This window comes from Silurus meridionalis, chromosome 3, assembly GCF_014805685.1.
Source record: "Silurus meridionalis isolate SWU-2019-XX chromosome 3, ASM1480568v1, whole genome shotgun sequence".
NCBI classification, from domain to species: domain Eukaryota; kingdom Metazoa; phylum Chordata; class Actinopteri; order Siluriformes; family Siluridae; genus Silurus; species Silurus meridionalis.
The window spans coordinates 21,445,608-21,507,016 of NC_060886.1; the positions used below are offsets into that span (position 1 = coordinate 21,445,608).

Consider the following 61,409-nt stretch of genomic DNA (forward strand, 5'->3'; position numbering starts at 1 on the left):
GTGAACACCTGCAGTCCATCCTGAGAATCTCCACAACACATGACCTCACACCAAACCTAAACAAACCTGTTGCCAAAAAAAAGATGCCAAGTATCCAGCTCTGACAAAATGGCATCAGGAATGTTTTGATTTGTTGTTATTTAAACCTTTGCTGAAAAGCAAACATTTTATTTATTTTTCCAGGGTTTTTTTTTTTTTGCAGCATGTTCATATTTTGAATTTGTATATTTTTGACAGGAGATATTTTTATGAAGAGCAAAATACTTTGTTAGTTAAAGTTAAGTTTATTTTTTATAAAATGGCATAAGAGCAAAGAAATCTGATTTGTTGTTATTTTAAGATTTACTTAAAAGCACAATTTTTATTTATTTTTTTCAGGGTTTTTTTGCAGCATGTTCATATTTCTAACTTGTATTATTTCGACACTATGTATTTTTATGGAGAGCAAAATAGTTTAAGTTATTTAAAGTTTACATTTATTTATTCTGGACTGATATTTATTATATTTATTAAAAAAAAAAATCATTTAGTTCTAGTGTTTAATAAATGTTTATTCTGTTCGGCCCGTGATCTAAAGTGTGTTTTGAGATTTGGGCCCCTGTGCAATATTATTATTGCGCCTCCTTCTGGTTTCAGTTTGGCAAACAGGATCTCACAGTTCAAGTGTGGGCTTGTCACTATATTTGTCCATCTCTGAAAACAATGTATAGCTCATATTTTCTGTTGGTAATATTTTTTAGACTTTGATCTGCCAGATTATTCATTGAAATAAACCAGATTTGATTATGCACTGACACAAATGCAAAATATTCATGAACAGTCATTAACAAACTCCACAAAACCCTTGTCATGTGGATTACCAGGGTTCAGGGCACCTGAAAAAATCTGCCGCCCACTTGAGATGAAATGATGGACTATGAGTGACAGGTAAGATAATCACCCTATGGTCTCATCTTCACCCCTCCTCCTCTTCCTCCTCCTGCTGTTAGACCGGGATGTCCTCGCCTATGGGATGGAGTTACTCTTGCATTTGCTTTCAGTCTGGATGCTGCTGCCGCTGCTGCTTCGATCCACTTGCATGTTTCTCTTCATAAAGGAGGGTCGTATCTTTCCCACTTGATCGCGTACTTATATATTTTAATAATTTTTGGACATCTGAAAGCAACTTGACAGAGTTCCTCTCATTTTAATCTAAACATCTGGAAGCTGAGAAGAGGTGATTGTTATCCTGACCGTTGTAAAGCATGAAGTTCGTGGAGGCTGCTCGGGTTTCGGTTCTGCTGTTGGTGCTGCTGGTGGGAGATACCCGCAGAGTGCAGGGGAAAGCGGCTCGGCTGGAGCGTTGGGTGAAAGCTGGAGTGCAGTACCTGAAGGTGCACCTGTGCCGCAGAGTAGCGTTACCGGAGAGCGAGTGCCGCAGACTCGCTCACCTCCAGTCCGGCGGAATAGCCGTGTATACCTCAGAGTCCGGCTCCGGTAAAGTGCTCGCTATCCTGCCCGACTCTCATCCCGCAGGAAAAGCGGAGCACGGTGCAGCCAAAAGTGGCCTTGAGCGGGAGCGCTTCACCGACGTGAGCGCGCATGACGCTGTGCTCGTGCTCGACCCGAGTCCTGGAGAGAGCTTTGGCCACCCTGTGCTGCTCTTCTACGTGGACTTTAACGTAGCCAAGAAAAGGTGTGCCCACATGGAAGGGATTTATTTGGGTAAGTTATTTAAGCTGTGAAGAGTTTACAAATTCGAGAAAGAGCAGAGCAGGTTCATAACACGTGTTCAGGTTAAATAAGTGAATATTAGTAGGTCTGTAATATAAGATAGATAGTAATAATAATAATCATAATAATAATCATAATTATTATTATTAATAGTAATAGTAGTAGTAGCATTGCATATTCGATGCTATTACATTATTTCTTCAATCACCAATAATAATGTTTGATACACTATATTGGCAAAAGTTTGCGGACTCTTGGTCATAAGTATGGTATGTGCTTTTTGAGCATTGCATTCCACATTTAGCTCTCAACATGTGCTTGTGGACATTTGTGCTCATTCAGACACAAGGGTGTTAGTAAAGTCAGGGACTGATGTAGGTGAGGTGGCCAAGGGTGCAGTCGGTGTTCCAATTCATCCCATGTTTAACAGGGTTGAAGTCAGAGCTCTGTAGCATGAGATCTTACACTCCAACCCATGCAAAGCATATCTTCATGGAGTTTGCTTTGTGCACAGAGAGATTTTCGTGCTGGAACAGGTTTGGGTCTCCTAAGGTAAGGTTTGGGTCATCCAAAGGCACCCCATACAGTTATGTCCTCAGCTTTTTAATAACAGTTTGGATAAGAACCACATATGGCTGGGAAAGTCGGGTGTTCCAATACGTTTGTCCATACCCTACAAAAAAACTGCATATCCAGAACTCTGCTAAGATTTTAGCACTCAAATTTTAAGATATAAATCTTAATTTATTTAAAAACTTAAGTACATTATTCATTTAGTACAGCCTTACTGAAAATGGTTTGTTAGTAAAGCAGGGAACATACACCACTTTTCAGACAAAATTAATAAAATTAAAGCTATCTCTGATTACCTAAAGTAAAGAAATCTTTCTTCCTCAGAATTCTTAGTCAATGAGTAGTCATGTCAAATATTGACTCGTTTGCGTCATTACTGTTTATTGTTCTTTTTCAGTTTGTTTGTAGAACACTTAATTTGAATTATTTCCTTAAACATCTTTGTTTACATACATTTTGTACATTTTCCCAAGACTTTTGCCCAGTCCTCTTGACCTTTTTGTATACAAAGATACTCTGTATTACCGCTGTAATACAGATAGTATTATAGTCGCTATTTAATATGTGCTAGCTTGTGTTTCATTGTCACGTGGCAACTGCCCTGAGACTCAACACACTCCAAAACATCATCATTGTGTAAATCAAATTTGTCAGCTGAATTATCATAAAACTGACCAAACAATGCTTGGTGTGGTGTGTTTCAGCCATTTGTGAATATAAACAGTATGTCTGCATAGATAACCCTACTACTTTAGCTCTCAGTACCAGACTCAGGACCTATCTTTTTTCCTGTCTACCTTCTAGAGTGAAGCACTTAAGTTTTTGCACACTCTTTGGGTCTATGGCTGCTTAGTGATTATTTTAAGATGGTATATATTTTTTAAATAATAAATGGAACCAGATTTCTTTAAAGATCACCAAGAAAAAAAAACCCAGTCTGGAGAATTCTGAATTAATAAGCATGTCAAAATGATCAAGGGGGAAAGAGGGTCGGGAATGTCTTCAACGTAAATCAGGCTTTTCGACTTCTCAGTCACTGTAGCTTAAATCTGGAAGCATTTCTTTGGGTTTGAATCTGTCTAATCTTGACCATGTAATCTGAAGCAGTGGGAAGAGGGGAGACGCCAGCTTTTTTTTTTAGCACATTAAAAGTCCTCCCATGTCTCTTTGGCTGATTACAAAGGTAGTGGAAAAACTAAGTGACCACAGAAAGAGAAACAGTAATGCTTTTGATGCTGTATCGGTAAGTGAACGAAACAGGGCAATTTTTCTAGTTATCTGAAATGACAGTAATTATTATATATTAGCTATTCTCATGCTATTGCTTGGCTCAGATGCAGTCTGAGTCTAATTTTCTAATTGTGAATGCAATGTATGCATTAAAATAGAAATCATATAAAAATAGAAAACAAAATATAGTTCCATTTAAAAGCCATTGCATGTGACATCATGTGACTTGTGAATTTCAAGGAAAAAATTATTACTAAAACACACCTGTAGCATGCATACATTCTATTTTACCTCCATAATCCACTTCGGTGATGCTTACATTAAACATTCTTTCAACAAACTAAGGACTGTATTGAGTTTATTGCAGTATACAATATATATTATTTAAAACAATTAAAAAAAGATAGGTTTACCATCAAGGTTCACTAAATATGATAGGTTTCTCTCAAGGTTTTATAATGTCGTCTCAAAAATTGAACATAAACGTACATTTTGATTTCGCTTATGCCACTTTGTCATAACATCTAGTCCTATGCAATTGAAACTAAATTGAAAAGAGTTGAATAAAATTATTGTAATGGTTTACAGAAGAGGAGTGTATGACGCTGGCTCTGAAGACTCGCTGTCAGAATCAGCTAAAGCGGCGAAGGAGTCGAAGCGACCGCACACAGATTCGGAAGAGTGTGGTGCCCAGAACAAGCCATACAGAGCGTAGCAGTGGCCTCTGTGAGATCCACTTCCTGCCCCGAGTGGTGGGAGTGAGGGACAATAATCGAACTCAGCGCCTCCGCTGTGTGGGTGAGTTACTGAGCTGGACATGCTTGAGATTCCACACACAGTGTGGTGTCCTTCATGGGCGCACTTTCTTTAAAACCTTTATGTCTGGCCCCAGCTTGTGCCATCTTGACATAAACTACACAATCAGAGAGAAACCTTCAAAGAAAAGTTGCCCCTATGTTTTCTTGATGCACTATAATAGAAAAGTAAAAATAATTTATCTTATGATAATTGATAAACGTAATTTACACTTAATTTGAACAATTACATACAGGATATTACAACTATTTCTTAAAAACAACAAAATTTAAATACAGCATAGTGGCATATATATTATCTAACATTATATATTATGTAACAAGAAAAATACCAACTTATACCATTATGTCTGACACTATATTTCAAATAAAAAATATACGTAAAACATTATATACAATAAAAAAAGCTATTATAAAACTAATTCTTAGTTTAGGCCCTCTGAAGCAAAACTGGATATGTCACTGGATATTACCTCACGTTAAGACGTCAGTATTTTTTTAAATAATCAATCAATAAATGTGTAGGAAAGAAATCAAAGTCTTATTTAGCCCTTGTTTTATGTGTCTCCTCTAACAGACCATCCAGAGTTTGCTAGATGTCCACAGCCTTTGCCCCTCACTAGTCCAAATGTGCCTATTTCAAGCTGTGAGCTCAATAAAAACACCCGTCGATGCCACCAGCAGCCTCTCGCCACACATCTGTCCTGTCGGCTCTACCAGACCTGTGACCATGCTGTGCTACTGTCAGGTTAATAAGAAAAATCTTGTGTTGTTTCATATGTAATTTGCTTAGGGTCATCAGTATCATGTTCCTTTTACAGGAGAATCTGATCTATACAGAACAGATCTATACAGAATCTAATCTTATACAGGAGAATCTGAGCTATACAGTACATGCTAGATCTATGCAGGTCAGACCTCTCTGTAAAGCAGCTTTACCAGTCCTTTAATTCCGCTGTATGTATTTCTGATCAGGTGGTTGGCAGGAACAGATCACATACCAACACCATGAGCAGAATCTGTTGCTCTTTTACCAGATGCTAAAAAACAATGGTTTTCACAAGGATCACATTAAAACATTTTTTGCTGGAAGTGGACAGATAGAAGGTAAGAACGTACAGACGGGTTGTTCTATGAGTTAACTAAGTGGTGATAGCTACATTATCACCTTTCAGTAATAAACACATTTTAATGAGACTTAAAATACATTCATCCATGCTTTAGTAATCCAATTGACCACTGATATTCACTGCAGCTAAAGAGACAGAAGAAATGTACCCAGCCACAGAAAAGGAGGTAATCAGGAACCACATCTCCTACATCTGTCGCAAACAGCACTGCGCAGACACATTTGTCCTGTACCTGAACAGCCCGACTCGCAACGACGGAACCATGCTGCTATGGGATCGCAACAACAACGGCATTGTGAGTTTGTGAGACTTTGAAAACATTGCTAGCTTCTACAAACAAATACAGCATACTGTGGCAAGCTTAACGGAAACAAGAAAAACCCTTTGCACTGGACTGAGCTGGAAGTGAATGTCAGGATTAACAGTGAGTCTGCCTTATCTAAGAGATCACTGCTTGGAATAGACAATTCTGCTGCAGGAGATTAGCAAAATAGGCTGAGAGTAAACCATTAAGGGCTTTAAAGAGAAATAAAGAGGAATTTTGAGATTAGTCCAAGTCAACAATTAAAGATGAAAACCAAGGATGCCTGAACTTTCTTTAAATAAGCTCCATGAAGTTCACATTGCAGCGGCTGAGAAAGAAAGATCATAATTTAGACAGCAAGAAACATATTACAGTAGTCTATTCTAAGGGTTATACAGGCCCTGAGTTTTATATTTTCCCACTAAATGTAAGGTTACCATATGTTTTCAATTAAACAGTCTTTAATTTTTAATATTCTGGTGCACCAGCATCAGGATTTAAACCTAGTTTTTTAACTGTAACTGTAACTGCAACCTTTAGTATCACTGGTTGATAAAAATGTCACTTTTTTCAGGCAGATGTCCAAACATTACAGATCAATATTGAGTTTGTTTTAATAAAACATTATTTGTATATAACATTTTCTATTCATTCAAGCCTATCAATTCTTCTATTTTACATAGCCGTATAACCGGTGTTATATAGCACACAAGTCCACAAGCCAGAGATCAATAGACAGACTACTGGAATGCAAGAGTGATCTCTTATCTTCCTGTTAATAAATTAAATGCGCCCCTTAATAAAGCATAACGGCCCACCACTTCAAAGTGCCTGATGCCTAATCAAAGAGACAACAAGGAAGGCATTTAGTCACAGAAGTGGGATAAATACCTCTTTCTAGTCCCCTCTCATCTCTTTGTTGACTGAAAAAGGAAGGAACTGGAATGTATTCCTCTCTTTGGTGTTTGGGAGCTTATCTCCTTGCCCTCATATTTAGATCTGGTTCTATAGCTCTGGGTAATTAAACTGTGTGGAAAACTTCCGTAAGGAGCATCTGATGTGGGAAGCACTTCAGTTCTTTAATGCACATTACAGAGCCTTGGACCTCCTCACAGCTCATATAACTTGGATAAAAGAAAGATAGTTAGTAAAAAAAAAAGCAGGAAACATTCAGCTATATTCTGATTTTGAAGCAATAGATATACCAATCCTTATTACTTTCTTGTCTTATTGACAATCTCTTTCATGAAGGCAAGGATACATTTAATTCCATATATTCTTAAAGTACATTGGTTTGACCTCTGTAAAATCCCACGTTCTGTTACTAAAGGTGGCCAGTAATCCCAGCCATATGCTTGGAGCTGGGCAGACGGAAGGGTCCAGACTGTGTGGTAAAGGCCTTGCTTCTGTAACAATAGACACAGACTCTCCAGGGACAAAGGCAACAACCTGATCCCTAGACAGGGATGGGAATGACAAAGGGGGAGGCTTGAGAAACCAGGACCACACAGGCTCAGGGCCACCAGACCGTCTGCCTCAAAGAAAAAAAAAACAGCTTAAAAAGCCCTTCATATGGATAGGTGGATCTACAAACAAAGAGCATTTAAAAAAACTATTCAAAGCTCCTTTATATTTCAGTCGAATAAACTGATAGCATATAAAATGTCATTAAGTGTAAAAGTAAAGTCAAAGTTTTTTTTCATTATGATTTTGCATCTTTTTTTTAGTAAAACACATTCTAAATCTTCACACACATTCACATATTCAGTTAAACAATTAAAACCTTTTTATACTAGTAGCACCATCACATTCAGTGCACATGCAGATGAATATAAATAAGAATCTAGAGTATTTGGGAGGTCAATGTTAGATCCCCTGCAATAAAAAGTGAACTATGCAGGAACATTTCATTCCAGTTATTCAGTCCAAGATTTATTAAAACTGTAAGTGGCAAGTGAATGAGATTTGTCTTCATTTGTCTGCAGTAATTCTCTGTAAATATTGTTGTTTATTTTTAATGGCAGTCAAAAGGATTTCCTATGAAAGTCAGTGGGCCTTGGCAATGTTTTTTTGACAAAATGCAAGGTCTGAGTGATGAGAATATTCTTCATATGACTGAAGTTTAATTAGTTTTATCTAATGTGGTTCTTATTTGGTTGTAACAAAACAAAGCTGGAGTTACACTCGTTTTGATTCAAGATTGTCCAAGCAAATAAATTTTTTTTTTTTCCTTATCTGTCTAGGCAGATTTAAAGGAGCGCTATTCAGTAGGTGAGTTGCTGGCTGACCTTGCAGGCTGCAGGGCAAGTCGAGTGCTGCTCTTTGTTGAGCAAAGCTACACCGGAGTCCTCACTAAGAGACTAAAAGGCTCTCTTAAACACCTCAATGTGGTTCTGCTCAACGGCCTGCCCTGGGTGAACACAGCACAGATCTGGGCCTCTCTGCACCCATCCCACTGCCTCATTGACCACCTCAGTAAGGTACATAAAGAAAGAAGAAACGAAATGATTCGGTGTTCAACTCATTCATGCAATGTATGAAATATACACATTTTTATGTTTTCCCGTTCTGATTTTTTAGAATTCTGTAATGCCTCATATGGGTGAAGGGATAAGCCTGCTGAATGTGACACTGTCTGGAGCTCCCTGTAACTCCACCCCACCTCTTTCAGAGGCTGAGATGAGGAAGGAGTACATGGGCTGTCAGAACTTGCCAACAGCACTGTGGCACCAGGGTCGTCGGAAGTCCCACAACATTGAGAAAAACTGAGAGACAATGCTTTTTCTACTGGTGCAGCTGGTCCAACATCACTATCAGCATTTAATCTCATCTAGAGAATGCTAGAGATGCCAAACTTGTCTTTTTGGTCATCGTAGTCCTTTAATACGGCTTTTATTCTTTGGTTGTAACGCTAGATTCAGGCAGCTGCTTTAGGATGCTGCTAATCAGGAATAAAAATATCTGTATAAATTATTGTTGCTCAACTACAGCTCGAACTGTCATTAGCTGGACTCAGTCTATCCAAAACTTATGGACCCTGGTATGATGGATGAACAGAAACAGACTATTGTGGCAACATATATTGTTTAAAAGAAAGTGTTATGTCCTCCATCTGTAGCAGGAGACAGCATCCTGGTGTTTGGTTCCTCCAGTATTTTTGTCTACCTACTGTGGAGCTTCCCCTGGCGGGCAGCGGCACTTGTACATCACTCCACATTCAGAGCGTCCTGTCGCGGGTCAGTGCTCACGTCACATCCAGGAAATAGAACAACGAGGACTATCCCAGTCTGCCATTTGAGGACAAATGTTTGTTTCCCTTGCAGACACCATGAAGGAAACTATGCATTGCCGTTATTTAGTCATGTGAACTGTTCCTGCAACAAGCTTTGCCTTCACTCTTTCTTTTTGAATTTTGCTCTTACTTTCGAAAGAGTTGTGACCATTTTTCCATTTTTATCTGATGTGTATCAGAGATGGCCCTTAGGAGACAGACCTCAAACTAGAGGAAGACATGCAGTTGTACAAATTTCAAAGATAATCAAGGTCAATATAAGTTAAGAATGAAAAGAACATTTACTTTTTTCTACAAAGGTCACTGACATGGTTAGACATTATAGATCTGATCAAGCTTATTTGTGTACAAAGTATATAATGTAAAGGTGTTGTGAGTTCAAGTCAGTTATCATATACATTCAAACCTCTTTTCTCTGTACAATATCCCCTTAAACCATGTTCAGTGCATGTTGATTAAACATAGTTTATTAGACTCTACCCATATGTAAAAAAAATTGTATAGACCAGAAATGCATTTATTTTGTAAATGTCATGCTGTATTACATAAATGAATTTTAATGTCACTTAAGATGACAATGTCCACATCTCATGTCAAAACTTTTTTTTTTATTAATATTTTTTTTCAAACAAGGTACATTGAAAGACACACACACATACATACATACATACATACATACATATATACATACATACACATATGGTAGGTGGTATTGGTAATTTTCACTTTAGAAGAATTCTCCTTTATTTATTAATGTTTTAGATGGCATGCATTTTCGTTATCTTCAGTTATGTGAATCTCGTCAACTGCGACACCAAACGAAACCATTATTGTTTTAGGGTGAATTCTTAATTTAAATGCCGAGTTTAGAATCTCAAATACTGAAGACCAAAATTGTCTCAGTTTAGGACATGACCAGAACATCTAGGTCAAATCTGCCTTAAATGTATTGCAAAGGTCACATGTTTACTCTACATTTGGGTATAGTTAAGCCAATTTGGTTTTACTATAGTGAACGAGATAAAGAATTTTCATCTGAATCAGATTGCGTTGTGCATAAGTCCTGTTTACTACGTCAACAGCTTTATCCATAGTATCTTCAGATATGTCAATTTCCAACTCACCCTTCCATTCTGTTTTGATCTTCTGATGAGGTCTTTAAGGTAAGAGGGTGCTGGTCCATTTTTGGCCTTGTAGGCAAGCATCAGTGTTTTGAATCTGATACGTGCAGCTACTGAAAGTCAGTGGAGGGAACGGGGCAGTGGGGTGGTGTGGGATAACTTGGGCAGGTTCAATACAAGTCATGCAGCTGCATTTTGGATCATTTGGACAGTGGACAGATAGCTTTCAGAGGTTGACCGGCCAGTAGAGAATTGCAATAGTCTAGTCTCGAAATGACAAAAGATTTAACAAGAATCTGGGCAGCCTGTGCGGACAGAAAGGGTCAAATCCTTTGGATGTTGTAGAGAAGGAATTAACAAGAACTAGAAACATGTGAGGAAAAGGACAGTTGACTGTCCATAGTTACTCCAAGGTTTTAAGCAGTGGCTGAAGGGAAGAGCAGAAAGTTATGAAGAGTATTCTAAGATCCTGACCTGGAGATGAATTACCTGGGATGACCAGCAATTCGGTTTTGCTGGGGTTGAGTTTTAGTTGATGAGCACTCATTATATCCACCAAGCATGCCAAGATCTGAGCGGAAGCTGTGGTATCTGAGGAATAGCATAGCAGTGGTAACTGTTGACTACTGACTTTACCAAGAGAGTGGGTATAGAGGGAGTAAAGGAGGGGACCAAGTACTGAGCCTTGTGGGACACCAGTGTAGTGTCTGCATGCAAACCATTCCCAAGCTACTCTGTGAATATCAAAGCTTCTGAAGGTAGATAAGAGAGTCTTGTGGTTGATTTTGTCGAATGCTGCTGAAAGGTCTAGGACGATGAGTACAGATGACAGCTTGGCTGATCGAGCAGCATGTAGTTTATTAGTGACACCCAAAAGGGCCGTCTCTGTGGAATGTGCTGCTTTGAAGCCAGACTTTCAGAGATTTAGAAAGAAAGAAGAGAAGTGATACCGGTCTGTAGTTGTTGATGTCTGATGGATCCAGAGCAGGTGTCTTCAAGATGGGAATAACCCTTACTTGCTTGAAGGTAGTTGGCACATGGCCAGATGCTAAGGACTTGTTGCTGATCGTGGAGATAACTGGCAGGAGGTCTTGTAAGATGGTCTGAAGTGTAGTTGAAGGGAATGGATCCAGAGGGCAGGTGGTGCGATTGCAAGATTGGATGACTTGCAGTATCTTTTCTTCTGCACTCGAAGCATCGCCAGCAATGTCGAATTTGCAAGATTTTGCCTCCACTTCACACCATTCTGTATGTGGGGAGTGAAACAAAGAAATAACTTTTTGTTTTAAATTTGCTGCCCAAATTTAACAGTAATTTAACAGATTCAGGAAAGCCAGTCCCCCATCTTTTCCCCATAAAGGAAGACAGCAACTTATAGATTGACTAAAAAAAAGACATTGGTTAAAAATTCAGAAGATTCTAAAACAAAGGTGAGTCTGAATCAGTAGTCTGATCTGCAATATAATTCATAGGGAATCATATACTTTTAGAAAAATTTAATTTCAAAACCTGTAAGTATTCAAAGTAATCATACTCCTAATATTTTCACAACTTCAGGGACACATGATAGTGGGTCAGTTATATATAACAACAAATAATCAGCATATAGAGAAACTTTATGTTTAACAGCCATTCTTTTAATAGTTTAATTAGAGTGTAATGATCTGAGTACTAATGATAATGGGTCTATAGTCAAAATAAATAACAAATTTCCTCTAGACAAGAAAAATATTGTGAGGTTACTTTATTTGTGGTTGATGATAAAGCAGGTGAATCCAGGAAATATTTTTTTTCTAAAAATTTCAAATTAATCTAACACATCAAATAAATAAATCCATTCAACTCTATGAAATGCCACTTCTGGATTGCATGCACCACATTAATATGTTATCAAATATAATGAAAAAGTGGTGCCCTTTAATAAAGCCTGTCTGGTCTTGTGAAATAATATTGGATATTATATACTCCATTCTAGAGGCCAGTACTTTAGATAAACGTCTAACATTAGATTAACATTTACATTTATTAAAGAAATAGGTCTATAAGAGCTACAGTCAAGGGCATGTTTATCTGGCTTCAGGAGAACGGTAACATGGGCCTGTATAAGACGTGAAGATCATTTGGATTGTTTAAGAGACTGACTGAACACACTAAGAAGCAAAGGAGATGGTTGTGGAGAGAATTTCTTTTGAATTTATACAATTAATCGTCAAGTTTGCCGATGACACGACAGTTGTGGGTCTCATCAGTAAGAACGATGAGTCAGCATACAGAGAGGAGGTGCAACAGTTAACAGCCTGGTGTAGAGCCAACAACCTGTCTCTGAATGTTGACTAAAGAGATGATTGTTGACTTCAGGAGAACAAAGAACAACCATTCTCCACTTATCATCGATGGATCCTCTGTGGAGCTCGTCAAGAGCACCAAATTCCTTGATGTTAATCTGGCGGAGAACTTCACTTGTTCGCTCAACACCAGCTCCATCACTAAGAAAGCCCTGCAACGTCTCTACTTTCTGAGAAGGCTGAGGAAAGCCCATCTCTCTCCCCGCATCCTGACCACGTTCTACAGAGGGACTATTGAGAGCATCCTAAGCAGCTGCATCACTGCGTCTTGGAGCGCAAGACCCTACAGAGGATAGTGAGGACAGCTGAGATAATCGGAGTCTCTCTCCCCACTATCACGGACACCACACACTTCAACTGCAAGACCAACAGCATTGTGGATGATCCCACACACCCTTCACACACACTCTTCACCCTTGTGCCATCAGGGAAGAGGTTCCAAAGCATTCGAGCTGTCACATCTAGACTGTGCAACAGTTTCTTCCCTCAAGCCATCAGTTGAGTGACTGATTTATACAACCTGGACTCAACAGACACTCGTACTCACTTCACACATCACTATCTTCAGCAATACCGATATTATATTACCTCAGTATTACAAACTGTTTTACATGCTGTTTACATGCTGTTTTTGCACATCCATTTTGACTGCTGCTATTGCATTTTTGCACAAACCCTTTTGTTTAGATTTGTTTAATTACAAGTACACTGCTGTACACAGTTCTCTCCGCACACTGCACTGTGTAATATACAGTAGGTTTACTAGCTTCACTACTTTGTGTTTTGTCTATTTGTCCTTCACTGTCTTGTGTTGTCTCTGTCAAGTCAAGTCAAGTTTATTTGTATAGCGCTTTTCACAACAGACATTGTCTCAAAGCAGCTTTACAGAAATCAACAGTCAAGGTGAATGGTGTGCATTTATCCCTGATGAGCAAGCCATGGCGACTGTGGCAAGGAAAAACTCCTTTAGATGTTATGAGGAAGAAACCTTGAGAGGAACCAGACTCAAAAGGGGAACCCATCCTCATTTGGGTGACATCAAGAGTTTGATCATAAATCTTTCAACAATACAGAACACTGGAGAGTGAGAACTAACATGAGCACTGGAGTATAAGATTATAAGTAAATGTTCTTTCTACAGTCTTTGGTATAAAAGTAGGAGCTACTGAGCTTAACATTTGTGATCATCACAGATCCAGCATCAGCTTCTCCATGGCAGAGCCTTTAAACACTCCAGGCGGTCCAATGTCAAACTCCACACATGCAGTGGGATCCAATTGGCACTGGTAGGTCTCTAGATGGTTCAGGATGTTTGCGAGTTCGGCATCTACTTCTTTAAAGTCCATAATCTTCATGAGGTGGGACGTGACTGGAGCTGGCCAAACCTCAGGAAGCCTCTGTCTGTGCACTGTTTGCACCATTTTACATGGCTTTGATTGAATCCTCTATCTTTTCAAGTTGTAGGTGAACATCAGGCGAGAATGTTGACATTGAAATTCTAAACTGTACAAATCTGAATTCCATTTTCTTTTTTAAATAGAATGAATTTCCTAGAGATCTACTGTAATTTCTTGCGATGTTTTCCTAGTCTTTGTAATTCTAAGCTAAGATGCTGAACTGTTGGGCAAGAAGATGACCTGCCATGTTTGTAAATCCTTTCATGAGCAAAAGCTAAATCACATTTTTTTTGTAAATCATATCTTGTCCTAAGACATTTTTCTTAATATAGTTCTGCTGTTGGGGCCAAAGCATACTGATGGTCTAAATTCTGTATAGATTTGATAAGTTTCTCCGATGTTTGTCTGCTTTCATTATTACGTAAGGTAGAGTACGATATTATTTCCACCTTATTACAACCTTGAATGTTTCCTATAATAATGATTGCGATATAGAGTCTGTTTCATTAGTTAGTAAAAAAAAAATTGTCTCTCGCATCAGATATGAATTGGCAAAAGTTTTCACCTGAAAGTAAAGTTGTATTTAGTCTACATATTGGCCGTGATTTGTAGTTATAAGAAAAATAAATATTAAGAATTTAGTGGTCTGATTCTACAATAACAGAGTATAATAACAATAATAAAATATACAAATATTTTTTAGTGATGGGATGAGCCTTTTATCGGTTAGAGAAATAGGCTATCCTGAGTGTGTGTGATGGACGTGAAAAGCAAGAGAATTTTCTTTTATAATAGAAACCTCAATGGATTCACACAGCCAGTTTGAGTCATACATCCTGCAAAAAAATTACATTTTAAAAAGGGGTATGGTCTTAGGATTGGAACGATCCATAGCTGTATACATCATACAGTTTAAATCCCCACCAAATATAAGATTTTAAGTGTTTAAAATTGTTGTTAAAATGGTCTGTTAAAGCCTCTTACATTTCAGCTTACAAAACGAACTGCTGAACTTTCGGTACTTCATCACTTTATTGTCCGTATCTGCCACTGTTTATCATTAGTTGTCTGTACGTCCAAAAACTGTAAAGATGCATTCTCTGTCCTTGCCATGTTCTGTCTTGCCCATTTTAGTGATTCTTCCATCTCCTGGAATCTGTGAAAACATATAACCAGTAGCTGGGGATGTATGCATCTGGTGTTTATGGACTTAGCAATTGGTGGACTCGTTAGAGTTCGGGAGTCCTTTAAAAAATTCTTGGCCTATGACTTCCATTAGCATCTTGAACTTGAAAGTAGGATGACCTTCCTATTCTCTGGAGCGTTTAAAATCCTGAGATTTGTTCTCTGCGGCCGGTTTTCCAAGTCATCAACTTGATTGTCTGGTTCCTCTCAAGGTTTCTTCCTTATGCCATCTCGGGGAGTTTTTCCTTGCCACAGTTGCTCATCAGGGACAAACATACTTACAAAGAACATATTTACATTTAATCACCACATTATCTGTGTAAAGCTGCTTTGAGACAATGTTCATTGTTAAAAGCGCTATACAAATAAAAATGAATTGAATTGAATTGAATCCATAATCATCGCATTTTGCTCTTTTAGAGTTTTGATAGTATCCTTCGTCTTCACCTCATATTACCAAAAAACCTTTGTGCATAACCCTGTATTTTTTTTTTGTGAACTGTCTAATAAACAACACAGTTAGATTTATTACATCATCAGCACTGAAAAATCTTTTTTTACCATTCATCACCTTACAAGTACAGTGTTGCTAAAAATGTGTCAACCTTTCCACAATTTTCTGTTTTCTAGAGAAATTTCAACTGAAATAAAGTCAGATATTCATAGAAATCCTATAAAAAACAAATTATGCAATAATAGTTTTTATATTTGTTTATTAAGCAAAATGACCCAAAAGTTCATCCTGTTGTTGGAAAAGGTACATGAAGATAGGAGTGCGAGTTCATTTAAAGCAGTAAATGATGTCACTTTCAATCAAGGGGGTCGCAATCAGTTGTAAGTTGGCAATATTCCCATGTTCATTAGGTCTTCACTATTAAAGCTGTATGGAAATGTGCAATGCATACAAAATTATTTTTAAAAAGTTTCCCCTTCACCAATTCATAGTGAGGTGGATTCTATACACATATTAGAAATTTAGCAGCAATGGGAATGTGTTAAATATTGAATGTCAAAAATCACTGCAAGGGCAGTGAGCCCACTATCAAGCAAACAATAAACAAGAACTGTGTGCATGGCAAGATAGCAAAGCTACTTAGAAGCTACATCAATACAATGCAATAAAAACACTGCTGCCTGTCTAAAAGTTGCTCAATAACATGTTAGCATGCCAGAAGCCTAATCGATGATAGTTCTGCAGACAGATAAATCCTGACTAGAATTTAAAATAATTTATTAAAAGCATTATGGGTTTTTTTAGGGGTTGAATTCCAACATAACCCAATCGTAACCTTAAAGCATAGGGACAGTGTCATGGTTTAGGCCTGCTTTGCTACTATTCTACAAGAGAATGTCAGGAATGCTATGCATTAACTGAAGCTTAACTGTAAATGAGTCGTGTTGTAGAAGGACCTAAAAACAACAGTTCTTGCAAAGAAAGTCATCACTAAGTTGAAGCAGTTTTGTAAGGAAAATACTGTATGCCAAAATTCTTCTAATCTATTATGCAGAAATTATCACAAGGTCCTAGGAATATTTTCTTGAAAGCAGTTACTGCTCAAATAGGTCACACCACACCAAAGGTTCACATAATTTTTGTGACCTAGATAGTCAATGTTGATTTTTCCTCAATGAATAAATAAACTAATATGTTTTCTATTATTTGATTAATTGTGTCCTCTTTATCTTCTTTTAGGGTTAAATAAAAATCTAATGGATACTTCAGCCACTTTTTACAAACATGCAAACAGATTCCTGTCAAGATTTTCATGCAACTCCTACAGTTCGATGCAGGGATATCGTCATCTTCACAAAATGGTAGAATGTGAGTGCACCATAATATTCAATTCATAGGTTCAACTCATAGTCTAATAGCACAAGTTTGGTGAGATAATCAAATAGGTTCCCTGAGAAACACACAATTGAGCCAATTGAAAATAAAATTAACTTTTATTTAAAAAAAAAACTTTTTCACAAGTACAGTCAGCATGTTGAAAGGATTTAAAATAGAAAGTAACAGCTTGGCACAATAACTGCTAAGTATTCTTAGTATTAGTATTCATAATATTCTTTCTTGAATATTTTCTTCTGCCTAAGGTCACCGAACATCCTTTCACTTTTTCCTGCACTTCAGTCATTCTCCATCTCGTTGCACTTTTGTTTCTGTATCTGAGGAGGCACTTGTTTCAAGATCCTGCTGCTGCTGTTTTTGCCACATGGCTGAATACATTCCTTGCATGGCCAGTAACTCCTCATGCCTGCAACACATAAAAACCAAGCACTAAGCTTCACACTGCAGATTTCACTGTCAAACTGAAGCCTTACTCTTGGTTTTCAAAAATCACTTAAGCAAATGAGGTTGATGGGCCTCTTGGCGCCGTTGGGCCATTTTTAAAAAAAAAAAAAAAAAAAAAAATTTTTCCTCCTGAGAATCATTTTGAAGAATCGAAGGTTAAATCCAATGATACCGTTAGTACTCTGGAGGAAGATTGCAATGTGAAGCATTAGACTGGGTTAGACTTGGAGGTCAGAGAGATGAAGGTGGAACAGAACTGCATCTTTCCAATTGCAAAGCACATAAGCATATTTATGCTTTGAATAATTAAAGGACAACTTTCCTTAGAAGTTACCTGTTCATGCAGATGACTTCTAGCCTGTGGACTTTTAATTAACACTTCCTTCCTAAAAACATTACCCTTTCACCTTTTTCTTTATTTCCTGTATGTGTGAGAGAAGATGAATGAATGTGTGAGTGTATTCCGATATGCAGTCCTTGTGGCTTAAAAGCCTGTGTGTGTGTTTACATCGCAGTGTCAGTCAGGGCTGAATGTGAAAGGTATGAGGTTACATCCCTATAGGCTGTGCGAGTGTACATGAGAATGGCTGTGTTCTTGGGGGAGGCTGACGAATCATATATCAAAGGGCAGAATGCGACAAAACAGTGTGCAGCAGTTTCTGCATGGGCCTTGCTGGGTTAGAGCCAATGAAAAACGCCATTAGCAAGGGAGTGTGTGTAGTGAGTTTAGTGTTATCCGTCGATCAGTAGCCTTTACCTCAGGGCTGTCTGAGTTTGTGCTCATCTTCTCAAACACAGGATATGGCCTCTGACTGTCTGAGCAGCCCACACCCTACATGATCTGGGCCTCAGAGCAGCCCCACCTGAGGGCTGTGCATTCGTGCACGCACACACACACACACCCCACTAAACCCTGGCCGTACTAACATGTCCTCCATGGTTTATTTTCTCTGCAGGTCAAAGGCTTCACTCAAGCAAGAAAATGACAGTTCTACACTTCTTCTCCTATACTGATAGGACTGTTATTAACTTGTATAATAGAAATTGACCAACCTTCCATGTTCCACAATCTGCCCTTCATGCAGAACCAGTATGAGGTCTGATGCAATTATAGTAGATAACCTGCAAACAGAATAGTCAAAATTATGGCATTTTAAAAACAAGTTAATATTGCTCACTGAATGTAATAAGAAATAAAATGCAGAAAAACTTTTTATTTAGTGCTAACTAAATAACTAAATATTACTTTAGTTTTATTCAGAACATAAATCACTTCTGCATTAACTGTAGTCCATCTATTCTCATGCAAATACCATCGACTCCTCTGGTCTACATGAACACAATGAAAACAAATAATCTGATGCATTGTTGGGATGAACTTGTAGCTAAACAGTGGTCGATAACACTTGTATGTGCACATAACACACACACACACACACACACACACACACACACACACACACACACACACACACACACACACACTGCAGTGGCTTTTAATTCACACCCCGCCCTTCTGCAGGTCATCTTCTCACACAGTCACCCTTCATCTTCAAACAACAGCGCTGAGACTTCTTTATTGATTGTCACCCCCCACAACCACCCCCCCAAAACAGATCAAAGTGGCACCACAGTCTCAGAGGCTGGACAGGATCAAAGCACGCAGACCCTGTTCACGATGTGTTTACAATTTTCTGAGGGAAGAAAAAAGTGAGAAAGAGGGGAAAGAATATGGTGAAGATGAAAAAGGAGAGAAGAGGCTGACTGACAGCAAGTAAATGGCAAAGAAAAAGAGAGAAGGGGGAGAAAGAAAAGCAAAAGAAGAAGGAAAGACAGGCAAAACTGGAGAATGTTTAAGGATGTATGAGAATGGATTAAAAGAGATAGCAGAGGCAGAAATAGAGGATATGAGAATGAGCAAGTGCGAAAGGGTGGTGTGTTAATAAGTTTAAACAACGAATTAAATCGAAATATAATTGAATTCTTCAGTAAATACATGCAGCCAGAAATGGACTGATATCTAAAGTCTGCTGAAGATGTCTGAAATCGAACATAAAGAATGGTAAGGAATCTTATTTTGCTAAAGCCATGATTTTAATATAATTCCCAACTTTACACCCCTGCTACAGATGGATACCAACTAAGATTTGAGAGCTTTATGTTCTATACACCTCTATAAATCCACCAGACAGTGTTGTCATTTTGAGGCCACTGGGTTTTAGGAGAAACAGATCAATTTAATTAGTGTCTGATTTCTCTCAGATGGCCACATTGAAGTCCATATCAATACATGATGTTATGAAAGGGATAAAGCTGCAGATTTAGAGAAGCTGATGGAAGGATTATTTCTTACTTTTATGTTCTGGCCCCCAGAGGGCTTTGGGTGAGTGGGGTTACCAACTATCCTTGATCACATTCAAAATGCATCTAAACTGTAAGCACCTTGTTCTCTGAAGACACATGGCACGAATATCAATAATCTTCTTAAAGTCAATTGCCGTGACTAAATATAAGGAACAATACCTGTGTGCCACCACAATAGTTGTCCTGCTGGCACACACTCTGGTAAGTGAGGCCTGGATGTTGCGCTCTGTTTGCGTGTCCAAAGCAGAAGTAGCCTGGAAGCAGAAGGTATAATTAAGTGAAGCTATAATTTGCAGATCTTAATCATAATAATTAGGTGTCAGATATAAACACATCTACCTGAAACCTGATTGAACTTTTCAACTTTTTTTTTAATTTATGTATAAATATGAAGAAAGGCATTTCTCTGAGCTGAAAAGACATTACACACCTCGTCCAGCAGGATGATTCGGGGGGCTTTGAGGATAGTGCGAGCAATGGCCACTCTCTGTTTCTCACCCCCACTTAGCTTGAGGCCCCTCTCCCCCACCTGAGTGTCATAACCTGAGAGAAAATCGCAGTTCCTCATAAACATATACAACTACTTTTATAAAGAGATCGATTATTTTTCAGCTGTTATTTTAATGTGGACCTGCTGAACGACCAGTCAGCATTTAGGTGCATTATGTACATCATATATGGATGGATGTATATAACATACTTAACATATACAGTACTGTGCAAAAGGTTTTAGGCAGTTATAAAAAAATACTGTAAAGAGAGAATGCATTCAAAAAGAAAATTGTTCATTGTTCAATTGTTTGTTTTTTCTTTTTTTTTTTTAATGGAAAGTAAATGAAAATGGAAAGAAGAGAAATCAGAATCAAATCAATATTTGGTGTGACCACCCTATCAGTTCTTGCTTTTGAACAATTTTTATGCTTGAACAAAGTCAGGCATTTTGTAGGATCTGAGTCAGGTGTATGGTTAACCAGTTATACCAAGCAGGTGCTAATAATCATCAATTCCATATGTAGTTTGAAACATAGTCATCAACAGAAACAGAAACAGCTGTGTATGAGGCTTAAACTGAATAGGAACAGATAAACTCTGCTACTAAAGTGAGTTTGTGAAAGAAAGTTTCAGTTCACAGGACATACACTATGGCAAATCTGAGTACAGCAACAAGACACAAGGTCTCTCTCATACAAAAAAAAGACTGGAGTTTCAAGGTATTTTGAAAAAGCAAGAAAGAAGCGGACCGGAGAAACAGCGGTCAGCCAAGGAAAATAGATTTTGCGGATGAAAGACACATCATGCTTACATCCCTTCAGCAAAGAACAGGCTGAGACCAGTGGGACCCAAGTACACCCATTTACTGTCTAGAGATGTCTGGCCAGAAGTGGTCTTTATGGAAGAATTGCAATCAAAAAGCCACACCTCTGACTTGGGAACAAGGCTGAGCAACTCTGGCGTTAGCAATAGCAATTCGAAGAGCAGTCATCATGTCAAGAATCATCATGTGACCCTTACTTTAGAGCATTTTATCACAAGTTCCTAAAACTTTGCACAGTACTGTATCTCATATGTTCAAATGTATTTAAAAGGAGACTGTTCTGATTATCTCATGGTCTTGTGACTTACCATCTGAAAGTGACAGGATTTTATGGTGAATGTCTGCAGCTAATGCAGCCTCTTCCACTGCCTGGTCAGTGGCACTGATCCGTCCATAGCGGATGTTCTCCCTGATGTTGTCATTAAATAGAACGGTATCCTGAGGGACCACCCCAATGTAAGATCGGAGAGAGCTCTGTTTTGCCTATGCACACAAACAAAAATAAAAGCAGTTTTCAAAACAATATTGACTTGGAAATGGGACACTATGCACATTTGTTCTTATAAGTCTGACTGGAAAGCTTACAATCTAATATAGCCCATCTTTAGCAAAACAATTTACATTTGATTACTTATCAATAAGGCTATCTACAGTGAACTGTTAATAATTGGAGTTAGTTGGGCAGTGGTAGCTAAGTAAGTAACACTTTGGTCTATTGATCAGAAGGTTGTGAGTTCAAGACACAGCACTGCCAAACTGCCACTGTTGAATCCCGGAGCTACTAAAACGATTAACTCTTAAGACATGTGGTTGCTGACCTATGAAAGTTGTTTATTAAAAATATGAATGTTACATAAATCATTTGTTAGATGTACATGAGTCAATCCAAATATCTTGGCTGTTCAGTAAGACTCAATTAAGCCAAATGGTACTAAAAGAGAGAATAGAGGGAAGAACAGGGCTGTGTCACTTAAATGGCCTTATGACCTATACTACAACCTCAGTCACTAAGCCTCAAAAACAATAGTCATAATTCCTTTAATTTCAAAGTAATCCCTATTGTTTCTTAATCTCCATTGTCAGCTGCTTGCCTGCTCTTGGGTTCACAGAAGGCAAAAGGTAAACATACAATAGAACAAGGATGGCATTTGACTCAGTAGTGATCACATGAATCATATTAAGAATCCATTTGAGTGAGCTAACAATTATCTCAGAATTTCAAAAGCCTAAAACTGAACAGATCATCATTTGTGAAGTGGATGAAATAACTGACAGCAGTCTAATCCTCTTTTTCATCACTGTTCACCCACTGTTTTGAGTAAAGCCAAGTATTTGAGCTTGAAACTCTTTTTTCATTTTAGCAAACCAATAGAAAAAACCTGAACCAGAGAATGGGAATTGAGTGACAGTGAAATGGGGTCTGCATCTTCTGTTGTTTATTAAAGCTATTTAAGTCATTAGCTGAATTTAAACAAATTTAATTGAACAATAAAGAACTCAAAACAAGTGGGCCTAAAATTAATGTTACATTGGAATTGTTGTGTTTTTCATTGGTTAATTCATGAATAAAATCTTTCAATAGAGTTTATAAAGAACATATGAATAGTTGTTTTATATTCTTGAAACAAATGGTTCCCTGGTGGCTGAGGTTTTCATGCTGGTCCCAAGCCCAGTAAAAACGGGAGTGTTGTGGCAGGAAGAGCGTAAACCGGCGTAAAACCTGTTCCAAATCAAATATGGGGATCAATGATCTCCTGTGGCGATCTCTAATAGGAAAGCCGAGGGACGACAACAACAGCATCAGCAGCATATTAATGAAACAAATATGTATGTTCTATTGCTCTTCTATGAAGTTATTTCACAGTTTCACGCTGCAAAAAGGACAGTAAATAAAATATTACTTAAATTGAATAATGAGAGAAAAGTTATCCCAATTTTGTATTACTGCCAATATGAAATCAATATCTGTATAACAATAAGTAAGGGTAGTAGGAGTTTTCTGAAGAATAAAGAGAGTCTAATTCCAGTCGCAGGCACAAAACTCAAAATAAGCAATACTCAATTAGAAAAAATGTTCTGATATTCAGCCAGCCATGGCATCATGACAAACCAAATTTGTTATATTTTATATTTTAACTACTTTGCACAAAAAGCTGGATTTTTCTTCAGCCTTATCCTGGTGGATTTCATGGCAGCTTCAGTTCATGCTGCCATCAAAACAAATGGGAAATTATAAAACATTGTCTTATAAAAGATTACTTTTATAAAACTCATATCTTATTCAGGACAACAAAATGGTGCACAAAAATTCATTCTGACCATCCATATCTGACTCTTTTACAAGCTGCTAATTAAAGTGAACAATAAATAAGCAGCTAATAAATATATTATTATTATTATTATTATTATTGTTATTATTATGAAGTATAGGACATTAGATGATATGAAATTGGGGTTTAGCTCAACATAAGACAGTGAAGAGGCAGGAGGGGGCAGAGACCAGCAGTCCCTCCACCATTAATCCATGTGGCGTGTGGAACCAGACTCAGCTTTTTCACTTCAAACGCCAACTAAATTAGATCCTCCTTTGAAGTACTTTTTGGCTTTTTCCTTTTGTTTATTTTTGCCTAGCTTCATTTTTTTCCTTCCCTGAAAGTTCCTAATTCACCATCTTTTCATTCGTCGTTCCCATTCATTTGGCTTTCAAAAAAAAGTCAATGTCTTTAATTTATGAACTAATTAACATCAGACTGAGCAGGGTTAGAGGGGGTTTACCGCAGCCATGCGAAACACAAATGGCTTCCCAGGTTTTTACAAGAGAGAAGCATCTGTCCTCCAACAATGCCACTTTTATCCTCAAAAACATTAGTTTCACTACAGCTTTCCGGTTCTCATTGCAACAATACCCATGCAGGGAGAGTTTGCGGGAAACTCTGCCATGTGCTCTTCAAATGCTAAATGATTGAATGTGTGAATATAATGCTAAACTAAGGAGATGAATCAGAAGTTTAACCGTGTGGTTTCGCCTGTCTGCAAGTAACTTTATGAGCATTTGGGCAGCAAGAAAACATGCTACTTTCTGGCTCCAACATTTGTTTTGTTTTTTTTCCACCTTCGGGAAACACAACATGTTATTTGTTAACTGTTGTAGTTTATATTTATATTTTTCTTTAACTCTAATTACATTTCGATTGTGTTCGAGTATTTTTTCCCTTTTTGTCAGTCGTAATTGATACCATCTGCAGCAGATGGAGCAGATGGAAAAAACTCTATCGCCACGAGCATTCTGAGACTAGTTTCTGGGCTCTTTCTCTGTCTTGTTCAAAGAAGTTATATGAGAGAGAGCGAGAGAGAGAGAGAGAGTGAGAGGATGTCTCCTGAGGGACAAAAACACCTCTCAGAGCTTCTACTATTACAAACACAAGCATCTTCAACATCTGTGGAAAATGGTGCAATTATGGCATGCACTGAATTTTATTTACAACTTTGACCATGTGTATGCACTAGATATATCCAATATGAACACAAATGTAAAATGTTTGCAAATAAAAGATCAAACAGAAAGAAAAAACAAGAAACATTTGACCAATTATACATAAAACATGAAATGTGAATTTAAGAAATGTACACAAAAAGCTACAACAAATCTTTATGCACATGAATTCTGATTATCCATGTGTGCCAAACCTAGACCAAAAATACAGAAAGCACAATGTATATCAATCCTCAACACAAGACTGTTTAACACTCCACATCATATGATAAACTCCAGTCTGGTTTGTTTCAGATCCATCATAATGTTAATGCACAAGTTTAAAAACGTATTTATAATAGACCTCCAAAGTCATTTGTAATATTCAAGCAACATCTATGTTGTGCAAAATGAGTAACTACTATTTACAATTTTGACAAATCATAAATTATTCAACTAACCAATTGGACAAGTCAAATCTCCAGCTCGTTTGCTGAGTCCCAAAAAACATGCAACTAAAACCATTAATAGGTTCGACCAGCTATTTATGTTCACTTATATGACCTGTTGTAAATAAAACCCGAATTCTGGATAATTTGAATAAAATAAAAAATAAAAGACTTTTCAAATCACATTAGCCAATATTTGATTCACAATAGAACATTGAATATTTTCTAAATGTCTGGCTTTTTCATCCCTTTGTTGCCCCTGTGCCAACTTTTTTTTAAACCTGTAGTACACATCAAAATTGAAATGAGCTCATTTTGTGCATTAAAAGTGTAAATTTTCTCAGTTTACACATGTATGTTCTCTATGTTCTATTGTGAATAAAATATTGGCTCATGTGATTTAAAAGTCTTCTAGTTTAAATTTTATTTAAATAAAATAAAAAAATGTCCCAAACTTTCGGGAATTCGGGTTGTAAGTGAATGCTTGAATCTCTGCAAAGACAGCATTATTTTGCCTTATACTTTAGCCTCTCCTGATAATGTCTCGGGTGATGAAGCATCGTGTATCCACCCTTGACGAAAAAAGGCAAAACGTCTTTGGCTATTCTGACTATGAGATGTGGTGTATGCAAGGTAAAATTCAGAGCTTGTTTTAAATCTCGCTAATGTTTTCATTTTGGTCAACTAAGTATTTAAATGTAGACAATTGCATATTGTACTTTTTTATAGTATTTCTTCCACATCTAATTCTGAAAGATTGACTAGAATCTGATAAGGGGTAAGAGTAAATATGCCTAGAAACAGTTCCTACAAACAGACAGATTTAGAAAAGACTGCATTATTTGACTTGAACAGCTCTGGAGTTTCTTTGAAAATGAGCAATTGGAAAACTCAAGTAAAATTCTTGTACTTACATATAAAGCAGGTTAACATTCCATTACCCTACATACTGAATATGTACATCTGTTTATGTATATCTCCTCTAAATTTACTAAATTGCACTGTTCACAGTTCACTGCATTCCTGGTGGAAAAGCATGTGCTTCTAACAAGGTTGTTGGATTTCCACAAGTTGGGATGTTCTTAATTCCACTTGTCTGAAAAGGAATAACCTTGTACTGACATATTATTCAGTTCAGATGTAATTTTTCTACACTGACTTAAGCCGTGACTGGACTAGAAACAAAAAGTCTGTATGTGCTTTATATTGATATTAGTTTTATTTCACATGAGATTACCCCAATATTCAAAAGGCAGCATGATCTGTAAATCTAAAAGATGGACAGATTTAAAATATAGGAATAATAGTAACAAATGACAACATTAATCCAAAAGGTATGCACACATGCGATAGAGGATTTACAGCGAAGACAACTATCATGTTTGTCAAAGCATATTCTAAAATTAACCATTAAAAACATGCCTGGTAAAAGAACATCACATAAATGACGTTTGTGTGTATGTGTGTAAGCAACCAAATGGCCTATCAGGTGTCTGTGTGGCAGGTGTTCTCCAAATCCATTATTTACAGGATTAATTGTACACAACTTTGATTTTGTACCATCAAAAGTCCCTCGTAATTCCCTTGAAAATAAGCTTTAACAGGCCTCTAAAGTTATTTACGTGAAAATATTTCGTACTTCTCTCGCCGCTGGGCCTCATTAAAGTGCCTCATCATTCACCATGCTGCAAAGCATGGTTTTGTGACTATTTGCTTGTTGTTGTGTTTTTTTTGCAGCAGGCATGCATGGCTAATAATTTCATATCCAGCTCTGAAGCTGTCTTTCAAACGCATCATGGTATTGCATTACACAGGGCTCTGTCAGCACAAACAGACACACAGCCATCAAAAGTGCCATGAAAAGTTTGAGTCAGTGACCACAGCCCGGACGAAAACAGCCCGAAGGCGTCCATATCATCAAAGGCCATCCTCAAGTGTTGATTCAATATTTCCGTGAAGGCTCTTCCCTAAGAAATGAGCACAAAGAATCGCCAACAGATGTTTCCCTGCTTCGAGGGTGTGTAGGGGGGTGAGTGTGTAGCCTTGTGAGTAAAAAGATGTACAGTGTGATCATGATCAACTTCCTTTCAATGCCATTAAAGATGTGGGAACTATGCATAACTCACTCCTCTGGTGAGCATACAAGACAGATGGACAAGGGAACATATGGATAGATAGTTATATATAATTTATAATTTAGGGTGTGGTAAAAGTGAGAATGCTCATTTGCTCAAGTCGTCATTGCAGCTGTTTTGTATGCCGTCATAAAAAATAAAAATAAATTGCTACTGCTCGGCTTTTTTTTTTTCTTTCCACATACTGGATTGCACTTTATGTGATATTTTGTATGTGAAAGCAGTGACCTTCATAAATAGTTTATTAACATTGTAATAAAGCCCTCTAAGTTTCAGGTGAATACAGTCTAATGATCCAGCTTAATAGAGCTGAAATGGCCACTGGCATGAATATGTGGCTAAACTAATGACAGCTGCACTATAAAAGCAATGTGCTCTCATGCCTGCTCTGTGAGAAATTGTGCACTCCCTGAGGCACGCCAAGCCCAACTCACGCTTCCTGCTAGTGTCCATGCATGTTAATGCAACAGGAATGTACAGCCGTGTTCGGCAACAACTATGCGGACAAACAGAGTGGAGATTAGGTGGAAAAAGTGAGGATGTACTTTCTCCAAGTCTATTATTCTTTCATAGGGGAAAGTTATCATCACCTTCATGACCACTACAACAGTCTGCCAAAAGCATAGGGCCTTAAATTGTACAAATACAACACCAAACAGATGATCACATAAACGACTGATTCCTTTGCATGACTCTGATGTTAATTAAACTGCTTTCCTTTGTCTTAATAACAACATATTTTGTAATGCTGAGCTCATACTGATGGGTTTGTCCAACTGTTATGATTTTGCATCGTTTGCATAGAGCTTTACAGTACCTGGGGTTTGGCATTAAGCCATTATAATTATGTTGGGGCGGATGAGAGACGGATGTAACTTTAACCTAAGGCCCTGGAAGTGGGCGTGAGAGAAAGGGAGTAAGTGAGAGAGAGAGAGAGACAGAAAGAGACTTTTAAAAACATTTCATTTGCAAAGAGCATATAATTAATACAACTCATGTAGAGGCACGTTTCCAACAACAGACAAGGAAATACAGCTTTGTCAGTGCCTCAACATTATTGAAACAAACAAACACACACAACATAATCTATGCTATTAAACAACAAAACATTCTTTGGTCCACTATCACTCTATTAATTCTGCCACTCACTTAAACACGAACATTGTAAATGCTGTCATTTAGAACTTTCATGAAGAACATTGAGAATTGACACAATTGCTACAGAGGATGAAAACATATCAACATGTACACTTAGTCACTGATAAGTAATTGCTGATTGTAATTCACAGCTCAACTTTTCTCCTGTGTCATGGCTGAAGATCTCTTCACTTACTGTCCCACAAACCTTGCACTTGCTCCCTGGTGAAAATGAATGGGACTAAAAAATACACATCACAATGCAGTGGACATGTACTGCAAAGAGTATTATAAAAAGAATTTGCTCAAAGAGATCAGATAAAGATTAGCCACAAAGCAACCAATAAAAACCTCTGATTAAAATAAACCATAACTAACAAATGACAAACAGGAATAGCATAGAGGATAAAGTCTGAGCAGATGTCAGCTAACAGCAGAATTGCAAATGGGCCAACCTTCTTCATCTATTGTATAAAAAGCTCTATATTCATTATTTACTAGCCCTTTGTTATTGTTTATTCACTAGTGTCAAGTTAAGTCAGATTTGAAATACTGAAATCATGTTTCTGAAGTCCCATCTGCATGAATGTGCATGTGTACATTCTCAGTTGTGAGGTTTCTTTTGCATTGCTATTATTTCAAGGGTTTAACAGTAAGCTTTTGCGGTTTGATGGAGTGGCTACTGAACACAAGCACACGCAAACCACAACACACTGCAGCCATCCAAGCCCTAAAACCATGTGCAAAACAAAATGACATATTTGGCATTCATCTTATTCAGAAAGGTAATCACACAATGTCAAGTGAGGAAGTTGGTCCTTAATTGACAGATATAAAATCTGTGGAACGGCTTTGGATTTGATATCATTCTTTACAGTACAATGGTCATGTAAAAGTTATCTAGATTGCTTGTCAATTCTGGCTCTGATTCAAGAGTGGCCTTCTAACAACACAGCGAGACCACAAAACCTAGGGACGTAAATGTGCTCATAATTCTTTCATTTTCTATTTTTAGGAAGTGTATTATTTATGTAGACGGCATAACTAACTTTTTTGCCAAGCACTTTCTCATTAACATCAAGGTGAAACCCAATTCTCAGCATTTTCAGTGAACAAGAAACTAGAATGCATTGGACAAAACACTCATTGTGTCCTTAAGTCCACCAATGTACTTTTCCTGCATGTTTGTGTTTTTATTAATGTCCATGTAGTCTTTACTTTACAGATCACAAGGGCAACCCAAACACATCTCTCTTTTACGAAATGGCACTAAAAAGGTTGCGTAATTACAATATTACATGCATTACATTAGGCTTGTAGTAAAAAAGAAAACTGTTACTACTCTTGGAAGAAACAAAATGGTCCTTGGCTAAAACAGGAAGGTCTCACTCCGTACAGACATCACATAGCCACAAGTTTGTGGAACCTCATCATCATAAATATATGGACCTATATAAATGTCCTATTCAATATTTATTCCTTACTTTAAAAAAAAATGCTTTCTACTAAAGTCTGATGCATTGCTTTGAGGATTTGGGCTTATTCAGCCACAAGAGCATTAGTGAGGTTGAACACTATTGACGAGTGAGGAGGCCTGGGGTGCAGACAGGGATTCAGTTCATCCTGAAGGTGTTCAGTGGGGTTGAGGTCAGGGCTTTGTGCAGACCACTCGAATTCCTCTGCTCCATGTCGGTAAACCTTTTTTTATTGACCTTGTCTTATGCTCAGGGGCATTGTAAGCTGGAAAAGGTTTAAGGTTTTCCAGTGAAAGGAAATTATTACTGCTGCATATACTTTTGGGCATATAATGTATCTCTATGCCAACACTTGGTATATATTTATGGTTTAACGACTAAAGCAAGCCTACCTGATAAATGTACTAATGGAAGTCAACACTGGGTTTTGTTTGTTAACTAATTAGTAGTTGATTAACAACAATAATAATCAATTCATGACAATCCTCAATGAACTCTTTCCTTCTTCTTAAGCAAGGAAAATATGTTTGAAAAAAGTCTGCTGGAATTGTGGAAGCAACAAGTAAAAAAGTGTCTGCTTACTTTGAGAAGACATATTACATAGGAGAAGAAAAAGAAAGGGGGGCTGATATTTGATACCTGATCCCCCAAAGTTACTATTTCCGTTTTGTGTGTATAATATTTCATCCCCACTGGAGTAGCCTTAGGATATGTATTAAAAGTCACTAGTAATTCATGAGCTATATATGAGGCATGCTCATGCTTAATTACTACATCTAAACACGTTTGAACTTGACTGGAATCTCAAATGTCTATCTTCAATGAACTGTAATAGTTGCCACTTGATTAGCACTCTAGATACCACCATATCAATTTCAAACGCAATTAAAGAGCATTTCTTTCCTTCTTTTTTCCCCTCAACACAAAGATAATCATTTATAATCATTGCACTTGAAACAACATACAAGTAAGGTGACATCAAAATTACATTTCCTGATCTTTGCAACCAACTTTAAATGGTTTCCATCCATGTTCCTCTTGTATCTGATGCTCTTATCTTTCTATTAGAGTGGACTTTTGCAAAAAAACCCAATCATTGTATAAATATAAAGATTAAAAGACTGAGAAAGATTGTGGAAACTGAGGTCTCAGCAAAAAGAAGTCACAATTCTACTGAGACTGATCACTTCTGTTTACCTTTGAGATGTCCTGCCCATCAACAAGGATGCAGCCTTCTTGTACATCATAAAAACGGAAAAGCAGACGGATGATGGTGCTTTTGCCCGACCCAGACTGTCCGACCTGAAGTAATAGTAGAAGTCAGAGATAGAATTGCATAGTCTTTTATGTCAGTGCATTACTAAAGGCGATATATTATTTTTATTTTTTATGAGTGCTACTTACTAGTGCTACTGTTTGACCAGGCATCACTGTGAAGGAAACATTTCTGAGAATTTCTTTCCTGTGGACATGTAAAGTACTGAGTGACAGTGCACAATAAACACTATATAATTAATATTTATTTTGTATATAATTTATAATAATATCTTTCCTATATCATTTATAGAACTTACCCTGCAGTGTAGCTGAAACACACATTTTGGAAATCAACTCTTCCTTCAGTGCAAAACAGATCTACTGCATTCAGATCATCTTTCACCTGCACGAGAGGGTGAATGAGCGGATGAACGATGAGTGAACTGAAGAGATTCACAAACACAGCTTACAAGAGACTAAGACTAAACACAGAGAGCTTCCACAGTGTAATTAATTTTTGTATTTGCTATAAGTATCATATTCACTGTGATACTCACTAATGCAAAAAACAAACAATTAAACATGACAGAAGGCTATGATAAAGGAAAGATCAAAAAGGACGGTAGCTCAAAAATGCTATGTCAAACTTTGCCATGCATATATATATATATATATATATATATATATATATATATATATATATATATATATATATATATATAAACTTGACAATACAAACAATACTTATCTCCAGTATTACCATGTCAATGACCTCATAAGAGGCTAAGAGGCTTAGAATGCTGATCAGTTGGTTGTTTGATTCTGTGTAGAGGTTTCCTACTGGGGAGGTCAACTATTGCTACGTTTGTGATGCCTTGTAAAACATAAAGCTGAAATGCTACCTTAACTGCACTTTAACAGCTGCAGACGTGAGTGGCTAAAGATACTGTTCTTGTTGCGAACATCAATCATTCATGTAATATTCTGGGCTGAAGCAACAACAGCATACTATAGTAAAATAGCTTAACAACAAGCTAGCTGGTGATTGTTAGTGATAATAGTAATGTGGAGGATTACTTTTTCAAAACAGTGTATTAAAACATTTGAATTGTCAATGTTACCGAAGTCATGTGTCTAAAAAAACTGAAATTTAAAGCCAAATACTGCTGTATAATAAATTAGAAGACAAGAGAAGAGAAGAGAAGACAAGAGAAGAGAAGAGAAGAGAAGAGAAGAGAAGAGAAGAGACATTTTGCATTGTTCACAGTGTACATAGTTTGGTTGGTTTTACACCATTCTATATTAGAGAAAAGAACTGGTAGTAAAGTAACTACACCAAGTAGATGAGTTGAAATCTCTTGTTCAGATGGTTTTTCAGTGTTTTGCTTTACCATCCACTATTTTTCCCTATTTGATCTCATTGTTTAATGGTTTTATTGAGTGAACTAGTACTAGTAGTCTCTCCAACAATAACTTGTTTAAAACTAATCATTTTATTACAGCTGTTTACTACAGACACTCAATGAACAGTGGAAAAACCTTCAGAATCTCAATCAATGTGGAAAACTATAGACTATCAACAATCTGTTATTAAACAGCCTTTCAAATAATTCCTAATATGTTAACAGTTTATTTTTGTTGATGTGCAGTAGGTGCACACATTCTGGACAATCAGTGTGTTAATTGTAGCTATTGTTTACAGTCCAGTTTAAAGAACTTGATGATTAGTAAGACTACAGGCTCAAAACTTGTCTGTTCCCCTATCACAATATCACAATGTGTTCATATGACAGTAAATTAATGTTAGAACTGATTACACAGATTATAACTGCTTCAACAAACAGACAACACTGAACATTTATTTCTTACCTCTTTCTCTTCAGTTAGAAGCTCAAGCATATTCTCCATATCAATAAAAGCAGCCTGGATCAGCCTAGAAAAAAAAAGGATCTATACTTTTAAAATAATTCCACAACCAATCAGCGTAAATCAATGAATATAACAGCTCTTCCACCTGTAGTATGTGCCGAACCAGTTGAGAGGCATGTAAAGCTGGACAATGTAGGTCCCAAACAGAACATAGTCCCCAACCTAGAGTTTAGCCATTGGCAAGAGAAATAAGTAAGACATACACACATGCATTATATCAGGACTAAATCACCTAGTAATAAAATATCCCAAATATCTACAATCAGGCCCTGGATAAATACCTTGAGAAAAAAACAATCTGATGATTGGCTGAACAAAAGAGAAGAAATAAATATATATATATTTTAGATAAGCATGAAGAATGAGAGCAGTGTATGCAGCACCTGGAACTGGTCCACTGTGACAAAGTATGCACAGAGTAGAGATCCAGCAAGCAAGCCTGAGCCTATGATCAAGTTTTGGGTTTGGTTTAGCAAGGCAAGAGAAGCATTTGTCTTCCACTCTGAGGTCTAGAGAAATGCAAATATATGCAAATAATGTTTCTGACACAGCATTCACTAATTGTAACATCTTTCACTAAAGTAATGTACAGAACTGCGGCTAGTTTATAGTCCTAAATACCGAAAATGGTTGCCAAAAATATGACAAAATACACATAAACTAAATTTCACTGTGAGGTCACTGGGAAAACACTAAAAGCTTCATAAACACTGTACAGCATCTGATCACAGAGCAAAAGTAGTTCTGTAAAAAAAAATTGCTACTAAAAAAATGTTTAAAAAATTGTAAGTTGATAAAATGTTATTTGTAATTTGTCAGTATAAACAGGTAAAGGGGTGTATACTGTAAAATGAACAGTGCCTCAGTATATCTTATTAATGATGGTTGGTTTCAGTCTTGAGTAGCTATAAATATCTATATAAATTATGTGTTCTTTTGTTGAAAATTCTAATACAACATTGGAAAAAAGTAAAGGCATTACCTGATATTTCAAGATAGCATCCTCAAAACGCCTGACTTCATAATTCTCTGAATTGTAATACTTCACCTACAATACAAAGGACTTTATGCACATTTGAAGATGTATACATTCATGTACATTTAGCTGTTTTACTCAATTTACAACTTGCTCAACATCTACTCACAGTTTCAAAGTTGAGAAGCGAATCTACTGCCTTAGACTTGGCATTGTTGTCCTGTGTGTTCATTTCACGTCTGTACTTGGTTCTCCACTCTGTGATGATTATAGTCAGTACTGCAAACAGAGGAGAACCATTTACCCAATTCCAAAAGAAAAAGATTTGTCTGTGAATCTCTGTTTACAGTGAATAATAAAACGGTAGCTTCTAAAAGAGTGAACTTACTGAGGTAAAGTAACATGCAGATAAACACGATGAGGCCGAACCAGGCGTTAAAAGAAGAGACAAAGAAAATGATGGCAATAACGATGTCAGCTATAGTCGGCAGCATGGTGAATAAAATGTAGCTATGGAGAAAGAGAAAATGTATCATTTAATGCATTGGAAGAAAGAAAAGATGCAGTTTATTAACAAATCAAGTATATACAGTACAGACCAAAAGTTTGGACACACCTTCTCATTCGAAGAGTTTTCTTTATTTTCATGACTATGAAAATTGTAGATTCACACTGAAGGCATCAAAACTATGAATTAACACATGTGGAATTATATACATAACAGAAAAGTGTGAAACAACTGAAAATATGTCATATTCTAGGTTCTTCAAAGTAGCCACCTTTTGCTTTGATTACTGCTTTTGCACACACTTGGCATTCTCTTGATGAGCTTCAAGAGGTAGTCACCTGAAATGGTTTTCACTTCACAGGTGTGCCCTGTCAGGTTTAATAAGTGTGATTTCTTGCCTTATAAATGGGGTTGGGACCATCAGTTGTGTTGTGCAGAAGTCAGGTGAATACATAGCTGATAGTCCTACTGAATAGACTGTTAGAATTTGTATTATGGCAAGAAAAAAGCAGCTAAGTACAGAAAAACGAGTGGCCATCATTACTATAAGAAATGAAGGTCAGTCAGTCCGGAAAATTGGGAAAACTTTGAAAGTGTCCCCAAGTGCAGTCACAAAAACCATCAAGCGCTACAAAGAAACTGGCTCACATGCGGACCGCCCCAGGAAAGGAAGACCAAGAGTCACCTCTGCTGCGGAGGATAAGTTCATCCGAGTCACCAGCCTCAGAAATCGCAGGTTAACAGCAGCTCAGATTAGAGACCAGGTCAATGGCACACAGAGTTCTAGCAGCAGACACATCTCTACAACAACTGTTAAGAGGAGACTGTGTGAATCAGGCCTTCATGGTAGAATATCTGCTAGGAAACTACTGCTAAAGAAAGGCAACAAGCAGAAGAGACTTGTTTGGGCTAAAGAACACAAGGAATGGACATTAGACCAGTGGAAATCTGTGCTTTGGTCTGATGAGTCCAAATTTTAGATCTTTGGTTCCAACCACCGTGTCTTTGTGCGACGCAGAAAAGGTGAACGGATGGACTCTACATGCCTGGTTCCCACCGTGAAGCATGGAGGAGGAGGTGTGATGGTGTGGGGGTGCTTTATTCAAAATTGAAGGCATACTGAACCAGCATGGCTACCACAGCATCTTGCAGCGGCATGCTATTCCATCCGGTTTGCGTTTAGTTGGATCATCATTTATTTTTCAACAGGACAATGACCCCAAACACACATACAGGCTGTGTAAGGGCTATTTGACCAAGAAGGAGAGTGATGGGGTGCTGCGCCAGATGACCTGGCCTCCACAGTCACCGGACCTGAACCCAATCGAGATGGTTTGGGGTGAGCTGGACAGCGGAGTAAAGGCAAAAGGGCCAACAAGTGCTAAACATCTCTTGGAACTCCTTCAAGACTGTTGGAAGACCATTTCAGGTGACTACCCCTTGAAGCTCATCAAGAGAATGCCAAGAGTGTGCAAAGCAGTAATCAAAGCAAAAGGTGGCTACTTTGAAGAACCTAGAATATGACATATTTTCAGTTGTTTCACACTTTTTTGTTATGTATATAATTCCACATGTGTTAATTCATAGTTTTGATGCCTTCTGTGTGAATCTACAATTTTCATAGTCATGAAAATAAAGAAAAAAAACTCTTTGAATGAGAAGGTGTGTCCAAACTTTTGGTCTGTACTGTATGTTACATAGTAATAACTCAAAAACATAAGTGTACTCTAATAGGTGGCTGACAGAAGCTGTGCCACGATCAATGCTGCGCAGGACGTCACCCGTTTTTCTGCCCAGGTGCCAGCGTAAAGAGAGGGCATGCAGGTGGGCAAACAACTCCAGCTGCACTGTGCGACTGGTGTGCTGCTGAACATGTGTCCACAGGAAAGAACGCATGTTACTCACAAAGCCTGATGTTCCTGTCAGTGACAAGGAGGAAGACATTTTATACAGTGTTCAAGAGATTTTAGCGTATTTGATTAATATTGTTTGGGAAATCACATAATTATGAGATTTTTATTTTATTCAAAACATTGAAATTGTATTGCATGAAAATGATCTGTAATAGACATCTACTGAGCACAGTAATTAGAGATGGTCCCTTTCATGCAAAACAAATCTTCTTCTTTCAGCTTCTTTCATTAGGGGTCGACACATCGGATCATCCGTATCCATACCCCCCTGTCCTCTACATCTGCCTCTTTCAAAACAACTACCTGCATGTCTTACCTCACCACATCCATAAACCTCCTCCTTGGCATTCTTCTTTTTCTCCTTTCTGGCAACTCCATCCTCAGCATTCTCCTACCGATACACCCCATGTCCCTCCTCTGCACGTGTCCAAACCATCTCAATTTTGCCTTCCTCACCTTATCTCCAAAATGTCCTACATGCGCTGTCCCTCTAATAAACTCATTTCGTTACTCCCAACGAAAACCTCAACATCTTCAGTTCTGCTACCTCCAGCTCCACCGCTTGCCTTTTACTCAATGCCACTGTCTCTAAACAATACAACATCGGAGGCCTCACCGCAGTCTTCTAAATTTTCCCTTTCCCTTTTTTTTTATATACTCTTATCACAAATCACTCCTGCCACCCTTCTCCACCCACTCCACCCTGCCTGCACTCTTTTCTTAACTTTCCTAACACACACTTTATTACTTTGCACTGTTGACACCAGGTACCTGAACTCCTTTACCTTCTCCACCTCTTCACCCTGCAACCGCACCACTCCACTGCCCTCCCTCTCATTCACACACATGTACTCTGTCTACTCCTACTGACTTGCCTTCCCTTTCTCACCAGCACGTACCTTCATCTCTCCAGGCTCTTCTCAACCTGCTCCCTACTCTCCCCACAACTCACAAATCATCCGCAAACATCATAGTCCAGGGAGACTCCTGTCTGACCTCGTCTGTCAACCTGTCCATCACTACTGCAAACAGGAAAGGGCTCAAAGCCAAACCTTGATGCAGTCCAACCTCCACCTTGAACCAGTCTGTTATTTCTACTGCACACGTCACTGCTGTCACACTGTCCTCATACATGTCCTGTACCACCCTCACATACTTCTGACACACTTGACTTCCTCATACAATACCACAACTCCTCTCTCGGCACCCTGTCGTACGCTTTCTCTAAATCCAAAAACACACAATGCAACTCCTTCTGACCTTCTCTACACTTCTACATCAACATTCTAAAAGCAAATATTGCATCTGTGGTGCTCTTCCTTGGCATGAAACCATACTGTTGCTCACATGGTCACCTCTTCCCTCAGCCTGGCTTCCACTACTCTTTCCCATAACGTCATGGTGTGACTGATCAACTTAATTCCCCTGTAGTTACTGCAGGTCTGCACATCTCCCTTATTCTTAAAAATCGGTACCAGCACACTTCTTCATTCCTCAGACATCATCTCACCTTCCAAAATCTTGTTAAACAATCTTGTTAAACTCCACTGCAATCTTTCCTAAACATCTACATGCTTCTACCGGTATGTCATCTGGTCCAACCGACTTTCCACTCTTCATTCTCTTAATCGCCGCTCTCACTTCCTCCTTTCTAATCCTATCCACTTCCTGCTTCACCATCTCCACACCATCCAAACTTTTTTTTCTCTCATTTTTCTCCTCATTAATCAGCTTTTCAAAATACTCCCTCCATCTTCTCAACACATTCTCCTCACTAGTCAACACATTTTCACCTCCATCCTTTATTGCTCTAACTTGCAGCACATCCTTCTCAGCTCTGTCCCTCTGCCTGGCCAATTGGTATGAATCCTTTTCTCCTTCTTTAGTGTCCATCTTCTCATACAGCTTCTCATATGCCTTTTCCTTGGCTTTCGCCACATCCCTCTTTACCTGCTGCCACATCTCCTTGTATTCCTGCCTACTTTTCTTATCCCTCTGTCGATCCCAGTTCTGTTTTGCCAACCTCTTTCTCCTTATGCTTTCCTGCACTTCCTTATTCCACCACCAGGTCTCTTTGTCTTTCTTTCTCTTTTCAGAAGTCACACCAAGTACCTTTCTAGCTGTCTCCTTTATCACTTCTGCAGTAGTTGCCCAATCATCCAGCACCTCTTCACCACCACCGAGCCCCTGTCAGACCTTTTCCCTCAATCTCATACTATAGTCTTCCTCCTTCATTTTCCACCATCTTATTCTTTTTTCATTTTTCACTCTCCTCCTCTTCTTCTTCAACTCCAAAACCATCCTACAAACCACCATCCGATGCTTTCTAGCTACAGTGTCCCCTGCCAACACATTACAGTGTCCAATATCCTTCCGGTTGCATCTCCTACATAGAACATAGTCCACCTGTGTGCACCTTCCTCCCCTCTTATAAGTATCATGCAAAACAAATAATCTATCAAGTAATTATGACATGGGTCAACATTTAACTATTATTATTTTTTATTTCTATATCATACAAAAAACATTTTTCATAACTTTAGTTGGTTGCTTGAGGAAAGCTCGTGTAGTAAGTGGATAATGAGTGAATGAAGTGATGTCAAATTTGATGCATGTGTTCTGCAGCTCACCTGCTCCCCCACCCTGTAGGAACTTGAGAAGGACATAGATACAAACAGTGGCTGCTAGGCTTCTCCAATTCTCCTTTTCTGATAACTGGTTTACTGGAAAATACACAATTATATCATGAAGAACAACAGTTAGTTTGGGTTGATTTGATTGTTACCAGCCAAATTTCTCCATCTGAGTTTGAGTTTAAGGAGTATTGGTTACAAATACTGTTTGGATATTTGGATACAAATGCTGACAAATATTAAATTTTATTTTGTTCACTTAAAATGAAAAGACATTTGTGTGTCTTGAAAAAGTTATTGCCTTTTTTGAGAAATCATCGGAAAACTCGTCAATATCCCTCATCAATATCTGCCTATCTCCACATCCATGAATGGAACCAAATCAAAGTACTATAAGTGACTGTCATATTAGCCATCTTTAGATATCTCAGCTTTACATTACAAATGACTCCATGTACAGAAATGGAGACTGAGACCCAGCTTTCAACAAAAGCTATGCTGTGTACTCCTTCAAGCAAAATGTATTTGTTAAAAAATGGAAATATTTTTAAACCAAACTACACTGAGAACAAGCATGTTAAGGATTGAACTTGAACTCTGGTCGCTGTGTAAAGAAATTGTCCGATCTGAGAGACGGAGTCCATGACCTTGGTTAAAGACTCCTCATCTCTTTGTCCTTGTCTTGCTGACTTATGCATGAGCTCCGAATAGAAAGCGGTGCAGAAAAGCCACAGTGCATCTACGCTCAGGATGATGTATTAAAGAAGAAGGACTTCGCTCTCAATTGTGAGAGAACTTCAAATGTTCGTTTCATTTACATTCATGGCCATTTAGATTTAGAAAAATGCTTGGGGTGTTTGGACCTGGGTAGGCGTAAAAAAAAAAAAAAAAACCACTAAGAAGAGAAATTTCCCCACAGTGAGGTGGAGGGAAAAAAAAACATTTATTCTCTTACTCTTTTTTGGTCAGGCTGGCGAGTGATTTTTAGCCTTGGCATGGGGCAGAGGGGGCTGTGGACAAAAACCCCCTTGTACCAGCGTGTTAACTTTGCTAAAGGCCCCTAATGCCCCCTAATCGTGACTGGCAGGGTTGGTGACCTCCCCTCTCACCACCACCAACCTCACAAAGGCCCACTTCTCTCTCAGGCACTGCTTTGATCTGGCTCCAAATCAAAAGGACTGTGGAGAGGACACAGACACGCATCACTTCTGGTCACCTGAGTCAGGCCAGAAGAGCAGAGGAAGAATCTCACTGAAAAGATGCAAGAGCCTAATTAATAATGATAATTTGCAATACTGGGAGATATACTGAAAGTGAGGAAGAATGAAATTCAGAGACTGAGGGTGATGTGAGTAAAAGAGGAGGGGGAGGATGATGGGGGGAATTCAAAGGCAAGAAAGAGAAAGGGTGAAATGAAGCCTTGAGCCATAGAAAGGTTTAGCATAGTTGGGTTTTGTCCCACGTTTCCTTTGTACGACTCAGATGCTTTTTTTTTTTTTGGCTTGTGAGAGCGAAGGGCTTTGACTTGCCTAGGGTTTTGGGTAGCCTGTCCAGTTGACCCAAAACAACAAGGAGCTAAAGACACATTGCAGGGAGTGACAAAAATAAAAGCACCCAATACTACAGCTTCTATATACATGTCGAAACACTTTTTTGCCACTTTTACCTGTTCCTGTAAATCCCTGATTGGGGGGAAACCTGCCTGGACTTCTCTCACTGTATTCCCCAAGAACAACGATTATGGCATTGCTTACAGGTTTTCCACAATATATCTGGCCAATTACTGAAACACCTCTTCATTTCAGTGCACTATTTAATTTCGTCCTCTCATAGACTACCGTTTCATTCTAAATTACATTTTTTTTTTTTGTTGTAATGTGCTTATTGGTTTGTTCCTCCAACAGGCACTTTTGTATGAGTTAGTGGTAAACTTTTCAGTAATGATAAAATGGCATTTATCATAAAAAAAAAGCTTCCTTTTATTAATTCAAGATAATAATTAAAAACTGACAAACTCATATTGAGTTTATATTACACTATATGTACAAATGTTTGCAGACACCTGATCATAAGATTCGTATGAGATTTTTGAAAATCCCATTCTACATTTAGTCCCCATTTTATCTGCTATAATAACCTCAACTGTACTGGGAAGGTGTTCCACTAGATACTGGAGTGTGGTTGTGGAGGTTTGCGCTCATTTATTCACAAAGGCATCGGACTGATGTAGATTCAAAAGGCCTGGGGTGCAGTCAGTGTTCATCCCGAAGGTGTTAAATAAACTCAGAGCTCTATAGTAGGTGCTCAAGGTCTATAAAGAGTTTGGTCTGGGTGTGAATGTAATGCTACTGCATCCAAAGACATTCTATACAATTGACCACATATAGCTGAAAAAAGTCAGGTGTCCCAATACTTTTGTTCACTAGACTGAGTTGACTTGTATGTTTGATTGCTCTGCCCTCTTGTGTGGGACTCAGAACACTACATTACATCCTGGGTATTTGTAAACTTTGGTCCAAAAGGTTAGGCAAAAAAACAAAACTAAATCATTGGTCAGGCAATTAGCAAGAATTAAACAATTACACTCCTGAGACCATTTACTGTGGAAAAATAGAAACAGAAATTCACATATACAAAATTCTAATACTCAAAGGTAAAATCGTAATAATGAATGAAATGCTTCATGTAAAATGTACATTTATGGCATTTTGCATACACACTTATCCAAAGCAACTTAATAATTACCTCCTAAAATGAATTACTTATAATTAACTGATCATCATTTTTACATGCAAAAAGCTGCCCACAAGAACACACACTAGGCTTAAACATTTGAAGAAATTAAAAGCTATCCAATACTAGGATACTTTATCTATTTATTTAATTCATGTTTAATTCCTGACCTTGTTGCTAAGACCAATCAAATTGGAATATGTTGCCGATTTGCCCAAGAGTGTGTAGTTTACTTAATTTACATTTAAGCACGAAAGTTTGCTTGCACTTACGACAAAATAAAGAAAACTGATGAAATTAATTGATACCTACGAGGCTTTTAGTGAGATCGTTTTCACAGATAGTCCTTCATAACCTCACATGTGATAAAAAATTGACCAACCGGAAAGGATCTTATGAGGGAATCAAAAAAAAAATTAAAACAAAAAGTTTAGAAATGCTCACGCCACCTTTTTAAAATGTGAATATTCTTGAATAACTTGTTTGCCTGCAGTTTGTCTCTGCATATTCTACATATTCTTCTGCTTTTGAAATATTTACAGGTCATGACTAAACATTTTTAACTGTTGATTTTGTGAATTGTTTTAAAGAGTTGTATTAGTACGCAGACATTTCGTTTACTCTTTTTCTGAACGGATATATTTAGGAATGTGGGCACCAAGTGTACATGTGGCTTTGCATTACTTTTTGCAGAACTTCTGCAGTATGACAGTGTTGACCCTTTGATTTCGCACCTATGTTCTTGCTGTATACAGGCACTAACACGTTGATGAGTCTCTCCAAGCCCAGAAGGCAAACACACAGGAACACCAGAAACTGTAGTGGGCCACTCGACCGGGGCCACATGTATGGCAGGAGCAGAGTCACTTTCCTTATCCAGCTCTGCCATTTCGACTCGGACACTCTGACACCAGGAACCTGAGCTTGCTGCTTATCACTGTCGGGCTGGAAAAGAGCATAAAGTACAGACAAATACACACAGGTTACAGCACAGGATACATGTTAGAATATGTCTGATGAGTCGGTTTTAGATGGAGATTGTACAGATCCAATATACAGGGATACAAGCACAAAACCAGGGAAGTGGAACACAGGAAAACATATCAGATCAGATAAAAAAAAAAGGAAAGAAAAAACATTGGAGTCAGACTTAAACATTGGAACCTGCAATGAGGATCATTAACCATACATACATACATTATGTAAAACTCATGAAGACATTTTGCAGGGTTTTTTTTCTTTTGTTAGAATTATTCATCAAATTCACACTGTATAAATATTTACATTTACATTACAAGTTATTTTTATGTGAAAGAGTTGAACTTCACTCATTAAAAAAGTGCTTCAGTCATACAAAAACCACTCCAGTGACGAGCTTTGTACTGAGAAATGTACATTATCTTATCTTACCTCCACGCTTAATGATGTAAACGCTGCTGAATGAGCTTCGTTCTTCTTCTTGGTGTTTGCCATGAACCTACAGTAGCTACAAACTGCTGAAACCACAAAACTCTTATTCAGCTCCACACTGGAGTCAAACACACAGCTTTCTGGGAATTTGCTTGAGTTTGTACATCAAAATCCCATTTTAACACTTTCTGTTGAATGAAAAAAACACCACCACTCGGCTCTAATGAGTTTGGTTTCGTTCTTGCCTCACAAAACGAGCTATAATAAACATTGACCATCGTCCCTTACAGCCAGAATATCCTATTTACATTCAGCTCCTCTCTCACATGACCTTCTGCGTTTCGGTTTTTTGTCACGTGACCCATACCGTCTCACGAGCGCTTGCTCAAACTGCTTCCTATTGGACAGAGGATATGAACCAGGGTTGCCAGGTGGAATATTTTAACACATTTGGGCTAGAAAAATACTGATAGATATTTGAAAAAACTACAGTTAGACGCTCAAACAGGCTCAACAGTAAAATAAATTAAAAAAAAGCAAAACCATTTAATTGTTTCTCAATATTTGTTATCTATATTAAAATTACGTTTTGAAAATATATATATTTATTTAGTGTTTTATCAAGTCGTTTAAGTAATGTGATAAAATCCAGGATTACACCAGGAATCAGGATCAAATACTTCTATTATATACATACACACACATATATAACCAAGGAGTGGCTCTGTAAGAAGCATATCAAGGTTCTGGCGTGGCCTAGCCAGTCTCCAGACCTAAACCCAGTAGAGAATCTTTGGAGGGAGCTCAAACTCCATGTTTCTCAGCAACAGGCAAGAAACCTGACTGATCTAGAGAAGATCTGTGAGGAGGAGTGGGCCAAAATCCCTCCTGCAGTGTGTGCAAACCTGGTGAAAAACTACAGGAAACGTTAGACCTCTGTAATTGCAAACAAAGGCTACTGTACCAAATATTAACATTGACTTTCTCAGGTGTTCAAATACTTTGCAGCTGTATCATACAAATAAATAGTTAAAAAATCATACATTGTGATTTCTGGATTTTTGTTTTTTAGATTATGTCTCTTACAGTGGACATGCACCTACGATGACAATTTCAGACTCCTCCATGATTTCTAAGTGGGAGAACTTGCAAAATAGCAGGGTGTTCAAATACTTATTTTCCTCACTGTAGATAGATAGATAGATAGATAGATAGATAGATAGATAGATAGATAGATAGATAGATAGATAGATAGATAGATAGATAGAGATGTTAGATTTTTTGTCCAATCAGACAATGTATAAGACAAAGTTGCAATTTAGCCTCTATGTGCTGATATGTCAATCTAATCTGCCCAGGGCCTGCAAAGTTAATATCGAGTCTGTTTCTTTAACCAATCAGAATTCATATTCGCCTCACAGGGCCAGCTAATGCTAATAGTGTCAGCATTTTTCTGCCCTCTGATTGGTTGGTCAGAGAGAACCTGTTACAGCCAAGTTCGACTGGCAAAACACGTGTGTAGTTCTGCACACATGAATACATCTGAGTTAGACTTTTTTACACCTTTCGAGGAAGAGAAATTGATTTGGTCGAGGAGCGGTGCAGTGAGGAGCGGTGCAAATTATGAGTCTGCATCTCTGGTGAGTAGGTTGTATTTTATTTACATTTTTTATATTTATGTCATGTTATTAGACAAATATTGATTCTGAACTGCTCCAGATTATGTAGGTGCGCAGGTGCGGTTGTAGTGTAGAGGTTTCTTGCTTTAGTAAAATGGTTTTCACCCTCCATATGTGAAATGTCACAATATGTAAACGAACTGTCCTACAGCGCCACCATGTGGAGACACACTGCCACTGGGGGTTAAATAGTTGCAAGATTCTGTTTCATTCAAAGCTCAAACACTTTCAACTTTATTCTGGTCAGGGGTCGAAGTGTAGGTTGGGAACGCTTGGGATAAACTGAGAAAACTGAGGATGGGTTACCAATCTATGACGGGACACTATGACCTACACACACACACACACACACACACACACACACACACACACACACACACACACACACATACATACATACATACATACATGCATCCATGCATACAGTGTGTGCATATGTACAGTATGTATGTATTTGTGTACTACTTTACATTTTTTCTACATGTTTTAAATCTTTCTCTCAGAAAATAATAAAAAAGATGTAGGCTTATGTAAGAAGCTCTCACAAAAGAGGACATAAGAAAAAAAAAACAGGCAGAGAATAGACAGGGTAGGTATGAAAGGAAAGAAAGACAGGACAAAGAGGAGACATTATCATCCCACAATCAGCAGCTTCCTATAACCACCAGTTACATATCAACCCACATATCTCCTACTGGTTCTGTGTGTGTGTGTGTGTGTGTGTGTGTGTGTGTGTGTGTGTGTGTGTGTGTGTGTGCATTATAAGAAATTAGAAAATAAATAAATCATCATTGTAATTTTTGCTACAAATTCGGGTTGAAGTAAAAATTACGTGTTCTGGTTGGATTGAAATAATCCAGCCAGTCATTGTTTCTGTCAGAGCTTCAGCTCACACTTGTTCACTATCAACCACATTGAACGCATTGTTTAGTAGTAAGGGAGACACCAAACACAAATTCAGATACTTACAAGTGATTGCACCAGAAAAAACATCGTCATGAACTTCAACTATATAAACAATCCCAGTGTTTATACTCGCCTATCAAACCAAAACTACAAATATTCAAAGCCATACAAGTGATTAAATATTTAGCCAACGAATAATGTGTCGGTCTCCGTAATCATTAAACCACATCAGTAAAAAAAAAAAAAAAAAAGCAAGCCTCAATTTCACGTTTCTTATGATCATCAGGTTTCTGTTATTTTGAATAAAATCTGAATGATAGGTTTATTTTTTTTCTTGAAAGAGTAAGGACTTTTGCTAGCCCTGCTTGTTAAAATGAATGAACATTTATATAAAATAATTCACACGAAATGATACGTTGCTTAAATTTATATTAGGAAAGGGGGTTAGAAACTTTTGCTCTTAGCTTCAGGTTTACAGTATGTGTGTTCCTGTATGAGGCTACAAAATAGCACTCTGCAGGAGTGGCATTTCCCATTATAAGACATCCCTTTGTTTGTGTGTGTGTGTGTGTGTGTGTGTGTGAGTGAGTGTGTGAGTGTGTGTGTGCGCGCACGTGTGTGTGTGTGTGTGGGCGTGTGCATGTGTTTTCAGGTCCAGACAGAACTGCACAGAGGGGTGTCTGACTGGAGCATTTGCAGTGTACAGCAGGGAGGCAGTGTGTGAATAGATGCAGCCCGGGCAAACTGTTGCCTATTCTCCCTTACTCTTTGTGCTTCAGCTACAGGAATCAGGACACGGAGACCGGCAGGATCCAATCTTTCCTCTATTTGACAGGAACAATGTACTTTCAGCATGAGCCACACACTCCCATGCATGCACATTTTATCTACAGCTTCTGATGCGTTCAAAAAAGACAGAAGGAGGAAGAGAGCTTGTTATCTGATATCTGATGGGAACGTTACATGCCCCTGACATGCAGCTCGTGGTGCTGGTAGAGTTTGCGGTCCACCAGTGCCATTGCCAGATAAAATCTCATCACACCAAGTCATTCACTGCAACCACAATGGGCCTCTTTCTTAGAGTTCATGAACTATCCTGTTCACTGCAGTGCAATGAGTGTGGATGCAGATAACATCAGGAACAACCATTATTATCACACAGCACAAGGTCAAGAGCAGAAAGAACGTTTATTTATACCGAACACAGACCATGACTCGGAGCCTATTTCAGCAAAGTGACCATTAAAGTGTGATTGCCATAGTATATCCATGCTGTTCTGCCACCTCACAGAAGAGGGAAGTTGTCCAATTTTAGATCACATTAGCTGATAAATGAAGAATCAAAAGCATTGCTTAGAGGATTGTTTCTTTGGCAAGATTATTTTCTTAGATTGATTGTATAAGATGCATTGTGTTAGGGTTGGAGTGGGGCCATGGAGGGAAAAAAATCTCAATCACAAGTGTTCTCTGAAATGCAGAACTGCGTAGCACAGCACTGCTGTTAAAGTATTTACGGCATTACCAATCACTGCTGGTTGATGACATCAGGAGGCTGATTGCACATCCTGCCCCCATATTGGTGCTAATTCCATCTGCCAGAGAAGACAGATTGAAGAAGCCAGAGATTTACAAGAAGCTCAGAACACTAGAGGGCAGTCTAATTCCATCATTATAAATAAGAAGGCTTTTGTTTCCTGTCTACGATGTGAGTGACCTCAATAATAATCTGTAAAAATCTTAACAAAGAAATCACAAAAGGCCAAACTCTGTCTGTTTAATTTCTATGGACATGTACAACGAAACAACCCGATGCAATTAAACAGAACCGTCTATTACGATAAAAATGGAACCAATTACAAGCATGAAGGCTGTCATTGAATCCAAGACGTCTCTGATGAGCCATCAACAGAAATCTGTTTTCAATAATAAACATAAAGGCTCCAAATAAGTTTTTTTAAGAGATTGAAATGTTTAGCTCATTCCTGGTGAGCCATCTGACTCCGCTTTGGTCTACACACACGCAAAAGAAAGGAATTGAAAAAAGTGGCTGGTCATCTGAAGGAATGAGATGAAAAAGATGACTGATCACTTGTGCGCTTGTGAATGTTGGTTAAACTGACTATCTCTGTCAGTTTTAATGAGTCGAAAAAAAGGGAAAAAAAAATTGATAAATGGCTTTGAATGCTGTCACATTTTCTGTTCTGTTTGTCCTGAACCAGAGAAAATAAACTCAAGAAATACACAAGAAGAGAAAAAAGGATGAAAAAATGTGGACAGATATCACAGTGACTGAACAGTCCTATGCAGCTAAAATCATTATAAATTAGAGGTAATTTATTATTTTTTCCAACAGTGGCCATTATCACAGAGCATAAGGCACAAAGAAAAGATATCCCTTCGCATCAGTGGGTGAAGAGAAGAAAGAGTTGTCAGCGTTCACAGATTAACTAGGCACATTATTTACAGCAGAGGTAACACGTCTCTACAGAATGCTGCTCAAAGCTTCATTTTCATAAGAACTGCCTGCAGATCCCTGGAGAATGGTCTTTTATAAACCCATCCATTCATTTGTGTCATTGCTCTGTCAGGTTTGGCTGGCACCACCATGGACTCCGAGGAGCCGCGTGGCACCATCCAAACGGCATCAGCCACCTCCAGCTGCTGCCACGGCAACCCGGCCTAGCTCCCTGTCCATCTACATGAGTGACAGCGCCTCCCCCTGTTGGCTGCTGATTGGTAGTGGCGGCGTGGGCGATGGCGATAAAGTGGGAAGGCTGCTTCTGCCATCAGAAGCACTCACCCTTGCGCTGTATTGCTGTCATCCTGTCCAGTAAAGAACAGCGCCATTGAATTTCCACTCGCAAACGATAACAATGCAATACACAGAGGGCCCACTCACCGGTATGAACCCTCATTTCTTTGTTTATTTAACCAGTGACACTTTTGACACGTTAAACGGTTTTGAAAAGACCACAGTGACATTTGAGGTGCACATTTCAATATGTCAATACACAGGAGTTTTCTGTGACAAGCCAAGGATGGATTGGAGTTATGTCAATCTTCATAACTGTCTCTATGATGAACATGCTTACAGAGAGGCCAGGCTGGAAGCAAATGCAGGAAGCATTTATATTTATGCAGTTTGTGGTGTGCGTAAGATACGGAAAGCACCAGGATTTCCTGTGTGTAATGTCTGGATGTTATGGTGTATTATTTCGCTTTGTGACAGATGCATTGCAGCCCACAGCGCGTAATGTTATGAATTTAAACATCAAAGATACTTAAAGCTCAACATTATGCCTGGTTCTTAACCATCCAAAATGTACACAGTGTGCCTCTTTCACTCTACTCCACTGTTTACTTAGCTAGTTGTATATGTAGCCTATATGGAGTCAGAGCCTAAATTCTATATGCTCTGATTTTCTCACAAATATTTTTAGATATATCTTAATGTGTGTGTTCCTCTGTGTGTATGCATTGCATGCGTGTAGTCAGGGCTGACTTACTTATCAGCACGCACTGTAAATTAACATGGCTCACTGTTTATTCTTTCATTGTTATTAGTATCAGATTAAATTCGAGAATATTTGCATATTTTTGTATTTTTTCAGTAGCAGTAATAATAGTAATGCACTTAGTATTAGGCAATCAGAGGCACCATAAAACAGTTTATGATGCATTTCTGGTTTAAACAGTGGCAATAAATGGTGACATACAGTATGTGTTTGGCTACTAAGACTGTTATTAAAAACATTAACTAATTGCATCCTTTGGAGCATGTAAGGTTTTTAGTGCAGAAGAGTCTGGACAAGTGTTTCTGTGCAGCTGTAATAAAGTGAGTTTTGACGTTATAATTTTGTCTGAATCTTTCATTGTTGATAACCGATAGTGGCTGATCAGCAAGAAAAATGTTGTTGTTATTTTTTCTCACGTAGTGTTAACCAGCATTCAATGCAGCACTGGTTGGTGCTCTGTGCTTTCCGCAATGACACTACTTTTATATTTAAATTGCTTTTTCAGGTTATTTTTATTGTAGGAAATTGCTCTAGTTCTTCCTCTTGATGTTTTCACAGAACACAGTTTGCAGTCTGTTTGCTTTGATTGCCATCATTAATCATGAAATGGGTCCAGATCACTGTCATTTTGTGTCTACTGTTTATGTGTCAATATACACTACCAGTCTTATTTTTTGTCACATGGTATACGTGGCTGTCGATAGCAGTAATGATGCATCCCTAATCATCCCCATGTGTGTTTTAAGGTCAAGGACTACTAAGTAATATTTGGTGTTACGTTTTTTATATATACTGTTTTTCTGTCTTTTTTCTGGCTGGGGATCCAGATGTTTAACTTCTTTAATATTGATGTGTATCCAGGCTATACAGTATAATGTGGTATTTAACTGATTGCTTTGTAAACAAGCTTTGTTGCCCTCATTTATGGCAATCCAATTTTTAAACAATCCCACTGTTCCTCTGCCTTTTTTTTTAGCTACAGTGTATATTGCACTTGCATCTGAGATGTAGATAAAGAATGAATTCTAAAACATTGCTGAACCAGCTAGATCAGAAGTGCTCCAACTTTTTACAGTGAATATCAAACTTGATTTAGGGGCCATGGGTCGAAAGTAAATGTTTCATTGTTCCAAAGTATATTATATTATAATTAAAGTTGCTATGGTTCTCCTCATTTATGATTTCATATTTGTATAAATAAATGAATAATCTTTAATATGCTAACTAATTCAGATTTGCTTTCAAAGTTTTATAGTTCACTGAAACTTCTAGTACAATGAAACCATAGAAACAATACCATTTACAGTATAGTAAAATAGAGTTCCATGCCCTTATAGTGCTATTCAAGCAAGTAGCAAATCAAGCCATATACCTGTAATATCAGTAACCTCTAATAAGTGACTTAAAGCTGGTCTTTAATTTTTTAATTTTTTTTTTTTTTTACAAATTTTGCAAATTGAGCTGCAGCTGATGGACAATGTAGGGTTAGAGTCAGTTAGTTTGCTTCTCAGTTTACAGTTGGTCATTAGACTGAAAGATCTGTGTCAATGTCCACTTATTTTTCCCTATCTTCTCATATATGGCATGGTGGGCTAAATCAAAGGTCTCCAGGGGGCCGACTTTGACAAGTCATGTCAAGACAGGCCCTAGTTTGGGCATCTCTGTGCTGGATATACAGAATGTATAAGTGACTGGGTAAAAACATTTATTAAATAAAATCATACACAATTAAAAATACACTTTAAATAAAAGAGAAATCTGAGTAAGCTTCTGAAAATAGGTTGTATAATGCTGTGCCATATCATAAAGGCTTTTCAAATAAACAAGGAAGCCACTTCCTGATTTTTGTTTACTGCAGGAAAAAAGCCATTCTCCCCAACTCAAGAAACTCAGAAAACATATATTTATGTACTACTGTCATTTATTTCTGGAAGGATGTGTGTAGGCAGGGATGTTTTTGGAACAGTTCAAGCCTTTGATGATATTTATATGACATATGTAGGCTATGATATTCAGCCTTCCCATATGCATGTCAGTTCCTACAATAGCCAGTAAACTGCATTTGGACCATGTAGGTGGTCTGACAGTAAACATGCTCTACATCAGACAGAATTTCATTCAAACACAGTTTATACACTAACAGAGCAGTGAGCTTCTCAGTGTAAACCTGAGGTGTTTACCGTTGTTCTCAGCTCACTGTTGTAGAAGCTGCACTATGGGATCAGGTTTCTTTTATTTGGTTTATAAAATATCTTTGCTAACAATAGCACCAACATTTTGTCTCAGGTGATTTATAAAAACTCACTTATTAAGAATGTATGTGTGAATGTGCACAAAATCTAAAGGGGTCTTAAACATATTCATTTTCCTGTAGGACATGCAGGCCAAATAATAATAATAATAATAATAATAATAATAATAATAATAATAATAATAATAATAAAGCATACTGTAACAGAATTAACTTTTGCTTTGATGCCTTTCTAGCTAATCACTTAAAGGGAAATAAAAAACTTTATAAATGCAAATTTGTAGATTTGGTTGTTTGGATGATATGGTAGTTGCGACAAGTCAAGAGTTTTCTTGAAGACTGAAATACTGCCATAAACAGATGTAACGTATACAATGCATCACAGTTTCTCAACTGAATTCATTTTTTATAGTCATAAGCCATAGCGATGTACCGTTTGATTTTATTATGGTCACAGTCACTTTCCCTAGCACATGTATTTTATTTATGAGGTTGCTATAAACACAATATATGGAAAAGTCAAACTTTGAGGAAGAAAAAAGTTTTTAGATGTTTGATTAAGTTTGAGCTGCGCAATATTGATATTGTGGTACAGGTCCACACTCCCTGTGGGTACTTTAAAGAAACTCAGGGAACAACCCTGGCCTCAAATGAGATTTAACAGCACTGATAATGAAAGAGAGCTGGGAGTAATATGACAGACTGAGAGAAATCCTCTTTTTTGCCTGCCTTTCCTCAGGCCAGGATCAACCGGCTATAACAATATCTTATCCCTTTATAAAACCATCTGACCAGAGTCAGAAAGAAATATCTCATACTGTCCCTCCATTTCACTAATGACAGTGCTTCTCAGGTGCAAGCTATAGAGTAGGAAAAGGCACAGTGAACTTTAAATTAGGTAAACTCCCTGAAGGCACATATCTTGAGCTGCCTCATTCATAGTCTCCCAGACTGGCTCTGATAATTGATTCAGAAATGAAATACAAGGATTTCATATTAGAGGCTGGGATAGAATAATGCCCTCTTAATCCAAGAATATGAGAGCAACATATAAGTAATCTATGCCTTGGCCTTTCTCAGCGGTTGTAGACATGATGATGTATAAAATAGAGGCATGAGGATGATCTTCAACATTTCTCATTGGCTGTGCCCTTGACAGGGTAAAATGAAGCAAGTCAGTATTCTACAAATGTAGTCCCATCTTTAAACATTCATCACAGACCCTGCAAAACTCAGTCGGATATTAAGATGATGTATGGAACATTACGTACAGCATATCCTGGTATTTGTTTGTTGTTTATGCATCCTGGTGATTATTTATGACAGAATTACGCCAGTGATTATTTATGACTCATGTTTTATGCTGAATGCAGCTGTTGGAGGAAGAATGGAAGTTTGCTTATCTTTCAAAAACTGTTTATGTGTTTCCCTACAGTGTCCCAGCTGAGTGTTTTCCTGAGCTGCCAGACACAGCATGAAGCTTAGTTTTGTGCACTGTCCAAATAATTAGTCAAGCTCTAAGTGTGTGTTATCATTTTGCTGCATAGTGTATGTTGATAACAGATGATATACTAGAGGTGTGTTGTGATATTTGATTGACATGATTGCTAATGAGTGAGCCACAACCCCATGGGGGAAGTAAAGAATAATAAAGTTCAGTAACAGACCGGCAATGCTGAAGAGGTTTGAGTGTTTCTACACACACAGCAACACAACAAGGTGTATCCTATTACAATATGAAGATGATGATGATGTGCTCTAAACAGATGTAAATACAGATATGAATGAGGAGCACTCATTTTTATTTGAAGCATGGAGCTCATAAATTTTGGTGGCCTGCACAGAACCCTGACCTCATCTGCATTGAATTTGTTTCCGATTAACTGGAATGCCAACATACTACAGGCACCAGTGCCTGACCATACTAATGTCCTTGTGGCTGAATTGCCACAACTTCCACAATCACACTCCAAAATTGAATGGAAAGCCTTTCTAGAAGAATGGATGCTTCTATACCAGCAAAGCAGGGACCACCTCTGTGTTAATGCACATGGTTTTGGAATTGGAATGTGCATGATGGTTAGATATCCACATACTTTTGGCCACATAGTTTTCATTTTAGAATATTTAACTAGATATAACTGCCTAATTGGGATTTAAATGTCTCACTCACTGCTCAATTAAAAACAACCCTTCAGGTTTGATTCTGAATAAAGATTTAGCAGATATATATGCACAAAGTGGCACTGCATTACATTAAAAAAAGATTTTTGGTAATTGACTTTTATACACTGGTGAGGTTTAGACACTGCTCATGGTGATCTTGATCTATGATTATACATTTGCTTTCAACACAGCTGCTGTGAAAGACAGAGAGACAAATCATTCTACACTGGAAGTCAGCTTTCCTTGCCTGTCTCTTGTAGATTTACAGCAGACCTTCAAAAACCCTAGTCTGTGAATCACTGGTTTTCCGGCTATTATTCTCCCCAGGTGCACGCCTCCACTCTGAGGAACTGTGTCTCTATGTCTTTGAGTAAAATAACTCTATTATTCCATTTGACCAGGAGAGCAATGGATACACTTCAGAAGCTGTATTCATTGGTTTTATGGTCAATCTGGTCCATAGCAGGGAAAAGTGAATTCAGAAAGGAGTCAAAGCTTCCTGGACATCACTATAAAGAAAGAATGTACTGGACTTCTTCATTGGGAAACAAATAATGTCAAAATCAGGAACATGGCCACAGCCAGGCTGAGATATGTCTATAGAGCCCTTTAGCTGAATTGCATATCAATGACAGATGGATAGAAGATCTTTAGGGCAGCATGGTGTAATCCTATGCTTTGCTGTGGCCAGGTCTCTTTCGGGATCAGGCAAATTAACCACAAAGAATGGTGACTAGTGGTCAAAGAGAAAAGGGCAGGTGCATTGGCAGGCTGGCATGGAGTGGAGAATAGACAGAGGGAGAATGAGAGGAGCCTAAATCTCAGTCTGCCCTTGTGTAGAGAGGCGTGTCTGTGAAACCGCCAGACCAGGCAAAGAGAAACAAAGCAAACATCAAAAAGCCCGTCGATCGTACTGGCCATCTGTCCAAAAAACAACTGGATAAAGGGAGAGAGAATGGCACAGCCCTTTCTGTTTTGTTCTGCGATCCTGCAATGGCTATGCCATGAACATAATAATCCAAGTGAAAGGAAACTCCAGATAAGGAGCGAGGAGAATGAGGGGCCGGCTCGCTGGAAAAGCCAGAGCGTGAATCTGACATGCCAAAGCAGTGAATTAATTCCTGCCATCCTGACCACCCTGAGAAAAAGTCTCTTCCTTTTCTTGTTCACTCCCCTTCCTCCATGTCTCTTTTGTCACTTTTGTCTCTTTTTCTCTGTCCGCACACTTTAAATGTATACCAACCTTCCTTTGGCTCTAGGTATAAATATTTAAAAAGCAACAGCGCAGTCTCACCAATCCTGCAGTCAGTTGCAATTACAGCAGATGACATGCTGATTTCCACACTCTAATGGACATCTAAACTGTCACAGAGCTTCGGGGCTCTGTCCATCACTACATTCACATAGAAACACAGAGACACTATCTCTTTTTTTGCTGACACACACCCATATATGCACACACTGGGGAACATAAAAATAATGTGCTCTTGAATTAAAACCTGTAGCTCCACTGCTGTTACTCTCCTCTCCCCGCAGTGGTGGCAATCTGCCGCGCAGGCCTTAATAAATGTGTTGATAGCAAGCCACATTGAAATGTAGTACTCATAAGACACCGATGAGGCGAATATCTCAGATCCATAAACATGCCTAAAGCCTATATCATATATAAAATGCTTAATGCAGTGAGAAATATAGTATTGGTTATTTTGTATTATTTATTTTTGTTATTTATTAACATTTCAGATACTCATTCAATTGCAACCTATAGGGTCACATCGTTTTCAGAAGGTCCTCATCCCTGCAACACCAAAAAAAACCAGACATTGAGCTTCACAGTGCAGGTTTCAATGTCAAACTGAAGCCTAACTTTTGGTTTCCAAAAATCACTTAAGGGCTTGGGGTGAGGGTCCTCTTGCAGGTTTATTGTAGAACAAATCACAGCACTGGAGAAATTATATGAAATTATTACAAATGGGGAGGAATAATGAAAGGGAGAGGAAAAAACAGACAGAATGAAAAAAATGTGTGTACCTGAATCAAACAGACATTTTTTAAATTAAAACATGCATAAAGCCTACACGATATAAATTCTCAATGAAATATAAAATTTCAGGGTGTTAAAGAAATATTCCTATGACGATGCAGATGTGACAATCAGAGCATATTGCTGATATGCACCACTCATTTCTAATTCATAAATGACATGAATTAGAGATGAGCAGTATTAAAGGCTCCTGTGACGGAGCGATCCTTTGAATAAGAATCATCCCCACACACATGCTATACTGAGATCAATAAGAGGACTGATTGTAGATTTGTGCTCATTACTCTGGGCAGAAAGGCTAATGGTGCTTCAGAAGACTGTCAATAATGATATTTTCCAACCCTGGAGTTATCGCCATTGTAAATCTTGATGATTTATATTTATAATGCACTTAAATCTAGAACATATTCTATGAGCTATATGAAACATCTCCTCAGAGCAAGTCGAGTGTGAAAGACAGAGTTAGCAAATGTTCAGTTAAGACATATAAAGTCATCATCATCATCATTATAGCAACCTCAAGGGCATTTCTAACAACAAAAGCATCCACCCAATATAGAATGACAATGCAATATAAGCTGAGATCTGGAGGCAAATTACAGTGGCAGATGGTTTGTCATGTCAGATTTCCAGCCACTATACACTCTTATAGTCACTGTGCCTGTCAAGAAGAAAGCAAAGAAGAGAACATTTTCTCCTCTGTATTCAGGCCATGCCTTTCATTTTCCACAGGGGGTCCAGAAAACCTGTGAGGTAAGGTGTGTGTGTGGGTTTCCCACAAGTGCTCTGTTGATACCACATATCCATCTTTAGCTTAAAACTCATACTTTGCCTGTGTGGCAGGTCTGCAGCTTCTCTCTGCTTTGTGTTGGCAATTTCAGTATTGACCTCCCCTCAGCTGCGGTGACCCCAGACTGAATTTCATATTAAGATTTTCATATAAATTGCATATGATTAAATCATTTTAAAACATTTCAGATTTTTTTCTTAATATAAAACATTTAACATAAATTCTTAACAATTATATTAACAGAAATATGAAAAGAAAAACATACCTAACCAAATAATAACAACAAATGAATTAAGAAAACATCTGTGGCCTTGGAATTATTCAAGCCACGGCACTTAGACATTCGTGGTTAATAATCATTAAAAAATTAAATAAAATAAATAAAAATACATACGTCATAACACACAATTTCTATTTGTGTTCCTATAAGATAAAATTGCATTTTTAATGCAAAAAGCTGTTAATAACAAGAAACAAACTCTTTTAGCAAGCGCTCCAGCAGAACTCACCTCTCCTCAGCTGCGCTTACCGCAAACCGAAGGAAAGCACCCGGAACCACAACATAATTCCTAAGCCAAGTACCATATTTAACAATTAAAACCACCACCTAAAATAAACATAGAACTATAGAACTATAACTACATAACATCTCAAGAGAAATTAATATTTAAAAATATTTCCACAGGGTTATGTAATTAAATAAATATAAAATAATTAACAAAAGAAGAGATTTTGAGTGAAAATAATATATTTATAACATATGTTGCACCTACCTCTTTAGTAAGCTTCAGCAAAAAAAAAAAACCCCACAAAAAAAATCCCTTGCTTCTTTTTTTTTTTTAAATAAACTCTACATGTATACAGTCCATATATACCATTAAAACCCAAGGCACTAGGTATGCTGCTAAAAGGGCAACCAAACATGAAACTCATTGAATGGAATTGGTTTTAGAAATACCCATATTGGTTTAACAGGAACTAACAGCATCATAATCTAAATGCAGCAGACACACAGGTCCTTTCCTGCTTGAAGGGAGGTCACTGCATTGAACTTTTGACTGGAAAAAACACTCAGTTTTTTTCTTTTAATATCGCTGTTATTATCATTAATGTTCAGCTCACCTCTTGCAGAGAACTCAGAGGAGACAGCAGCCTGCAGGCAATTAGGTTTTTTCAGTGCTTGTGCACATTCAAAGTGCTCTGCTGGTCTTGCTGGTTTGTTAATGAGAAAATGTTTAGGGATTCTAATAAGGGTCTAAATCCTGACCATTTCAGACTCTCTGATCTGTGCTAGCGGGTTTAATTCAGATGATGGACACACACACACACATATGCAGACACTTTTTATTCACTTGCATATGTAATAATGATTACTATCAATGATTAGATATTCAATGAAATACAACCCGTAATCGATTGCCCTTTTATTAAGTAAAAAATAACCTTGTTTGCATACTGATATGCACAATTTACCAACTCTCTCTACCATCAACAGAAAGTGACCACCGTGGGAACACTGCTTACCAAGGCTGGGAGACTATTAGCTATGATATCTAGCTGTACAATTACAATTGTTAAACTAGGAGTGTCTAATTAAATGGCAGTAAGTGAACAGTGTTTAAATGACATACCACCCAAATCAGAACTGTTCAGCAGTGGCCATAGAGTGGTCCCTTTCCATTGATGGAAGGGAATTGTTAGATGTCCACACCCAAAGGTCTCACCTGTGCAGATTAATTGGATTGAACTAGTGGTGGGTGGGTAGAGGGCACGAGCTTTGGGCTCATGCTGTGCTGCCAGTGTTTATTAGATGCATTACCATTTATGCTCAGACAGTTTAATGGAGCCACCTGCGGGCAGCTCTGACTCATCACCATAGAGATATAATGAGATGCTCTTAGTTGTGCCACTGTGCTAATGTTACATTGCATTACTGTTTACACTGAGGGCAACGCTGAGTGTGAAGAGACCTATTTTGTTTTCAAATGAGGAGTTTTACTAGTCATTATGCATCTTAGGTTCTTTCTCATTTGCTATAATGCATACAATTATACAACACTATACCTCTAGCTCTTTCCTTGGGCATCTATCTAATGTACTGTTCCTAAAACAGCTCCTTAAAGGACCCGACCGGAAGGTATCCTTGTAACATGCCCAAAACAGTTAAAATCACTCTTCTTAATTAAGAACAACAGCAGCTTTATTCCAAGGCTCTCCAGGATTGTTGACCTTTTTGTCCTATCAAAATATTAATCCAGCAGCCCTTCAGAAAAATACAGAATCAATACACACTGACCAGGCATAACATTATTGCCACGATCAGGCATAACATTATGATGACCTGCCTAATATTGTGTTGGTCCCCCTTTTGCTGGTAAAATAGTTGTGACCCGTCGAGCATTAACAGTATTAACTTATTCAGCAGTTTAATATACAGCAGCTGGTCTTTTGGTAGATACTCTCCACTGCAGACCGGCAACACCCCACAAGAGCTGCAGATTTGGACATGCTCTGATCCAGTCGTCTTACCATCACAATTTGGCCCTTGTCAAACTTGCTCAAATCCTTACGCTTGCCCATTTTTCCTGCTTCTAACACATCAACTTTGAGGACAAAATGTTCACTTGCTTCCTAGAATACCCCACCCACAAACAGGTGTCATGTTGAAAAGATAATCAGTGTTATTCACCCACCGGTCATAATGTTATTGTGGCAGCGGTTTGCGAGTGGAGGGTGGCAAGACTACAACTTTAGCTAATGAGACTAACCAGTGCGCTCTTTTAGTCCGGTGATGCCAATTAAAAGGAGAAAAACACCAGCCTCAGGGGAGAGAGACACACCAAGCAGAGAAGAGCGGAAGGGTCTCCGGACGATGACTGAGGCCAGGAAACTGTATGGCCTGAGCTGACTCCCCTGACACCCCTTGCCCCGGCGTGAGAGGGAGAAGCTGGTTGGAAGTCTGCGAAGGCTCCGAGGAGTGGGTGGGTGGTGGGAAAAGGTCGGTGGTGAAGGAGGGGGAATAAAAGAGGGAGAGGAGCAGCTTGCCCCTGGTTACACCGCCATCTGAACTTCTCTGGAGAGGCGTGGCAGACGATGAAGTGCACATTCTGCCTCCAGTCTCATTTCGCCAAACAGGATGCAGGTGGCGGCCGCAGAAGCTAAAGCACTCCTCCTTGGTCTGGTCCCACTCCCTCCGCAGCAAAGTCTCCCTGGCATCATACCTCTCTTCCAGCATGGGGTTTTGGCAACACTGTAACAGATCTCACTGGTTCTGTGCTGGAAGAAACACAGACAGGCAATAGTTCACCAAGCAGAGCTTTCTTTTTTCACTTTCCCTTTTCCCCTTGGTGTGTCTTTCTCCTTTTTATTGGTGTCGCTAAACTAAAAGTGCGCTGATTAGTCTCATCAGCTACAGGTGTAGTCTTACCTCTTGTTTCATCTGACTCCACCCTCCACTTGCAAACTGCTGCCACAGCAATATTGTCATAATGTTATGCCTGGTTGGTGTATTTCCACTGCTTATACTTGTAAGCTTATTGTTTTTGTCAATACTCACAGCTTTCATGTGAATATAGTGACATAGACTGGCCAGTAATCCTGTGCTATGCTGTGTTATTTGCACACATGCAGTTTATGTAGTCGTGTGTGTAGTTTAGTCTTCTGTGAGGTCTCGTGCAAGCATGTTGTCTTATGTGGAACCTTGAGAAAAATTATTTTGTTTTCATTGTTTATTGTACCAATTATATATGGCTAAAATGGAAAATATAGTTGTGTGACTAGACTTGATGTAAATCAGGTCAAGTTAAGTTAAATCAAGCTTTTATTGTCATTTTAACCTTATATAGCTAACACATTACACAGTGAAATGAGTTTTAGTTTCTCCAGAACACTGGTGCTACATAAAACAACTTAGAGCTACATCACACAACATAGAGCTACACAACAGGACACAGAGCTAAGGACTAAAGTAAGTTGTCCTAGCCACATAAAGTGCATTGTGTGCAACCTAGTGCAAACAGACAACACAAGACAGTGTAGGACAGATGCACAAAATAGTGCTGTCAGTAAACCTACTGTATAATGTGTTATGCAGTACAATGTGCAAAAGAGAACTGTAAACAAGAGTCTACTTGTAAATATAAATACAAAATGTAAATACAAAAAGTTGTGCGAAACAGCCACAGCAGCAATCAAGTAGATGTGCAAAACAGCATGTAAACAGTTATAATACAGTTATAATAAAATAATAATATAAATGGGTGGTAATAAAAACATGGCTGTGTGTAAATTGAAATTATTATTGAGTATGTTTGAGCTCAGATTTGTAGCAGCTCATTAACACACAGTTGAGTGACTGTGTGTGTCTGAGTTTCAGTTCCAGTTCAGTTCTGTGTGTTGAGGAGTCTGATGGCTTGGGGGAGAAACTGTTGCACAGTCTGGATGTCAGGCCCGATTGCTTCAGAACCTCTTTCCTGATGGTAGAATAGTGAAGAGTGTGTGTGAGGTGTGTATGCAGTTATCCACAATGCAGTTAGATTTGCGGATGCAGCGTGTGGTTTAAATGTTCGCGATAGAGGGGAGTGAAACTCCAATTATTTTCTCGGCTGTCCTCGCTATCATCTGTAGGGTTTTGCAATCTGAGACGGTGCAGTTTCCAAACTAGGCAGTGATGCAGCTGCTCAGGATGCTTTAAATTGTCCCTGTGTAGAACGTGGACTTCTCAGGATGTAGAGACGCTGCTAGACTATCTTGGTGATGGAGCTGATGTTGAGTGATCAGGTGAAGTTCTCCGCCAGATGAACATCAAGGAATTTTGTGCTCTTGACGAGCTATATGGAGAACTATCAATAATCAGTTGAGAATGGCCGTTCTGTGCTCTTCTAATGTTAACAACCATTTCTTTAGTTTTGTCAATGTTCAAAAACAGGTTGTTGGCTCTATACCAAGCTGTTTA

The 61,409-nt window shown here is 38.2% G+C and overlaps 3 protein-coding genes across 4 annotated transcripts in view; 1 reads left to right on the forward strand and 2 right to left on the reverse strand.

The window, feature by feature from the left end:
• Window positions 1-1,069, reverse strand: part of ttll4 (tubulin tyrosine ligase-like family, member 4) — a 15,306-nt gene extending 14,237 nt beyond the window's left edge. The window contains exon 1 of the mRNA XM_046845270.1: window positions 941-1,069. The gene's annotated coding sequence lies outside the window, so the exon portion shown is untranslated. The remainder of the gene's footprint in view (window positions 1-940) is intronic.
• Window positions 1,070-1,244: 175 nt separating this feature from the next.
• si:ch211-67e16.11 lies at window positions 1,245-9,641 on the forward strand. The gene is made up of 7 exons (XM_046845271.1): window positions 1,245-1,704; window positions 4,105-4,314; window positions 4,909-5,079; window positions 5,307-5,438; window positions 5,587-5,756; window positions 8,009-8,245; window positions 8,346-9,641. Exons 1-7 carry the CDS (start codon window positions 1,245-1,247, stop codon window positions 8,532-8,534), a joined length of 1,569 nt encoding a protein of 522 aa, XP_046701227.1. The 3' UTR covers window positions 8,535-9,641.
• Window positions 9,642-17,033: 7,392 nt separating this feature from the next.
• abcb6b (ATP-binding cassette, sub-family B (MDR/TAP), member 6b) lies at window positions 17,034-43,448 on the reverse strand. Of its 2 annotated transcripts, XM_046845509.1 has the most exons (18): window positions 43,105-43,448; window positions 42,429-42,639; window positions 38,959-39,051; window positions 36,142-36,334; window positions 34,296-34,417; window positions 34,077-34,186; window positions 33,914-33,979; window positions 33,315-33,440; window positions 33,017-33,093; window positions 32,872-32,935; window positions 31,320-31,405; window positions 31,150-31,207; window positions 30,943-31,047; window positions 21,386-21,560; window positions 20,193-20,305; window positions 19,922-20,016; window positions 18,452-18,520; window positions 17,034-17,360 (listed from the first exon to the last, which is right to left on the reverse strand). In XM_046845509.1, the coding sequence occupies exons 1-18, from the start codon at window positions 43,165-43,167 to the stop codon at window positions 17,237-17,239; spliced, it is 1,950 nt and encodes a 649-aa protein (XP_046701465.1). In that variant the 5' UTR covers window positions 43,168-43,448; the 3' UTR covers window positions 17,034-17,236. The 2 variants fall into 2 exon arrangements, with proteins under 2 accessions (XP_046701465.1, XP_046701466.1); XM_046845510.1 differs by lacking the exon at window positions 43,105-43,448 and having other exon boundaries at window positions 36,142-36,281; window positions 42,429-42,567.
• Window positions 43,449-61,409: the final 17,961 nt, after the last annotated feature.

Bases quoted from the DNA above. Each gene is read 5' to 3' on its own strand.
- abcb6b (XM_046845509.1), bottom strand. From the start codon at position 43,167: ATGGCAAACACCAAGAAGAAGAACGAAGCTCATTCAGCAGCGTTTACA. The intron at 34,418-36,141 runs GTACACTTATGT...CTTTCTCCATAG, and splicing joins TCTGTCAGCCACCTATTAGA to CTACATTTTATTCACCATGC. The intron at 34,187-34,295 runs GTAAGTTCACTC...CTCTGTTTGCAG, and splicing joins CTGCATGTTACTTTACCTCA to TACTGACTATAATCATCACA.
- si:ch211-67e16.11 (XM_046845271.1), top strand. From the start codon at position 1,245: ATGAAGTTCGTGGAGGCTGCTCGGGTTTCGGTTCTGCTGTTGGTGCTG. The intron at 1,705-4,104 runs GTAAGTTATTTA...AATGGTTTACAG, and splicing joins CATGGAAGGGATTTATTTGG to AAGAGGAGTGTATGACGCTG. The intron at 5,439-5,586 runs GTAAGAACGTAC...TATTCACTGCAG, and splicing joins TGGAAGTGGACAGATAGAAG to CTAAAGAGACAGAAGAAATG.